General features: G+C 45.6%; 4 protein-coding genes across 6 annotated transcripts in view; 2 read left to right on the top strand and 2 right to left on the bottom strand.

The window, feature by feature from the left end:
• Nucleotides 1-6990: 6990 nt before the first annotated feature.
• tmem62 (transmembrane protein 62) lies at nt 6991-25325 on the top strand. The gene is made up of 13 exons (XM_080013000.1): nt 6991-7480; nt 8646-8757; nt 9528-9665; nt 10628-10673; nt 12045-12186; nt 13197-13321; nt 13743-13865; nt 14516-14671; nt 15258-15417; nt 16838-17036; nt 17250-17354; nt 18262-18380; nt 24910-25325. Exons 1-13 carry the CDS (start codon nt 7148-7150, stop codon nt 25228-25230), a joined length of 2079 nt encoding a protein of 692 aa, XP_079869126.1. The 5' UTR covers nt 6991-7147; the 3' UTR covers nt 25231-25325.
• Nucleotides 25326-26211: 886 nt separating this feature from the next.
• Nucleotides 26212-32668, bottom strand: ptgr2 (prostaglandin reductase 2). 2 transcript variants are annotated; one of them, XM_080011961.1, is made up of 10 exons: nt 32519-32668; nt 32097-32223; nt 31516-31634; nt 31061-31252; nt 30242-30412; nt 29451-29660; nt 29123-29332; nt 28281-28320; nt 28090-28166; nt 26212-26477 (listed from the first exon to the last, which is right to left on the bottom strand). In XM_080011961.1, exons 2-9 carry the CDS (start codon nt 32131-32133, stop codon nt 28102-28104), a joined length of 1044 nt encoding a protein of 347 aa, XP_079868087.1. In that variant the 5' UTR covers nt 32134-32223; nt 32519-32668; the 3' UTR covers nt 26212-26477; nt 28090-28101. The 2 variants fall into 2 exon arrangements, with proteins under 2 accessions (XP_079868087.1, XP_079868086.1); XM_080011960.1 differs by lacking the exon at nt 26212-26477 and having other exon boundaries at nt 27898-28166.
• A 112-nt stretch (nt 32669-32780) lies between these two features.
• mideasb (mitotic deacetylase associated SANT domain protein b) lies at nt 32781-63411 on the top strand. 2 transcript variants are annotated; one of them, XM_080011958.1, is made up of 13 exons: nt 32781-33237; nt 38104-40197; nt 44375-44683; nt 46018-46363; nt 47415-47481; nt 50194-50336; nt 52413-52516; nt 56092-56167; nt 57864-57952; nt 59338-59481; nt 59700-59822; nt 60717-60922; nt 62280-63411. In XM_080011958.1, exons 2-13 carry the CDS (start codon nt 38470-38472, stop codon nt 62524-62526), a joined length of 3582 nt encoding a protein of 1193 aa, XP_079868084.1. In that variant the 5' UTR covers nt 32781-33237; nt 38104-38469; the 3' UTR covers nt 62527-63411. The 2 variants fall into 2 exon arrangements, with proteins under 2 accessions (XP_079868084.1, XP_079868085.1); XM_080011959.1 differs by lacking the exon at nt 32781-33237 and adding an exon at nt 35384-35520.
• A 6406-nt stretch (nt 63412-69817) lies between these two features.
• crip1 (cysteine-rich protein 1) overlaps nt 69818-70711 on the bottom strand; it is a 6028-nt gene continuing 5134 nt past the window's right edge. The window contains exons 4-5 of the mRNA XM_080012369.1: nt 70238-70303; nt 69818-69914 (exon numbers count right to left, since the gene is read on the bottom strand). Of these exons, the coding sequence (XP_079868495.1) occupies nt 70266-70303 (38 nt within the window). The 3' untranslated portion in view covers nt 69818-69914; nt 70238-70265. The remainder of the gene's footprint in view (nt 69915-70237; nt 70304-70711) is intronic.

Genomic DNA, 70711 nt, shown 5'->3' with positions numbered 1-70711 from the left:
ACAGCAGTCTTTTGGTGTGAGGCGGTCAGAGATTCTAGTCGCTTGCCCAGTCTGAAAACCAAGCACGCTTAATTGGGAGTAATTAGTCCGAGCTCATGCAGTGCGTGACGCCCGGCCACGTGATTTATGTCACAATGATTGACGGACTACATTATTTGGAACAGCCTACGACAAAGGATCATCCAAAGTCCGTCCAGCTCGTTTTGATTTGCTAAATCATGTCGTGCGCGCACCCCTACAAGTGACTCAACGCTACAGACAACGAAGTATTGTTACTCGGGGGGAAAACAATATTTATTTTATTCAAAAAGGTTGCAGAGCTTGTGCATTAACACCGAAAACATGAGCTGAACCAGTTCCGTTCCTTTAAGTTGGGCCTATTCTCGCTTGTGAAGGAAAAACAAAATATTAGTGGATTGCCATGCCAAGAAAGTGCAATAATTGTTTTTGTCAACGACTGGAAAATCAATGTTTTCCACTTGTTTAGGTAGCATCTGGGGGATATCATCAGATACCATCAGATACCCTCAGATACCTTTGGCAATAACCATGATGTCTGGCGGTGTACTGCAAATACATGGGGAAAGGTCCAAATCATACCCCAATTGATGATGACATAATAAACGGTGCAAAACAATATCCTACTGCCAAAAATCCTTCTAAAGCGTTAAAATAGTTATATTATTGCATTAAAAATATGTATGCGGATGTAAAAGCAGCAGTGAATAATTCTCTGCCGCGAGCATCACACTGGGACTTCAAGGTCATCCAATATGTCGTTTCGTTGTTTCAAGAGTTTGTTCTGTATGCTGTTCTCTGTTCTCTCAGCTAAAACCTCAACAGAGTAGGGACATTATGGAATTTCCTCAAAATCCATGCATGTAGGTAGCGGGAGGCCTATTCCACATATCCTCACGTGTCGATATAGTTGGGAAATGACGCAGCCGAGCAAGAGAGGCTAAAGGAGGGCAGGGAATGCTTTTTGAGATTGGAGTTTCATCCCACTTGGACTCAGCAAGATACAGCCACATAACCCACCAAAAACACCATGCATGCATGCAACACACACACACACACACACACACACACACACACACACACACACACACACACACACACACACACACACACACACACACACACACACAGACAGAGAGTGACTAATCGCAAACCTCGCAGAGAGTGAAGCCTGGCACCGCTCAACCTCTTCCTCCGCCACCTCCTTCATGTAAGTCATTATTGAATGAAAAATAAAGGAAATACCACACACAAAAAGAGGCGGCATGTTTCTGTCTCATCGTGAATCATGCTTTTCTGATCCGGGCATCTCCATGGCGACTACAGTGCAGTGCCAATTTCATTTGCTGACCGCAGCCAGAAGTCGCCGCCTGCATCTTTTGCCCGGCTGGAAAAGTGCAACTTCATGGCTGGATATCAATGAGCAACTGCCTGCACGTAGTCCTACGTCTGGCTCTGAAACCACTTTTAGACCTATCATCTTAGCACATGTTGACCAGAATCAGAATGGGTTTGTTCTGCCAAGTGCGGATTGGTACATTTCTACAGAAGATTATCCCTTTTTAAAGCTTAACAGTCTGAAAAAATAAAATAAAACAGAATAAAAAGTAAAGTAAAAAAAGTAGCCAAACATACACAAATAGATGAAAAATACATAGTCAATTATATAAACACATACGGAGAATTCTATGCTATGTATTTATTTATTTATTTGTATTTATGAATTTGTTATGTTTTATTGTTTTTCTTATCTTTTAATGTTTAACTTTGTCTTTTAAATCTTTTTTAATTATACTTTCTATGAAGCACTTTGAGTTGCATCTCCTCTATGAGTTGGGCTATACTTACAAAGTGTGTTTGTATTTTTGATGGTTACAATTGTCTATTTCTTTCGATTGCATCGGCTTGCAGTCACGTATTAAAACGCAAGCACCAACAATACCCCAAACCGCCCCACACCGCCTTCGTCCCCAGTTCACTTTAATCAAATTCATTAGTCGGTGTGTGGCCGGGCCAAGTTGTCAAAAAGTGAGCCGTGCCGATCTGTTAGTTGAAAGGGGACAGCTCTATGCAGAGCGGGCCCTGGAGAGGAGCCAGCGTGGGGAGGCCCTGTTCTCAGCATGGCTGCAAGGGCCACAGTCTGGACCGGCTGGCGTGGCGCACTGGCTGAGTTGTTAGTAAATAAAGATCAGCATCCATGTGTGTGTCCATTTGAAACAGTTCAGGTTGTTCTGTCAGCGATTTTTCCACTAAAATCTAAATCGATCTAAATTATATTCTATCACATTTTTCTCAGTCCATTAATACTGTACTGTATGTATCTAATATAATATCACCTACTGTATAACAGTGGTTCTCCATGTGGGGTTCGTTGACCCCCAGGGATCCTTCAAGAGGTTCCAGGGGGTCCACAGCAAGATGATTAATAGTTCAACTTCAGTTATTTTATTTATTAAGACCCTAGCACCATTAGAGAATGTAAAGCAATGACTGTTTTGATCCTTGCTCCACTGTTATCTCCCAAACGATAGTATAGACCGGTGTGGAAGTTTGGATTTAATCATATACAACAATAACAATCTTCTCAGATTGGGGGTCTGTGGCCTTGTGCGAATCAAATTGGGGGTCCTTGATATGAAAAAGGTTGAGAATCACTGACTGCTGAATACAGTTGAGGATGAGGAACATACAGCAACACATAAAACATGTACCATAGGTAGGGTACCATCACAATCATTACATTTTAGTTGACAATTAATTATCAAACAATTTATTGCGATTAACAATTGAGCCTCTCACTTATAAGCAGATGCATGAGGATAATCGAGGAGAGGTAAGTGGTTGTGGTAATAATGTGTAGCAATATGTAGACATAATGTGCAGTAATAATGTGAAGTACTAATGTGTGGAAGTATTCATGTGCAGGAACAAGGTGCAGTACTAATGTGTAGTAATAATGTGCAGTAATAATGCGCAGTAATAATGTGCAGTACTAATGTGCAGTACTAATGTGCAGAAGTATTCTTGTGCAGCAACAATGTGCAGTAGTACTAATGTGAAGTACTGATGTACAGTAATAATGTGGAGAAGTATTCATGTGCAACAATGTGCAGTACTAATGTGCAGTAATAATGTACAGTACTATTTTGCAGAAGTATTCATGTGCAGCAACAATGTGCAGTCATAATGTGCAGTACTGAAGTGCAGTACTAATGTGCAGTAATAATGAGCAGTAGTAATGTGCAGAAGTATTCATGTGCAGCAACAATGTGCGGTACTAATGTGCAGTACCAATGTGAAGTACTAATGCGCAATAACAATGTGCAGTACTAATTTGCAGATGTATCAATGTGCAGTACAAATGTGCAGAAGTATTCACGTGCAGAAACAAGGTGCAGTACTAGTGTGTGGCACCGATGTGCAGTACTAATGTGCAGAAGTATTCATGTGCCGAAACAATGTACAGCACAAATTTGGTGTGATAATGTGCAGTTATAATGTGCAGAAGTATTCATGTGCCGAAACAATGTACAGCACATTCTTGTGCAGTAACAATGTGCAGTAGTACTAATGTGAAGTACTGATGTACAGTAATAATGTGGAGAAGTATTCATGTGCAGCAACAATGTACAGCACAAATGTGATGTGATAATGTGCAGCTATAATGTGCAGAAGTATTCATGTGCAGCAACAATGCGCAGTACTTATGTGCAGTAATAATGTGCAGTTGTAATGTGCAGCAACAATGTGCAGTATTAATTTGCAACAACAATGTGCAGTAGTAATGTGCAGTACTAACGTGCAGCAACAACGCGCAGTACAAACGTGCAGTAATAATGTGCAGCAACGACGCGCAGTACAAACGTGCAGTAATAATGTGCAGTAGCAATTATCAGTCATAAATTGCGGTCCTGATGTGCGGCAGCAATGTGCAGTAATGAGGCGACACGCCACCCAGCAGAACGTCCTGCTGCCGGTTGCCTCGTGAGCCGCTGCGTCGCGACGCGGTTGCTACAGCAGATGGGGCGCAGCGCGTGCCCGTCCGCAGGCCCAGCTAGCGCGTCTGACAGCGCGGAGCGTCACGGGCACCGCGCATCCCGCAAACATCACGCGGACGAGTCCGACCCCCGTCCCCGCGCCGACGCGCCGGTGCGGCGGCGTGGCCGCTTCTCTCACCCCGGGGTCCTCGGTCCACGCCTCCGACCCGACGGAAGGACTCGTCGGGTGTGGTTACAGTGGCGCCTCTCCGCTCGGGGGCTGCGGCGGCATCGAGCGGAATCCCGCGGCGGATGAAGCGTCCATGTTGGGGTCGCGGTTCGATCGTTGTGTGTTGTTGTTGTTGTTGTCGTTTTGTCGCACGTCAACCACGCGATGAGGGGGGGGGGGCGTCCTTAAGAAGCAATCTTCCCGTTGTGTCCTCCCGCCGTCACACCGGCGTCTCCCCGGTTCCCCGTCGCTGCGGATCCGTGACGTTCCGACCCCGGAGCGGCTCTCTCCTACGCGCGCGCTCACGACGCGATCGCCTTCGCAACAGCTCGCGTGCACGGGCTCGGGGGGGGCTTTAAAGCGCGTTCGCGGCGTGGCCCCGCCCCCCTCCTCCCGGTTGACGCCCACGTGGACGCGCTTTGCTTCTGGTCCCGAAAACTTCCAAGATTTTCAAGGACGAGGATCCTTTAATTGCCACGTGCGATCAAAGTACAGCGAAGGGATGGAAGGACAAACGACCGAGGGCGAACTGTGGATACATGGGAAACAAAGGCCCAAACTCAGGCAGAATTTAACAAAAATGTACAAGCAACATGTATAAAAAAAATTAATGCGTATAAGCAAAATTTACATTTACATTTAGTCATTTAGCAGACGCTTTTATCCAAAGCGACTTACAAGGGAGAATAACATCCAAGCTACATTGCGACAGAGATTAGTGTAACAACAACATTCGTGTAACAATAAATACTGCAAAGTGGTGCTAAGTAATTGTACGTATATGAATGCGTGTGCGTGCGCGTTTATGTACAGCGGCGCAAGGATCAACGCGCCCCGTCTTTTAATGTTGAACATTTTTTCCACTCCGAAGTTTCATAGGTTCCGATTTTTCTGTCCGATGTTCGGCAACGGCAAGTTGAACGCGGCATGAATTGTTCGCGTCGCCGAACAGCGCGTCCCGTCCGACGTTGACGCTGAAACCGCCCACCGCGATACGTCAATGACGGCGCCATCTTTTCGCGGTGTCTGACGTTTGTGCGCGGCATGGCGCTCGGAGGTCTGTGGTGCGGTGGACGGAACACCGAACCAAGATGGCGGCGATCTTTACGCGTCTGCTTCGGCGCATTAAGAATGGACAAAAAATAACATAAAATAGAATTAAACAGTGAAATAAAAAAAAAAAGTCAAATATATACAAACAGTCAACAAAAACAAAAAATAAACAAATACAAAACAGAAACAGCCAGATATTTAAAGATGTACAAATATTCAAAATGCATACCACGCTTAGGATCATTTATTGTTATAGGTCGGGGTTCTTTCTCCTGCACATTAGTGAATTGCTTCGTTATGCTGTTAGAAATTGCTCTCTTATGATCTATTTAATTCTGTTTCATATTTTGAAAACATCAAGTACATTTTAAATTAAGCACTGTGATTTAAAAAAATATACATTCGCAGGCCAGATTTATCAATATATTCATCACCATATATGCAGCTGCCACATCAAATTGCCTTGCGGGCTGGATGTGGCAACTGGGTCTGTAGTTTGAAACCCCTGTTACAGAGTAGTGGTTCTCAAACTTGCCTTTAGTAGTGTACCGTCTCTAAGATCTTTTTTTTCAGCTGAGTACCCCCTTAGAAGAAGAAGAAGAATCTTTTAATTATCACGCAACACACCGCACTACAACACATGCACACACACACACACACACACACGCACCTGCTTTTGGATGGTGGCCGGTAAAATGAGGCCTCTGCATTTAACCCATCCTGGCTTGTCCTTCCTCCGGGGGCGCAGCCAGGAGCAGTGGGCCGCATTCGTCGACGCGCCCGGGGACCTGGTGACGAGTGTCCATCGCTGGTCAGACCATGATGTGTGCATGTTTTTGTTGGGGGGGTCATGCAAACTCCACACAGAAAGGCTCCTATTTGGGAGATAACCCGCCCGGAGCCTTTCTGTGTGGAGTTTGCATGTTACTCCCCGTGCTCACATGGGGTTTCCTCCACCTAACGTCAGTAAGGACCCCCACCAAAAACATGCACACATCATCGTCTGACCGGCGATGGACACTCTTCACCAGATCCCCAGGCGCTTCAACGACTGCTGCCCACTGCTCCTGGGTGCCCACCCCCCTAGGAAGGACAAGCCAGGATGGGTTAAATGGGAGAAAAAATAAGAAAATCATATGCATCATATGTGGGGTTTTTTTTACATTATATAAAACGAATATTTTTTAACACTTTTTTTAAAATAATATTCAGAGTACCCCCTGCAGAACCCAAAAGTACTCCTAGGGATAAGAGTATCCCCATTTGAGAAACACTGTTATAGGGTATACGTTTTAATATGAATTATAACTATATACTAAGGGTGGTGATTTAATTATTTTACTACAAAGCACTTACTACACTGAACTGCTCTGCAGTTTTATGTCACATTAACATACGTGTTGCAGCTCGTTGAAGGCACAACCTCGACAAACAAAAACACACGTCCACGTGCCCGGACACGACACGTTTACACACGTTTAGCTCGCGAGCGGCGAAATGGGGACCGCGCCGTCGGAGTGACCGATTTCCGAGCCGCACGGGAACGCAGCACTCGGCTTTTGTCGGTGGGACGGACCCGTCGCCGCACACACTTCCGGGATGACGCACGCACCGATGACGTATCCGCGGACAACCGGCGGCCAGTGTGTGTGGAGGCTAGCGGGCTAGCGGGCTAGCGGCTACGCGGGCAACCTCCTCTCCAGCCTCCGCGACACCGACGGGCACCGAGCGGACCGGTCGGTGAATGAAGACCGCCCTTCGATGCGTCCGTCTGGGCCGCGATGGAAGCAGCAGCGGCGGCGGTCTGAGCCTCCGTCCCTAGTCATGTAGCCGGGCGGCCAGCTCGACCACCCCCCTCCCGCCCCGGTTGATGTTGAGCGTCCTCGGCGTCGCCAGCGTCCCCAGCCCCCCTCTAGTCCGTAGCGCCGCCACCGCCACCGCCACCACCACCACCGGTGAGCCAGCTCCTCTGGCCGGGCTCAGTCCCCACCGCAGGAGGAGGATGCTGAGGCTGTTCGGGGCGCTGCTGCTCCTCGGCTTGGCGCTGGCGGGCATCGCCTCCTGGGTGCTGGAGAGCTACGACACGGCCTGGCACCCCAAGCGGAGCGTCCAGAGCCCCGCCGCCGGCCACGGAGAGCCGTCCCGGGGGGCTGTTCCACCGTTCCCCGGCGGAGAGCTGGAGAATATATTCTGGTTCATACAGGTGAGGTGGGAGCTGGAGGGCTTGCCTGATGAATCTAATGAATAAAATACATAAAATACACATTAACGTGGCTTTAGTAGAATATCTGCTGCTGGTAAAAATGGAAGGATCACATTGTCATTTACACTTAAGTAAAATGATATAAGTAGTAGAGTATTAGAAGTAAAGGTACTTTTCATATCCAGTTCCCTATAAAACAGCCTTTAATTCTGTGTAAAGTGTCCATTGTAGGGTTTTTTTTCTACAGATGCTAATTAAAATATTATTATATTACTGTAGGTTTAATAATATTATTATAAGGGTTTATAATATTGTTATATTATAGGTGGTGTCAGTCATTCACAAATATAAATCCTGACACCCTTGTGTCAGGATTTATATTTGTGAATGACTGGGTGGGTGGAAATAAATCCACCCACCTTGATTTTGATATAATTTTTTTTAATTTTTTTATTTTTTTGTGTTTGTGTTAAAACTGTAGTAGCGTAAAAAGTATAGATATTTTCCTCCATGCTTTTCGAATGGGATGAAAGCCGTGTGAGTATTGTACCGATTGTACCTGAGTGCGGTGCAGGGTCAGTCATCTGGGAGCCATGGAGCCGGGGTCATAAAAGGGCGAGAGGTGCTTGTGGTGAAAACGTGGCTCAGATAATAACCTCCAATCCGTCAGCGTCGCCCAGTTGCTGGGATTTATAACAGTAGAACCGCTGCTGATGTGGCAATCGGTGTCTTTAACCCTGTTTTTATCATTAGTCCGGCCTAATCTTAACACCGTTGTTGCTTCTAGGGCCGCTGGTATATTAAGATCATTAGTACTGTTACCCTGATTAATACTGCTATTGTATTATGGGCTGCTGCTATCTCTGCTGTAGTTTTTTAACCACATGCCATTTTAACTGCTTTTACTTTTTTTTGACTACTGTTCCTTCCTACTGTATTCTGCTTTTATTTATCAATGCTGCAATACTGTAACTTGTCCTGTAGACTATCTGCCACCTGCCGTATCGGGCACTAACTCCATGTTAACTCGTGTGATAGATGTTATTTCTTATCTGATTTTAATTTATATATTTATTTTTTTGCTGTAAATTTGATTTTCCTCCGGCAATTAATAAAGCCGCATCTTATCTTATATCAATCTTAATCTTATCTTCTCTGATTACAGGTATCTGACATCCATATAAGTCGGTTTCACGATCCCAGACGCATTCCAGATTTCGAGAAGTTCTGCACCGACACCATTGAAGTGATCAAACCGGCTCTGGTGCTCGCAACAGGTAGATAAACTCCTCCTGGTTTGGTGAATTGGGAAATTATGATTGGACATTTCACCTCATCCAACCACCCATGTGTGCAAGCTGATCTTTTTATTGCATACATTTAACTGTTTGGTTTTATGGTATATTTTCACATTTTTCCATATACTGCCATTTTTATATACGTATTTTTTCTATCTATCTATCTATCTATCTATCTATCTATCTATCTATCTATCTATCTATCTTTTACAGTTTATCTTTTGGGTCATGAATTTTTTTCAGTTTTTTTTCTGTTATTTTTTATTTGTTTTTTATCATTAGGTTTAGTGTATATTGCCATTTTTTTATTGTGTACCATTAACCGTTGACAGTTAACATGTTTTTCGATATATTTCCATTTACTTATTTTATATATTTTATTCCATTGCTTTAATATTATTGGCTATTTCTATCTATCTATCTATCTATCTATCTATCTATCTATCTATCTATCTATCTATATATCTATCTATCTATCTATCATATAGGACCACTTTTTTGTTTTTCTGTTATTATTTAGGTAATATTTGTTATTAATTATTACGTTTCGTGTATATTGTGATAAATATTTTATTGTGGACAGTTAACATGGTTTTCCATATATTGCCATTTTCTTTATTTTAATATTTTTATTCCATTGCTTTATTATTATTATTGCCTATATGTATCCATCCATCCATCCATTCATCAATTTGAACTATCCATCTTGTCCCACTGGTCAACATTCCCTTTTCCCCTCTGTATTGCAGGAGATTTGACCGATGCTAAGACAGAGAGCAAGGTGGGCTCCCTGCAGCACGAGGTGGAGTGGCAGGCCTACCACAACATCCTGAAGCGCTCCCGCGTGATGGAGCGCACGCGGTGGATCGACATCCGAGGAAACCATGGTGACTATAACCAGAGCAGTTTTTTTTTATCATCAACCCTTTCCCCCAGTGGAACCCTCCCAATTCACCATCAGGGATTGAGCAAGAGTGTGGAAACAAATCCACAAGCCGTGGAGCAGGAAGTTCAACCTTACCCTACTCAACCACTCCCCATGCCCGCTCCGTTATTAGATCAGAAGCGGGTCCATTTGAAACAAGATATCCCCACAAAATAATTTGTCAGGGAAAAATCCATTGTGTTGGATCTGTGAGTTTTGTTTTGTTGTCGTCGTCGTCGCCGGGTTGGGTTTTTTTTCGTCTGTCAGTATTCTCACTGTCGTCGATCCCATTCGGTTGAACACGTGTCCTCTACTTCATCAGTGTGTCAGGGCGCTCTGGGTAAAGACGCCGCTTTGATCGATACATTTGGTGCTGTGCAATTAATATCCCAGGATTCAATGGTGGTTTTCTCGGGCGCATATTAGGCCTAATCTGAGACTAAATCACAATTTTAATCTGGACTAAGTAAATTGGCCTTTCTCAGTCTTGTTCTTTCCCGCTCTTGGTTTAAAAAAAAAAATCTGATTTCAAGAAGGAAGATTAGAGGTCATCTATTGGTCTAAGTGAATCTTAAATTAAATCTTTGGATTGATGGGCATGGCCTCCAGGTGGACCAGGTTGATCTGGAAGACCAGACAGAAGGAGCTGACTAGGTATCACATTAGTCTAGAACTTCCTGGTCCAGAACTAGTTCATCTTAAATTTAGCAACGTCTCAGTAAGGAGTTTTTTTTAAATTCTGGAACAGTTAAAGTAGGATTATCATAGTCCCGATTTAGATTAAAGCCTGTCTGTCTGCGAAACCACCCCGCTACGTCGGTCCTCCCAGTAAGAGGTCCTCTGTGTCTGAGCCGCGCTGTCAGTCTTCAGACACTAGAACACGCGGCTTGAATCATTTCGCTCTTTCCTTTTTTCGTTCCACAGACGCCTTCAACATCATCTCATTAGACAGCGTCAACAACTACTACAGGTCAGTATCGAGCGGCTGTGATCGTAGTCGGTGCGATGAGTGGAATTTAATTTACTGCGTAGTCATGTGGAGTCGACGTCTCCACCGGTGGTTCTCAAACTAAGGTTGGGGTCCCACCTTTAGGGGGAGCCAAAGATCAGTGCGGGACCACAGTGCCATATAGATGGATAAAATAATAACTAAATGAATAAAATAAAATATTAAAAATAATTGAAAATAATGCAGTAAAAATGTAATTTTTTTTTCACGAGTGTGCACCTTTCTGCTCCTGTAAGCTTGTGTGAATAAGCATTGAAAGTAAAAAAAAATGAACGTGACGGCTCTACCGTGTTTACTATAAACGACGTTCATATGCGTATGACACATTTTTTATTTCTACTTTCCCTTCATAAAGTCCTTGAAATGCTACAATAATGCTACGATTCAGGGATTTTGTGGCGTTTTTTTCTCCTGTCTGTGAAAGACGCTTAGTGACTGGGCTGGTTGTTGACGGTAAGCCAAATCATCTGAAGGAACCAAAATGGAAGCACCGGCAATATGGCCGCTCCGACTCTCCTGGGTTCTGGCGTTAACAATGCTTTATTGTTGTGCTGCCGATTGATGATCTGTCCCTGGAATGTTCATCACGTTGGTTTGATTTTATTTTTCCCTCTTGTTTGTTTCTCTTTTATCTCTTCCATTTGAACACCCCACAGAGTTGACCATTTTAAACTATATTCCACCATTTGTAGGGAGGGGGGCCTTAAATTTGATATCGCATTCGTACAAATCTGCCGCTGTGGTCTTTGATTATTCATGACGTAAAAAATTTCCAAATCAATATTCTAATATTAAAATGAAGACACATTTGTAAAAGTGCTGCTGCAATATACAACAATGCAATCGATTTGAGAGATAAAACAGACAAGAAAGCTGGTTCTAATTTATTAATGTCATTTATTATTGATGTATTTATCTCCCGGCCCTATTACATGGATTGATAGATACTTTATTCATCCCCGGAGGGAAACTGCATTGCCTCAACAGCTCACATCAAAACACTAACAAATTAATAATAAAGCAATGGGGAAAAAAAAGAAAATAGCAATATATGAAAAAAATTGGAAAGATATCTAATAATCCTAATAGTTAAATGTTCGCAATAAAAATATGGTAATAAACATTAACATAATGATAAACATCCAATATAACCTACAAATAACGGGGGAAAAAACATAAGAAATAAGAGATTATGGATTAAAAAATGTAAATGACCAAAAATAAAATAAAAGGTGAAATATAATGTGCTAAATATAATGTCCTATACAAGAACTTCTGAAATAAACAGTGAGCCATTATTATCATGTGTTTATGAGCATGTGTGTCTTGCAGGAAGTACTCTGCGAACCAGAAGGTGGGATCCTTCCACTACGTCCACAGGACTCCGTTTGGAAACTACTCGTTCATCTGCGCCGACGCCACGCTCACACCGGGACCCAAGAGGCCGTACAACTTCTTTGGCATCCTCAACCAGGTGAGAAAAGGAAGATTCCACTCATCAGAGGGACCACTTAAAGTGTTACTAGAGACGATTCTGTTTTTTTTTGGGGGGGGGGGGTTTGTACAGAAAATAACAGAGGACAGACATCACAAAAAGAACGAACAAACGAAAAATACGAAATAAAACAGAAAAGCAAACACAATGTGAACAGAACACAAAAAAAACCCAGACATGACTCAAATGTAGGGGAAAGTCCATCTCAGTGATGTATTCTATATAAACCATTCTCACATACAGGACAGGATGTTGATTAGCATTGGAAAAGGCAAAGCTAAATTGCTAAAAAACTAAAAAACAATAATAAAATATAAGTACTAATAAATAATATTAAAATAAAAGAAAAGTCAAAATTAAATGTCCAAATATACACAAATAGCCCAAAAATATAGAATATAAAAATATACAGAATGTACAAATGCGATTCTATAATATTAGGTGTGTGTGTGTGTGTGTGTGTGTGTGTGTGTGTGTGTGTGTGTGTGTGTGTGTGTGTGTGTGTGTGTGTGTGTGTGTGTGTGTGTGTGTGTGTGTGTGTGTGTGTGTGTGTGGGAGCTTAGAGGGAATCAATTCTCACTACGACCAGTGTGTGAATTCTCTGAATCTCTAAATATAATTATGAATTATTGCTATGTATTAACTAAGTTATTACATATTAGAATCTCCATAATTTTACACTATATTAGCATCTGAGGCAACAAACAACATGGTAATGCAAAGTCAATTACACACCTTGTGTTCATTTGGGGTAATTTATTCTATATTCTTCTCACTGACAAGTTAGAGCAGTGTTTTTCCAACCTCTCGTCACACTAAAGTGCCATTTTCAGATCTGTCTATGCTCAGTGTCTATGCTATGACCGTAGACCATGTAAGACAAGGAACAATAAAACTGAATTCTATCGTCCTCCCTTTGCTCTGTGAACAGTCGCCCTGATGCTACTTCCTGAGTTGATAACCTCTCTTCCTGTCCGAATGCCGCCCAGAGTCAGATGGAGCTGCTGGAGACGTTCAGGGAGGAGAGCCGCAGCAGCAACCAGTCGGTGTGGTTCGGCCATTACACCACCTCCACCGTCATCTCGCCTCCGCCGGGGGTCAGGGAGGTGATGAGGTAGAGGAACACGAGGGCGAGCGACTCTCATGTTTTGAGCCGTTTCTAAACCAGCCCTGTGTCGCCCCGGATGGGGGGGGAGTGGGCGAGCGACCAGCCACCTCGAAAATAAATATTAGACAGACGAAACAAGTCAATTAACATGTATGCTGATGGTTGTAGAAGACATTTTAACTGTATCCGTCTAAGAAGATCTGAACAATATAACAGGGCCTTTAAACTAAATCTCTGATATGAGGTGATTACCAAAAATAATAATAATGAAATATAATTATATAATTATTTTATATAATATAATTATTTTTTCATCGTCATAGCTGAAAGTGTGTGTGTGTGTGTGTGTGTGTGTGCGTGTGTGTGTGTGTGTGTGTGCGCGTGTGTGTGTGCGTGTGTGTGTGCGTGTGCGTGTGTCCGTCCATAGCGGTGCTTTGGCCTACCTGTGTGGTCACCTTCACACCCTGGGGGGGTTGATGCCCGTCCTGCACAGCCGACACCAGCAGGGGACGCTGGAGCTGGAGCTCGGCGACTGGATGGACAACCGCAGGTACAGCAGGACTACCACCACTGACGTGTGGCCTCTTCTTTCTGGCTGTTTTTTTATTTTGTTATTTTCATTTTTTTATTTATATTATCATTCATTCTCCTCCTTTCTGGACATATTTTCTCCTCTGGTCGGCTTATTTTGTGGTTGTAATTATTCTTGCTCTTTTTCATTATTTTCTTTCTGTTATGCCACATTTTTACTTGACCATATTTATGACATCATACTTTATCATCTTTTTCATTTATTATATCGGATCTGTCTGTGTCTCAGTTGGCCTTGCATTTTGTCTACTATTATGTCTGTCTTACTTTCCTATAAAAATTGTAATAAATAATTCTCTTACTCTACTTGTGCTGATTATTCCTAGAGAAGGTTTCACTGTGACTGTGACACACAGTTGGTTGTTGGCTGTGACAAAATGTACTTATTGTAAGTCGCTTTGGACAAAAGCGTCTTGAGTGATGACGTAATGTAAATGACGTGAGTGTATTTTTATATATTTTAAACCCACAGTGAAGGCACGCGGATGACTTCAAATTATTATTTCTGTTTGTCTATTTATTTATTATATTTATTATTTGTTTCAACCTCAGAGCTGACTTGTTTTTTATTTTATTACATTTTTTTCATTTTTTGTTGGTTCCTTCCAGGTACAGAGTTCTGGCCTTCGACCACGACCTGCTGAGCTTCTCCGACCTGACGTTCCAGCGCTGGCCCGCAGTTCTCATCACCAACCCCAAGGAGGCGCAGTACCTGCACCCGGGCCGGGAGCCGCTGGGCCGCATCCACAGATCTACACACATCAGGTGTCCCCTCTGTGTGTGTCGACCATTAAACCCCCCCAAAAAACCCCACCGCGCCGTCTGCCGTCTTACGGTCCCCCCGGGGGCTTTGTTTGGGATTGTTGCGACCAAAAATGCTTGACCTCGCAGCGGCTTTTCTCAAGACTTGCGACGCATCTCTCATCTTCTGTTTTCATTTATAAACAAAATAAAACATGGAGAACATTTTTTTTATTATTATTTTCTCATATGTTAGCCTGTTTTTTGTTTTTTTTTTCTTTTACATTTTTTAAATTCAATTAAATGTTTTTATTTTCCATTTCTTTCTGGCTATGTTTTGTCATCTGTCAGGCCATGAACCATTTGCTCAAAGTAAAAAAAAAAAAAAAAGCCAATAAGCAGCCTCGTAATTTTGATTCAAGTGTGTGTGTATCTATAAAACGCCCTTGAAACAGATTGATTTCAAGAAGATGTGATTCTTCTTGAAATCAGTCTGTTTCAAGGGCGTTCAACGTGTGTTCTTTTTTCACAAAAAGAACACATGACAGGAAGAGGAAAGGAGCCCTGCGCAGCTTCTAACCTTGTGAATATTTGGGGGGGCGTCCCGCAGAGTCCTGGCCTTCTCCGAGGCCCCGGTCACGGCCGTGCATGTGAGCGTGGACGGGGAGCCACTGGGGACGGGCCGCTCGGCCGGGGGCCCGCTCTACGTGTTGCTCTGGGACCCCTCTCTCTACCTCAGCGGGCTCCACACTATCACAGTGAAGGTGGAGGTAGGTGGACACGCTTTGACAACGATAAAGTGGTAATCCGTAACATAACTATGTAAAAAATAAAAATAATAAGAAAAATCCCATATTTGATATTTTATTTAGCTGGCACTTTATCAGAGACAGCCATTCAGTTTATTTGCGTTGTGCATGTGCCCTTCTACATGCTGTTTCCATTCTTGGTGGCAGTGTCTGCATTTCCCAGCAAAAGTGCAGGTTGAAAAAGTGAAAAGGCAGTCACAGCGAATAGATAGAGCAGTGCAGCTAGTTGTGGTCAGTAAACTGTAGGGATGGCAAATTCAAAACTTCAAAAATTTTAAGACGGAAACAATTGGTGGGAAATGTTGCGCAACGGCTGCTCAACACTGACCTCTGCTGGTAGAAGATGTCATTGCAGCCTTCAATTCTACACCAAAAGAATAAAAAAAATGATTTCACACCAAAATTAGCAGGCTTTTTTTTTTTTTTTTTTTTTAAACCCAGGTCAACCCGCTAAAAAAATAGGGGATTGACACCTTTCCCCGTTGCCAGGAGAAATGCAGTTTTTATTCTGGTGCGTCACGTTCTACGTCACGGACACGTCGGAAAAGGGGCGTGTCATGGTGTGATTGGGAACAAAACATCAGAGGAGACAGCAACTAAACGAACAATGAGATAAAACTAAAACTTGGAAAGAAAAGTATTTTGAGCCGTTCAAAAGAATCTGATCGTTAATGAACGACCCAACACGACAGTGGAAGCAGCGTGGAGCACCGGCAGAATGGAGTATCCTTGTGCGCCCTCACATGGATACTCCATGCTTTAGGGAGCGGCTTGGGCCGATACTGGAGTGACTGGGGGGGCCCGGCGGGGAGCGTGGGGGCGCTCTGCCGTGCTCCCCGCGGTGTGATCCCCACACTCACAACATTTCATGATGGAATGATACGCGGATATTCCTGCCGGATATTATGCACCAGTCTACAGAACTTCGACGCGCGTCGCATCGCGCAGGTAAAGGGGCCAAAATGAGCGGGTCCCCCCGGGTGCCCTGTTCACATCAGAGCAGATCGGGTGGAGCCGTTAAAACCCAGGTCTATTGCAGGGTCATTTGACCTGGGACTGAGACCCGGGTGTAACCTTTCCCACTAGTGACAGATCGGACGTTAGCGGGTGTGACTGAGTTTTTGGTGCAGTGGGAAAGGGTTATAAGTGACCAAACCCAAAACCCATAATACAAAAAACATACAACGTCCCCACCACCACCTCACGCGAACAAGAAAAAAAACCAAGCAATCGCTCAGAAGAAGACAAACTTTGTGATAGGTGATAAACCCGAATGTTTGACATTGCCGTTTGGAATAGAATTCTGCGACTCTTCGCTGAGTCCGCCAAATGCGGACGGTGTCCCGGACGAGGATCCATCTGCATTTTGTTCCTCCTTCAGGACGCGGCGGGGCGCTCGGCGGTGCGGGAGCAGCAGTTCACCCTGGAGGACGACCTGACTCCCAGCTTCGGCTTCGCCCAGTCCTTCATCCTCCTCACGGACCACTACATCCTGGGCCGCGTGGCCTTCGCCGCCATGATGCTGCTCAACGTCCTCACGCTGCTGCTCTTCAGGTTCCTGCGCCTCCCCAACGGCAGAGGTGGGGGGAAGGTCACGTCAAGGACCAATATACCAACCTGATTGTGTGTCACGGTTATGCTCAGACGAGGCCTTTTCAGCGTTTCAACCCGATGGAAATGACGTCGCCACTACGATACAAGAGTTGTAATAACGAGACCCGGAGTAGAATTCTCTTTCCACTCATTCACGTCCACACTCTCTCCATCCGTGTGTTGCTGTTGTTCCTCTGCAGCGTCCACAGAGTTCTCCTCCCAGGCGTACCTGTCCCTCCACCTGGTCAGCAAGATGGACACCTTCTACTACTCCCTGCTGCTGTTCAACCTGTGCACCGCCTTAGGTGGGTGGGGCCAGTGGCGTCGCCAGGGGTGGGTGTCCGGGGCAGCCCCGGATGTTTTATGAACAGCCCCCTCATCTAAAATAGCCCCGCAGCGGCCGGTTGCTTTTTATTTATTTTTTTATTTTACTCCGTTTCCTTATGGAACGAAACAGGCGCCGTGCCTAATGACGCTTTCTCCGTTGCGCTCTCCCGTGAGGTGTAAGAAGTTGATCGTTTTCTTTGCTGTTGTTTGTTTTGTACCGTTTCTTAAGATGATAAAAGATGAGATTGTGTTTAAAAAAAATCCCCGGAGGGCGATTCGGGCGTTACAACAGCAAAACAAAAAAAAACAAAAACCGCAGTGGAGAAAAGAGATGCAGATTAAAATGAGATAAGTAACGACACATATGTACAACACATCTACCCACACAGGTTAAAGAGCAGATATCGGGTTCTCGTCTGTGACGTCACGTAGAGTAAACATAAGTCTCGGCGACTGCTGCATGACAGCTCCCAGTGGAACCGCTTCTATGGAACCGCTCCCACTGGGAACCGCTCCCACTGGGAACCGCTCCCACTGGGACCGAGCGTTTACGTTTTTTGTTTCATACAAGTAGGAGACTAAGATAAACAAATGTCAATCGAAAACAGGCCGCTCCGTCTCCTCTTTTTCCCCGACTTTCCATTCGCTGTCGCGCTCGCGATAATTTCCCTATGGCCACGTAACCATCTTGTGTGAATCTCGTGTCCAAAATGGGAATATTGGAAGACACCCAATGTGCAAAGCAGCTATTAGCTGATCAGCCTGTGGGATAACAAGCAGCCGTTATTCAGGGTTATTATTTCTAGATGTAATTATAGTTATTTAAGCTGTTGTTTATCCTGTTATCTAAGCTTTTCATCCTTCCTTCGACCCGTGCGCCCGCAGGTCCGTGGTTCGTGGGGGAGCTGATCGACGGACACAGCGGCGCCTGCTTCGCCTTCGGGGTGTTCATCGACGGACACTTCCTGGAGGGAAGCCTCACCTACGTGGTCGGAGTTGTTCAGGTGGGAGTAGGTGGTTTTTATGGTGCTTTTATTTGAAAGATCTGCACTGGTCTAGAACAGGGTAAGTGATGCCCCCCTGGATGATTGGGATTTAGGAATTCTGGGTTTTAAGGCATTCATAATATTGTATGTTTTCATCTTAAATGAAATTCCTTCATAGTCATACACTCAATGAAAAGTTCCATTTCTGTATCAGACTGAATTTGATCCATCAGATGAACTGATGGACAGGTTGGCGACGATCATTATGTATAAAAAGTCAATATATCCATTTAGAATCATATCCTGAGACATCCTTGAATTTGGTCCTCAGAATCTTGAGAGAGAGAGAGAGAGAGAGAGAGAGAGAGAGAGAGAGAGAGAGAGAGAGAGAGAGAGAGAGAGAGAGAGAGAGAGAGAGAGAGAGAGAGAGAGAGAGAGAGAGAGAGAGAGAGAGAGAGAGAGAGAGAGAGAGAGAGAGAGAGAGAGATTTTTTGATTTTTAAAGCATCTTTATTTTAACATTTTCTCTAGTTCACAGTTACAGACAATACAACAAACACACTTGGTTCACTAACAGAGTCCTACACGTTAAAAACAGACTGGAAGCACAGGTCGTCCTCCACCAGGGAACAGATGGCATCATTAAAACACCACAGTTTGATGAAGACGTCCAGACTCTTCATCAGTCTGTGAAAGTTAAAATCAATCAAGACTCTGGCCCTGACCAACGCTACAAACACTCTTCCTAAAACACTCTCCTTTCCCCTCAGTTTGTTCCTCCTCGTGAGGTAGATGGCCATCTTCGCTTCCCCTACTAGAAAATTAAGCAGTCGCCATTTCTCTGCGTTGGCCCTGTAGTATCTAGCCCCAAAAATAAAACAGTTTCTGGACCACTCCTCCTTGAAGAGCTTAAAACTTTCCTTTAAAAGACTAAAAAGCTCTAAGAGTCTGTCGCACTCTGCAAAACAGTGAAACACGGACTCTGGCAGTTTGCAGAATGGACATTCATTTGCGACCGTGGGATTAAAAACAGAAACAAAGCTGTTGACAGCTATGGCTCCATGTAGGACCCTCCATTGGAGGTCCCCCGTCCTTTTCTTGGAGGGAGCTTTGTAAAAGCTCCTCCAACACGGCTCCTCCTGTCCCCCCATCTGGAGCCGTCCCCTCCAGACAGTGTCCTGCCGCCCCTCCAGTCCCTTCCTATTTAAAACAACCACACACTCTTTGTAAAAAGCCTTCCCGCTGGCTGTGTGCAGGTCCAGTTCTGCATAACGTGCCCTGTGCAGCAGCTTCCCGGAGGACCCCTCCAGGTTGGGGGTCAGGGTCATCTCCGGGAAGGGATCCTCCGAGTTTGGCTCCTCCGCGCCTTCGCCGTACTCCTTCAGCAGGGCCAGCTCCTCCTCCGTGAGCGTCTCCCTCCACCGCTTGAGCACCAGGTGTACGATCCTGGTGGACCTCACCCCCAGCCGCTCCGCCATGGCCTCGCCGTCCTGCAGGTCGCTCCCCGCCGCCGCCACCACCTGCCTCAGGGTCAGGACCCCCGCCTCCCTCAGGATGCTCCTCAGTCCTGGAGTGGCCCCGTCCTGCACATCCAGCCTGGCTCCTCCGATCACCGGCTCCTCCAGGAGCCAGTGGAGGGAATCTGCGGCCTCCCTTTTCCTGTTCTTAAATAACCCCCATGCTTTAAAAAGCTCCTGATAAAAACGGGGTAAGCCCGACTTGTTTAGAAGACTCGTGTCCATTAGAAACAACGATCGGTCAAGTCCCATCCTCCCAGTCCTCTTTAAGACCAAGCCCGCCACGTCCTTCCAAACGTTAAAGTACCCCGTTAACAACTTCTGCACAAACTGTAACCTAAAAGTTGCCACTCTGCTTTTGATGTCCACCACACCGTGCCCCCCTTCCTCTTTAGGCAGAAAGACCCTTTCCTTCCTGACCCAGTGGAAATTCCGCCCCCAAAAGAAGTCTATCAGCTCGGCCTGTATCTTCCTAACTAGCAGGTCTGGTGGTTGGACACAGGCCACTCTGTGCCACAGCTGTGAGGCCACCAGGTTGTTAATAATGAGCGTCCTGCCCCTATAGGACAGCTGTGGCAGTGCCCACCTCCATTTTCTTAGCTTGCCCTGTATCTTTCCTAGCAGTCCTTCCCAATTCTTCCCCACCACACTTTCGCTCCCTAAAAACACTCCCAGATACTTAAACCCATCCCTTCGCCACCGTAAGCCTCCTGGCAGTTTTAAAAGTCCCCCCCTCCATCCGCCCACAGCCAGCGCTTCGCTTTTGCCCCAGTTGACTTTCGCTGCTGATAGCAGCCCAAAGTCCCTGACGATCCCCTCCAGTTTGCTGATTTCATCCTGTTTCTTTATTAAGACAATGACGTCGTCCGCATAAGCTGATAAAATGTGGCTTCTCTCGAGACCGTTTAGAAACACACCCTCGATGTTCGTCCTTAATTGACACAGCAATGGTTCTATGGCCAGAGAGTACAACATCCCTGAGAGGGGGCAGCCCTGTCTCACCCCTCTACGCACTTTAAAAGGGCCGCTCAGCCCTCCATTAATCTTCAGTATACTCTCGATGTCCTGGTACAAAACCTGGATCATGGCTATCAGACCAGGGCTGAGGCCAAAAGCCTCCAGAGTTTTCCAGAGGTAAGGGTGCTCAACCCGGTCAAACGCCTTTTCCTGGTCTAGCGAAATGAGCCCAGTTTCAATGCCCAGAGAACTAGAGACGTCCAAAATATCCCGAATTAGGGACACATTGTCCAGAATGGACCTACCAGGCACACAGTAAGTTTGGTCCTGATGGACGACCAGGTCCATCACCTCCCTCAGCCTGTTGGCCAGTGCCCTCGACAGGATTTTATAGTCCGTGCACAGAAGGGACACAGGACGCCAGTTCTTGATCTCCTGCAGGTCTCCTTTCTTGGGTAGGAGAGTGATGACTGCCCTCCTGCAGCTGACTGGCAATAACTTATCTTTAAAAACTTCATTAAAAACCATTAAAAGGTCCTCCCGTAACTCCTCCCAGAACTCTTTGTAAAACTCCGCAGGAATCCCGTCGATGCCAGGGGCCTTACCCCCCTTCATGCTCTGCAGGGCCGTGGAAAGATCCTGCAGGGTCAGAGGTTCCCCCAGCACCGCACTGACATCTTCCGGGACCCTGGGCAAATTCCCACAAAAGGAGTAAAACAGTTCTTTTTGCTCCTCGTACTCACTTCTGTACAGCTCTGTGTAAAAGTCCACGGCTCTCGTCCGGATCTCCTCCGGCCTCCTGAGCTCCTGTCCCGTGTCTGATCTCAGGGCGTGGATAAACCTGCTCTGCCCGTTGCTCTTCTCCAGGCTAAAAAAGAAACTAGATGGTGCGTCCATCAGTGCTGCGCTCTGGAAGCGAGAGCGGACCAGCGCCCCCTGCGCCTTGGTGCCTAGTAGGTCTGCAAGAGCAGCTCTTTTAGACTTGAGGTCCTTAATGTGATCTCGATTCCCAGTGGGTTCCACTACACCCTGTAACTCCACAATGTCAGTCTCCAGATCCCTCATAGATCTGGTGATGTCCCGTGTGACATTGAGAGTATACTGCCGACAGAGCTGCTCTATCTCCCTCTTCCCATAGTCCCACCACAGTCTTAAGGAAATAAAATCCTGCTTTCTGTCTCTAAAACCTTCCCAAAAAAACCTAAAAGCATCTTTAAAGTTGGAGTCACATAGTAGGGTGGTGTTAAAATGCCAATATGCGCTTTTGGGCTTTACATTGGCGATAAAAACACGGCAAACAACCAGGGAGTGATCGGTAAAACCAACAGGCACCATTCTACATTCCTTAAAAATGTTAAAATGGTGCTTAAAACAGTAAAACCGGTCTAGTCTGGCCAACGATAAAGAGGTGCCTCTGCAGTGCACCCAGGTGTACTGTCTTTCATCCCCGTTGGTTCTCCTCCACACGTCCGTTAGCTCGTTCTCGCTTGAGAGCAGCCTCATCACGTTCTGCGATGCTCTGTGAGGCTCACAGTGGTTCCTGTCTAACAGGTCGTTCTCGGTGCAGTTAAAGTCACCTCCTAGAAACAAAAACTCCCCAGTACGAGCTTTGCTTAAAACCCCATTTAAAACTTGCAAAAAAGTGACTCTGTGTGGTCCTGTGGTGGGAGCGTACACATTTATAAAGACAAACTTATGATGCTCAAATGCTGCCCTCACCACCATCAGTCTGCCCTCCACCACCTCCTCCACCTCAAAGGATGCTGGGGCAAAGCTCTTAGAAAAGAGAAGAGCCACCCCACCGCTGGTGGTGCTCTTGTGGCTTAGCACCACCTCCCCCCCCCACTCCCTCTTCCAGTCAGCCTCATTGCCAGAGTCACTGTGGGTCTCCTGCACCAACAGCACATCCAGCCTCTTCTGCTCCATCAGCTCATACAGCAGAGACCTCTTAGCTGCGTCTCTGGCCCCATTCGCGTTCAGCGTGCTGATGTTAAAGTCACTCATTGCAACGGAAAAGGGAAACAGCCCGAACAGCAGCGCCCACCTCCACCTCCTCCCCATCCTCTCCGTTGTTCAGCTCCTTCCTGATCTTCTGCACTATTTTCTTTAACCTGTACACCTCCTGGTCCGTGAACCCTCCTCTCCCCTTACTCCTCATCTGTTGCTGGGCCGCGTTCGCCAGCAACTCCTTGTCTGAGAAAAAATCCTCCACCTTAATCCCTTTCACATTCTTCGTCCTGTGCAGAAACGCTTTTATTTTGCCCACACTGTAGCTTTTTTTGCCCTTTTTCTTCTTTACGCCGAGAAAGACCTGCCCCTCACTGTCTGCAGCAGAGTCCTCCTCCATCCAGGACTCTGACTCCGAGCCTCCCTGCTCCACCTCCTGACTTGCCTTCCCCTGGCTTGCTGTCCCTCTCTTCGCCTGAGAGTCTCCTGCCATTTTGTTGGACTTTCTTTTGAGGCGGGGGACTCTCAACCGATCGTCCTCATCCCCCATCTCAAAGTCACTTCCTTCCAGTGCCTCCTCCTCCCTAGCTACGTCACCTGCACTCCTTTGACTTTGTTCCGTAGCTTCCTTTCCCTCACCAGTCCCCTCCTGTCCCCCCGCACCCACCTGCCTGTCTTCCGGACCCTCCTCCTTCCCCTCCTGTCCTCCCGCCCTTACCTGCCTTCTTTCCAGACCCTCGCCTGCCTCCCCCCGTGTCTCCACGCTCACCTGGCTGCGCTGTCTACCTCCACCCGTTCCCTCCTGCGGCTCCACATTCCCCTCCCCCCCCTCCTTTTTTTCCCCCTGCCCCTCGCCTGCCCCCTCCTGTGCCCCCACCTTCACCTGTTTCTTCTCCTTTCCTTTCCGCCCTCCACCTGTCTCCCCCTGTGCCCCCACCTCCACCTGTCTTTCCCCTGCCTCCATTTGGCCCTCACCTGCCTCTCCCTGTGCCCCCACCTTCACCTGCTTTTCCCCTCCTTCCTTCTGGCCCTCCCCCGCCTCCTCCTGTGCCCCCTTCTTTGCCTGTTTTCCCCCCTCCTGACCCCCCCCTGCTCCCTCCTGTGCCCCCACCTTCGCCTGCTTTTCCCCTTTCTGACCCTCACCTGCCCCCTCCTGTGCTCCCTCCTTGTCCTGTCCACCCTTCTGCCCCTCACCTGTCTCGCCGCCTGCCTTCTTACCTGGACATGCCCTGACCTGGTGTCCCTCCCCACCGCACCCAAAGCACTTGGTGGTGTCAGTGTTGACAAACACCACGTAGTCAAACTCATCCGCCCTGATTTTAAAAGCTACGTTTAGCTCCGCATCCCTGTTGTTCAACACCATCAGGACGTGTCTCCTGTGCGACACCACATGCTTGAGCAGCGGCGACTTGCACCCCGACGGGACTTTTTTAACTGGCGACACCACCTTCCCGTGCCTCGCCAGTTCCTTAGTGAGGGTCTCATCTTTAATAAACGGCGGAACATTCGCCAAATTCACCCTCCTCGCCGGTGTGGAGAGAGGCAGGACGGGAACAAACATTTTGTTCACCGTAACGCCGCTCGCCACCACCGCGTTCACCTTGTCTACGCCATCCAGGAAAATGACCACCGCGCTGTTCATCCGCGCTGCGGACACAACGCTGCTGTAGCCGACAGCCTTCCCCACCGCCAGGCTGCAGTCCTCCACCGAGACCGAGGAAGCCACGGGCAACTTAATGCCGTGCTTCCTCGTTAGCTTGGTGAGGTCCGACATGGTTGCGGACCCGCACCACCACCACCACCACCACCCCCCACCCGCTGTGCGCACACCCTACAACCAACAAAAAAACTAAACCCGTCACCAACAAATAATTATAAACATACAATTGATAGAAAAAGTTAGAGAGAAAACCACTCACTCTACCAAACGCTCACACGCTCCGCTCGCTCACACCTCCAATCACTCAGAGAGAGAGAGAGAGAGAGAGAGAGAGAGAGAGAGAGGGAGGGAGGGGGAGAGAGATTGAATCGAATTACGACCCTTTGTATCCAAATCAAAGTCCTGTGCTTCAAGTCCAAACTCTCCCCTCCACCCCTCCCCCCCCCCCCCCCCCCCCCCCCCGTCAGATGGTCTTCTTCAACATGCCTCTCACCTGCTACCTGTGCTGGAGCCTGCACCAGCGTTGCCGCGGCAACACCTTCCGCTCGCACCTCCTGCGTCCGGGCTGCCGCTGGCGGCCGCTGCTGGTGCACGCGCTGATGCTGCTGCTGCTGGGCTGGCAGGCCTACTCCTGCTACTTCCTGCTGGAGACCTACGGCCCCGTGGCCTTCCTGCTGTCCCCCGTGCGCACCTGGGCCCTGGCGCTCGGCCTCCTGCTGGTGCACCGCGCCTGGACGGGCCCCGTGCCGTGCCTCGCCCACCACAGCAAGGTGGCCTCCGCCTCCTGACGCACCCAGCCCTCCGCCCACCCCAGAGCACCGCTCCTCTCCAGCCCCCTCCACCCCGCCGGACCACCAGCCCTCCACCCACCCCAGAGCACCACGCCTCCAGCCTTCCACCCACCACCCACCTAGAGCACCCACCCCCTCGGCTCCATCCGCGGCTCGCCCGGGAGTAGGAGCCTCGTTAGTTTGAGGTGAATAGAACGTGTGTGATCCATCTTCCACAGAGACGTGGACACATCTGTCACACGCTCCGTGTCAAAGAAAGGAAAAAAAAAAAAAAAAAAGAGCGTCTCTCGTTTAAATGTCTGGCATGTTTCACTCGAGGCGTCGGGATCTGAGATGATACCGGGCGACGCCGGTGCTGGCGCACAACCCTGACTTGCACTGTGCCACCGCGTCCTCCCACAGAGCAGCTCTGCACCCCCTGCCACCCTTCCGCCAAAATTACCTCTCTCTCTCTCTCTCTCTCTCTCTCTCTCTCTCTCTCCTTCCGGAGCCACCTCGGTCACTCGTTTTTAGGTAGTATCGTTCAATATGCATGTCGCGGCCGCGCGCTTCTGGCCGGGGGTCCAGAAGGTAAAACAAATCCCTTGCCAGGTTGGCGCTCGGGCCGCGCGGCGGCTTCACTCGCGGGGGTCGGATCTCTGCGTTGCTGTCTCGTTAGCGAAGGGTCGGCTCCAAAAACCCGGCAGCGGAATTCTGCTTTCTGAAGCTGGATTTGCCACCTCTTTGATTTCTGGCCATAACCACAGCAAACTGTACAGTGTTAAGAGAAGGAATTAAGTGTTGTTTGTTTTTTGTTTATTTTTAATTCATGGAGGATAATTTAGCTAACTTAGGAAAGCCAGGATATCGACTCATGTCCATCAGCTTAAGCAGTATTTTTTTTGGGGGGGGGGGAGGGGGATGTTGCCTTGGCCACTCGCCGCATCACCACTGCCAAAGGAGAAATAAATATGAAAGCAATGGTCTCGTACTCGTCCCTCTCAACCCTTTTTATTTTATTTTTTGTTTCGTTGTCCGAAAGGCTGGATGTGCCAAACCCCCCTCGTGTTGGAAGCGGAAAACGAAATGATCACCGACCTTTTAAAAAAAAAAAGATTCTCGTTGTGTGGGGGCGGGAATCTCTTTTGCACGCAGGACGTAGAACTGCCGCTCCGGACGCCGTTCCTTCGGTCGCCACCGGGTAGAAAAGATCAGACAGGAAGCAGGAATCCGGCCCTGACCTCTCGCACTCACTGCTGATGTGGCTTTAGGAGAAAAAAAAAAACGTAAAATAAAAGGATCCTCTTTTTTTGTCTCTTTAGGAACGTGAGCACTTTAAACGGTAGTCCACCCCCTTCAGGACCATGTTGTTAGAAACCACGGTAGCTCAGCGACAAAGCGGCGGGGATTATGTGGGCGAGCTCAGAGGGAATGAATGTTAAAAAAAACGGTGGAAATGTTTGTGTGTCATGATGATTTACTACGCTGTTTATTTAATCTGATTGTATCGTGTGGTTTATTATTATAATTTATATCATGTGTATTATACGATCGCCGCATCAGGCGTGTCTGGGTGCATTGCTCGTCTCAGGAAAAGTGAGAGCTAAGGCTGTTCCGACCCCCCCCGCGCGATGTCCTTGTATTCCGAAAGGTCAATTCCTCCTCTCTTTAATCTTCGAACGTCGGCGAAGAAGAGAGGGTTGTAAATTCGGGGTGTTTATTAAACATTGTTGAATTAAACTTTGGACCCAATCACTCTCCACATGAGCGGAGCCAGTCTGTGCAACCTCTCTCTCTCTCTCGCTCTGGTGTCAAAATGCAATGCAACAGCCAACCTGGACAAAAATTTCAGAGAGATTTGGTATTTAAATTTCGAATTTATTACACTGGAACCGTTCAGGGGTCGCTGACACTGCGAGGGATTCGGGGTGTTGGCTTGAGGGAACGACGGCTCCTGGCCTCAAACGAGTCTTGTCGCCGGGCCCGACTCTGAAAACCCGGAGCCACTTTTAAGTTTTTCCGATTAATGTTGACCCTTGAAAAGAAATATATATGCCCTTAAAATTGAGGAATGTTCCCAGGTCTGTGTCCAACACGTTCAAGAAAATATCTTGATTGTTTTTTATGAGCATATTTGTCCTGTTTGTGATAACGATTCCCAGTCGCCGTCCTAAACTGTGACATGTCCACTAGGGGGCGACATCGAACGGATTAGAAGGGAAATTAATTATTGATCAATTGACTGATATTTTGTTTTGTTTTTTTCTCTCATGATTTTGACTTTTTTTTTTTTTTTAATGCATGAGATGGTTATTCCGTTTTTTTGTTTTGTTTTGTTTTTTTGAGCACAAACTACTGTTTGGGCGAGATATAGCTTGAGGGGGCAAAACAAATCAAAACCCCCAAATCTCGACGGCCACGGTGAACTGGGAAGAAAGTGATTGTGATTGTGAGGTACTGTGTTTTCATTGATTAATCACCAGGGGATGAACCCCACTTTTTTCGCACTGTTCTCCACATTTTTGCTTCTGGAAGGTTTGATCATCTGTACTTTTCTCTCGAGAAGCGGTTTAATGGATGTTCTGGTGTTTTCTGAGTTTTATTCCTCCACTTCCCCCTGTGGTAAAATATTGTAAAAACGAATTTAAAAAAAAAAAAAAAAAAAAAAAAAACATGTCAGATAGATGAATCGAAACCTGCCACATCTTTTTATTGTGACAACAGAAATGAGACCACTATTTTATTTTGTTAATGGTTTATAGTGCTGTGAAATAAACTGTTCATTACAGTGAATTGTAGGACCTCTTTCTTTTGAAATAGATTTACAAGTACCTTTTTTTTTTTTTAGTAACATCACATCTTTTTCTGACCACACACCGGGATTTTTCTTCAATCTGATATCTTGACGATTTGCTTGCCGACGTTGCCGCCGTTCATCATGGAGCAAAATGCCACTGAGATCAAATGAAAAGGAAACAAGGTTATGATCCACCAGAGATAACTCGAGTCCCAATTTAAAGAAATTACTTTGTGAAATAATGAATTTGATTAAACACACAAACAAATACCTCCCATATTCTCTATTCCATTCACCACCGTTTCCAGAACCTGGAAGTATTGAGACATAATTAATCAAAACTTCTGAAACAATACTTTATTCCTCCCTGGAGGGAGGTTTCAGTGTGACAGCAGCTCACATCAAAAATAGGCAATAATAATGAAGCAATGGAATAGAAATATTAAGATAAAATGACCAAATACGGCAAAATGTGAAAACCTTAAAAACAGTTAAATGTACACAATAGAAAAATTACAAATTGTCCCGTTCTCACTTCCTCTTCACATACTTCTCACTTCCTCTTCTCATCCTCTATACCTCCTTCTCACATCCTCCTCACATCCTCTTTACTTCCTCCTCACATCCTCCTCCTCACTTAATCCTTATATTCTCTTCACATCCTCCTCACTTACTCTTCACATCCTTCTCACTTCCTCTCCGCATCCTCTTTACCTCCTTCTCACATCCGCTTTACTTCGTTCTCACATCCTCTTTACTTCCTCCTCACATCCTCCCCCTCACTTCCTCCTTACATTCTCCTCACATCGTTCTCACTCCCTCCTCCTCAAATCCTACTTCCTCCTCACATCCTCCTCACTTCCTATTTACCTCCTTCTCACATCCTCCTCACATCTGCTTTACTTCGTTCTCACTTCCTCCTCACATCCTCTTTACTTCCTCCTCACATCCTACTTCCTCCTCACACCTCCTCACTTCCTCCTCCTCACATCCTACTTCCTCCCCACATCCTTCTCACTTCCTCCTCACATCCTCTTGCTCACTTCCTCATCACACCCTTCTAACTCACTCCTCACTTCCCTTCTCGCTTCCTCCTCCTCACATCCTCCTCACCTTGACTTCACCCGCTGTGACCCACTGGCTGAGTTGCAGCAGCGCGGCGTCCATCTTGTCGGCGTGGTTGAGCACCATGAAGCGCTCGCGCTTTATGCTCCTGCTGCTCAGCGCCCACTGCGTCTCCTCGCTCAGCGGTGGCGGGTACGGCACGTCCCGGTTGTACTGGGAAATCTGCCCGCACAGGACAACATGGCCACCGTCGTTCATCTGGGCCCGGGCGAGGGTAAGAACGAAGGGGAGGGATCAAAGAGAAGAAGAAAAGGAACAAACGCCCACTCACACACTGTTCAGTTCAGAGACAGACAGACAGACAGACAGACAGTACCTGTGCTATCACCGCGTCGCTGATGGGACCTCCCACGTTGTCAAAGTAAATATCCACGCCGTCCGGACAGCTCTGCTTCAGCCGCGCGGCGACGTCGTCATGGCGATAGTTGACGGCGACGGTGAAGCCCAGCTCGTCCACCAGGTGGCGACACTTCTCCTCAGAGCCGCAGATTCCCACCACCCTCACACAGCCGTCCAGCCGGCCGATCTGGAGGAGAACACAGATGGATGGATAGATACTGTGATACTGTAGATAGATAGATAGATACTGTAGATAGATAGATAGATAGATAGATAGATAGATAGATACTGTAGATAGATAGATAGATAGAGGGTTAGATAGATAGATAGATAGATAGAGGGTTAGATAGATAGATAGATAGATAGATAGATAGATAGATAGATAGATAGAGGGTTAGATAGATAGATAGATAGATAGATAGAGGGTTAGATAGATAGAGGGTTAGATAGATAGATAGATCGATCGATCTTGAACCTAAAGATAAACAATGAAAAGTAAAGATTTGGTGCTGAACAATTAACCTAAGGCTGAATATGAAATATAAACTTACACATTGGCAAAAAATAAAATAAACCTAAAATTTTAACTTCAAAGAAAATGTTGGCAATACACTTCAAAATGAACAGTAAACTTACACATCCGTATTAACAAGTCTCATAGGATAGGATAAGTGTTCTGACTAGTTTGTCCTCAACTCAGGGGGCTGTAGCTGTGTGGTCTATGTGAAATTTGATTTTGACCGTCATTGACGACGCTCCTGAGTTTACCTGTCCAGCGATGGAGCCACAGGCCCCCGCGGCCCCGCTCACCACCATGGTCTGATTGGCCCCTCTTGTCACCGGCCCTTTCTCCCGAATTCCCAGGATGGCAGTGAGTCCCGTCAGGCCCACGGCGCCCAGAAAGTAGGAAAGGTGCCCGTCCACCAACTGCGGGTCCACCTGCAATGGAAATCACATTATACTCACATGCAGTAATGGCCGAATGCAAAGGAGAACGACTTAATTTTGAATGGACAGTGGATCTGGTTTATCTGATCAGAATCAGAGTTTTACTCCGCATACACATGCAAGGAATTTGTCACGGTGAGGATTGGCGCGTTTCTCTACAGACAATTATCGTTTAAAAAAAAAAAAAAAAAAAAACGTACAGTCTGAACAATACAAAATAAAATAATAATAAAATAAAAATAGATTAGTCAATTAAAATTAAAATGGACAAAAATACCCTGAAAATACAAAACTTAAATAGTAGAATATATAAAAATATACAGAATATACAAGGTGTGACTCTATGCAATGGATCAATTATTGGTATGGGTATATAGGGCAGTGTTTTCCAGTTTGTGAATTGAAGAATCACTCTTGTGACTCTAGACTTTGAGTCATTCAAAATTTTTGTTTGTAATCGTTTGCGAGTCTTGCTTCACTGTTAGTAGGACATAATATATATTGTTTTGCATTTTCTATGGGACTATTTCATAAGTGAGTAAGTGAGTAAGTCAGTGAGTCAGGATATGAATTAAGTGGTGACATCATATTTGTGTAGATTAGACTGAGAAATTAAGTCCTCCCAGCAACATGGCCGACCTTCTTCAAAGCGTTCCCCTGGACCACGCAGTGCGTCTGCCAGGGCCAGGTGAGGGAGGTGACCACGTCTCCCTGGGCAAGGCCATCGCAGCGGCTGGACTCCACCACCCCGACGCCGCCGCCGTCTAAACACCCCGACACCGCCCACGGCTTCAGGTACTCCGCCCCCGGGTCTTCATTCATACGACACCTCTAAGGGAGACAAGGTTTAGATAGATAGATAGATAGATAGATAGATAGATACATAGATAGATAGATAGATACATAGATACATAGATAGATAGATACATAGATAGATAGATACATAGATAGATAGATAGATAGATACATAGATACATAGATAGATAGATACATAGATAGATAGATAGATAGATAGATACATAGATACATAGATAGATAGATACATAGATAGATAGATACATAGATAGATAGATAGCACTGGATAACAACAACACCATATATGGGTCGACGGACAGGTACAGCGTCCGGACGAGGACTTCCCCGTCAGTGGGTTCCCCTGTCAGAGTTGTCTCTTCCAGACGGAAGTTTTCTGGCAGGGGCACTCCATTATTACCTGGATGAAAAGTTGAAAAGGGTGTGTATTTTAATTTGTCCTATGAAATATCGATACTTAAACACAACACAAAAGGTCAACTGATCATATCAAAAAGTATGAGAAATCATTGGATACCTAAAATATGAGGAATCAGCTTTTTTTTATTTTTATATAAATGTATATTATTATGGTTATTGTTGTTATTATTATAATGGTGATAATGATGAGGATAATAAGATAAATGTTATTACTATTATATTCAAATATTATAAAATATTATGTTAACCTATGACTTTCTATTGTCAATATGCGTGCGAATAACATACTATAAGTTTATATTGTGCACTGCAGCTCCGTGTGACGCCGTACGGCAATATTTGTGTACACGCAATGCGCTGTTTATATTAAATAAAGCCCCTTTTTTTGTTTTTTTACACTTTTAGCCTAACAAAAAGGTATCGATCGCACCGGCCTACGTACCGGGTCTGGAGTTCAGAAGCACCCGTTGCACCCGCATCTCGACCCGCGGCGCCGCGCACAACCGCGGGACTTCGGCGTCGACGCAGCGTCGTCCTTCCCCCGCGGAGGCGGTGCTGCGTTCGAGGTCCTGGTAAAAATGGCCGTTTTTAAAAGGGGTTTCGTAGCGTCGTTGCCGAAAACACGGACGCCCGCATTGAATTTGTGTGTGTGTGTGTGTGTGTGTGTGTGTGTGTGTGTGTGTGTGTGTGCGCGTCAAACTTGTGACGTCTAAAAGCACCTGCACAGGAGATTCAAACTACATTAACAGTGTTTTAGCTCGAAGTTAACCTTAAAAGAAACATGAACGATGTGTGTCGCAATGTTCGCTACGAGTTTTTTTGTTCGTTTTTTTTTTAAGTAGAAAAGTTAAACAATATTCTTACCTAAATATTACCGCTTTACACAAGCCGTGGCTATGAACGTGATAAACAGGCGCAGAACGTATTCTCCGTAACATCACACCGCCATTTCTCTCGGGCGCCGCCGTGGCTCAACCTCCGCCCCCCAATCGCCCTCCCATACGAGTTCCGACTTGCCTCGAACGCAGCACGAGCACGCAGCGGCACCGGGCGGCGGCGGCGGCGGAGGAGCGGCGCGGCGCGGCGCCCCCCGGCGGCTCGGAGGCGCAGCGCCGCAACCGGGAGGCGGAGGCGGCGGAGAGAGCCTGCGCCGCGGTGCCGTGGCTCACAACGACAACAACCGACGCGGCTCATTGAAGAAAACGCCGCTTTTCTTAACGGCGGCGGCGTTGGAACCAAAAACGAGTGCAAGAGAAAAAACAACAACAACAACCGCAAAAAAAAAAAAAAAAAAAAAAAAAAAAACCCGTCTTCAAACGGAAGCTACGGTTTAGTTTCACCGGCGTCCCCGCGGCGACGGTCCAACACAGCGTGTGTGGAAAAACAACAACAACAACAACAACAACAACAACAGGGATTTCTAAAGCCGTCATTCCCCAGAGTGGGAGCGGGAAGTGACGTCTGACGGAAGAATCTGGGAGAAAAGTGAAGTTCGAAAGTGCGTCGCGGCGGAGCATGCGGGAGAGGTGGAGGTGGCTGGAGGAGCACCGCAGCGCGCCGCGGAGGAGCGCGACGCCGCGTAGGTAAGATGCTCGGCGGGTCGGTGCGCGCGGAGAGGGCCGGCTGGACGGCGCCGTGTTCCCCGCCAGGAACGCGGCGCCCTGCGGACAGCCCCCGGCGTGGCGCTTCGAGCACGCGCGTCCCGACACCCGGGGAGCGCTCGTGCGGCGGCGCGGTACGAGGGAGATGCGCAGCGTTGCACCAAGAAGACGCCATTTGTGCGTCCCCGTCTCACCCGGTGCGGGGAGAAACACGGACATGCCTCCGTGCAGAGCTGCAGCCATGTTATGCAGTGTGTGTGTGTGTGCGTGTGCGCGCGCGCGCGCGTGCACAGTTCCCAGCGCAGTGACTGTCTCTGGGCTGCAGGGTCTCTCTCTCTCTCTCTCTCTCTCTCTCTCTCTCTCTCTCTCTCTCTCTCTCTCTTTATTTTGGGAGCTGGGAGAGAGGTGGTGGCTGCGGCCGTTGTCCGTCCTCCTGGAGACGTGCGCACGCACGCACGCACGCACGCACGGCCGGGACCGTGACCATGCACATTATGCAACTGCAACCTCTACATGCAGCTTGGAAGGATAGGAATGATATCTGTGTGTGTGTGTGTGTGTGTGTGTGTGTGTGTGTGTGCGCTCGCATATGTATACATTTATGTGTATATATATATACATATATGTATATATATATATTGTTATAGCCATAATCAAGGGGGAAAATATGATTAGCAATAAAATATTTTCGTAGTTTGGCCTTTAGCTGATGACATTTTAAGATATGTGGCTGCACAAGCAGTCAAAAGTCAGCAAGATGAGATAACCCTACATTAATACCCGGTGGGGGAGTTCGGCAGCAGAAGTTGATAGAACTTTGCAAGTTAAATAAATAAAATGTCTAATTGTATGTACACGTCTATGAAAATAAGACAAATGTCTTGGTAATGACTATAAAAAGGATGTTCATGTCTGAACTTGCAGTTCCTATTTAACTAATCGAGATAAGATACGAGCAGATAAAACTTCAGAATCAGAATAGTCTTTATTGCCTTAGTTAGTTTACACGAACAAGAAATTTGTCTTGGTGTTCGGTGCATACATGAAACATAAATGTAAAACAACAAGTAAAATTCAAGATTCAAGATTTTTATTTGTCACATACATATACATACTTTCATACATATATGCAGTGAAATGTAATGCAACGCACCCCGTGATAGCACACAATAAGTCCTAGGAAAAAAAATAAAAGTTGAAAATTCCTTTCTCATAGACTGACTAACTGACTCCTAAAACGTAATACAGTAAGTTGAATACTTATAGAATAAGATAAAAATATATAGAATAAAATACAATAAAAATAAATGGAAATAAAATGGAATAGATAGAGGGAATATGCCTATGTATATACAGATATGTGCATTTAATGTGCAAATATTGGCGAAATATATAAGCATATGAAAAACAAAGGCTGTTTTGTTTTTTTTAATAAATCCGTACAGTTTGTGCAGGAATGTGCAGACGCTCAGTACAAAGTGTAAAACCGTTTATTATCTATTAACAAATGAAGGTCTTTGCAGCAGCGACGCAAGACAAGAACGGCGTAAGATTGAGAGTAAATAAATGAATGGAATAAATACGACTTCCAGTACGTGCCCGTCGAGACCAAGTGAAGCCCCTTTGTTGACGGTGGCAGTTGAGGCGGAATCTCGTAAATCCCTGGCCCGGGGGGGGGGGAGGAGGAGGAGCGGCGGCGGCGTGACGCGCCTCTTGAGTCCGACCCTGTGTCGGAATTTCCCGCACGGGCTGAGCGCCGCCGCCGCCCGGTAAATGACAAGCGGCCGCAGAGCAGGAAGGAGGGGCGGGCCGGCGGGCGGGCGGGCCTTACAAGGGCACGGAAGTGGGCGTGGTCGGCCGGCCGGGGCGGGGCCGGTCACAGGACGCGCAGAACGCGCTGCGCCGGTCGCCGCGCGGAGGGAAAGGCCAACGAGCGCCTGCTCCGCGCAATCCCGGCGCAGCGACGCGCACCGCGGTGACGTCTCCGCAGACCGAACGCTCCGTTTCCGAGCGGAGAGCCGCGCAGCGCCGCGACCAGACCCCCGGAGGCGGGGGTGGGTGGGGGGGCGGCGAGGTGGTGGTGGTGGGGGGGGAGGGGCGCGAGTGAGTGAGTGAGTGAAGCAGTGAAGAGAAAATAAAGAAAAATTAAAGAGTGAAGTCAGCGGAGCGGGGAGCGGGATGTGTGCGCTCATCCTCCGGGTCGGGGCTGCTCTGCACGGGCCTGCCGCTGCGGGCTGCGGGGCTGCCTCTCCGGAATAACACACAGTAAGTGCTGCTGCTGGGACAGGACAGGGAACCTCCCGAGGCCCCGGGGCCGGGGGGCGGTGGGGTTTTTTTTTTAGTTTTTTTTTTAAATTTTTTAACCTAGATCACAAACAGGAGACAGCTTGTTGACGAAGTTTGTGTTTACCTTTTTTTTTTTTTTTTTTTGCAAGCTCTGCACCTTATGTGCTGCACAATCCCTGCACCGTGCAGCCTGCACGGGAGGCAGAATCGGGTTTTATTGGAATTTGACTCCAGTGGCCAGTGAGTGCCTCTCGGTGCGTGGAGAACATGCAATAAAATGTAAAAAACAAGTGACATTTTCAGCAAAATATTTACATACGCGAGGTATGGTCTGTAATGAGCAGTGTTTACAGCGTGTGCAACGGGCCAGCGGTATATTGAAAGAGTTGGAGCGTGCAAATGGTAATCAATAAATAAATGGTGATCAATAAATCAATGAGGCTTTAATGAAGAAATGCATGCGACGTGTGACGTATCGAGTTGACAGGATAAGTCGTGCATCCTCGTGCGTGCGGATGTGCATGCGCGCACTTGCAGGCGGCATTGTTGCCTCGTTTTTTTGCAATGGACCCCGACATTAGTGGGTGGATAATCCCCTTTCTGCAACAAAGGGCTGGTGGAGCTGAGCTGGCCACCGGGGGTGCAGGGGCAGAGGGTGTTTTCCCTTTTCGTGCTCCGATGGGATATATCCACTCCGTCCGCACTCGGAGGCTGCGTGCTGGGATGGCACGGTGTTTGTTTTAAATTTGGAAGCGGTAAAGGATTAGCCTGACGTTTAATTTAAGCCAATTTGACGCGTTGCCTTGTTTATTGGACTGAAAGCCGCGCTTGTGTAATGTTGCACCGCTGGTGCGTCATGATCCCTCACCTCACGCAATGGACCCGGTGGGTATCATCATGCAGGGTAACTCTCCACCTTTATCAGGAAATAACCCTTTATATGTGCTCCAGGGAACGGGCCGTTCTGCAAAGGAGGCTCTGCTCAGGATGCACACTTGGGTGAAGCTCGGACATTTAGGTTTTTCCATCTGCAGCTGATAATAACATGTTAAAGCTGATCCAGTCACCATGTTTTCTACCCTCCCAGTGTGCTGTCCAGTTTCCTCAGTCAGTGCAGGATCTGAACAGCTGTAGCTATCTATTTTAAGAGGTGTGTGTGTGTGTGTGTGTGTGTGTGTGTGTGTGTGTGTGTGTGTGTGTGTGTGTGTGTGTGTGTGTGTGTGTGTGTGTGTGTGTGTGTGTGTGTGTGTGAGGTCACTAGGCCAGCAGAGTAAAGGGTCAAACTGCTTTCCAATTACTTCCTCAGATGTCGTGGGGGGGTGGGATCGTCTTCGGGCCTTCTGCAATTTATATAATTGTTTGGACAAATAGGCTTACGTAACCTAAATTCTGCGGAACACCAATGTTTTGTTCCCGGTAAGCACCGGTCAGCGGGGGGAAAGTTTGTTTTTGTGCACACTCTGACTGTTGAGAGATGATAATCAACAAGTACACAGAGTCTGACAAAGGTTTCCAACTGCACCAGCGACACTTAAAAAACCCCTGAAATCTTACTCCAGAGACTTGGCAGAATGGTATTGTGTTGATATCCACCACGAAGCCCTGGCATTAGATAATATTTGTTGATTATTATAATGTGTTTCCATAGCAGTGGTTATGATCTCTATGAGGCCTTTTTCTTCCAGGACATACAAGGCCATTTTGACTTGGTCTTTTCGGTGCTCCGATAGTGACTCATGCTTGCTCACTTTAATTTGCCCTTCCCTTTTGAGGATACGTGCACGGTTCAAAGGCCACGGGCTCCCTTTCCTTTTACCACTGATGAGTCACAGACTGTTGGGGCATTAAGCCCCCTGCATTTTATGAAGGAAATCCATCTTCTATTATGACATGGATTGTGATTTGCGTGCCTACATGTTTTGACGTATCACTTTAATATACAAAGGCCTCTCTTTCCTGTGCAAAATTCAATATGCAGCACTTAGTGTATAGCTTGAGAACCTATGCAGTGCCTCAACATTTTTTATTTTTCCCTGTTCTGAGCAGTTTTCGGATGTTGCGTCATCTGATGCCATCATTTTCAGACTGGACATCCTCACAGAGTAAATTAACTACACGTTTGAGAGTAGCAGCCGGACCCCCCCAGTGCTGCTGCCCCACTCCTATGGTTCAGCAGCGAATCATAACCTGTGCTACAGTAGCATGGTGGGGACATTATGTACGGGAAGTAATGATTAGGTGGATTAGGCCATCTCTCCTAATTACAGAGCGGCCGTGAAGACTGTCGGCTCTTGTGCATCGGCCTGCGTGCAGGTCCTTATCCCTGTGTCATGTGAGTTTAGCTAACAATGACACAGCTTAACCAACTTCCCCCAAACCCCTCCCTCACGCTCCTCTATTCTCCTCGGCCCGTACCTTTCAGTGGAGTCCATTGTTGAGAAAGGCACACGGCAGGTTTTTTTTTTCACATTGTAGGGTGGAGCTGACAATGAGTCCCCCCTGCAGGGACCTCTCTGGCCCGATGGTATCCTGCTTGACCTCTGTCTCATTCTCCCTTTACAGGGTGTCGCCCATGAATGAGCACAACACATGGAACCCTTCAGCATTGCTTGCTGCCGGTCAGAGACCACTGAGTAGCTTTCAAAGAACGCCACAAGAGAAAAGAAGATAACTCGACTCCACTGCTCCTGCTCTCGTCCATGTGAGGGCTGCAGATCTGTTTTTCTGTGGTTACCCCAATTGAGGGTATACACACACACACCAAGAGGGATAATATATTAATTGTTTTTGTGTCTTGTTACTATGGAGTGAACCAATTCAAGACAAAAAGACATTCATAAACAATTTTTTTTTTTGCATACATATCTTACTACCCCCAACCACCGCCCCCCAATTACCCCCAATTATACACCCTGAGCTTGTTCCTTCATGCCCGCCATGAGCGTACCAGTTCAGCAGAAGCCCAGCACGAAAAGAACAGGTAAGCGCATCACGTTTTTCAGTGATCAAGGCGTGACAATGAAGGAGACTTCCCAGCATCCCGACGGTTCGTATTACGGCCTGGGTGTCCCGGCGTCAGAAACCGGGCAGAGGGCGGCCCCCAGCGATGTGTCGTCAAATACGGAGGCCCCTCACATGTACCTAAGCTCAGTCATTTTCAGCCCAGATAAGGGTGACCAGAGCAGGGGCCACTATCAGCAGACTGTTCCCATGAAGTGGGCCAACCAGGAGCCTGGTCAGCAGCAGCCTTCCCAGCCCCAACAGCAAAGAGCAGTCGCCTGGTCCACCATGGCCAACTGGGGCCAAAACCTGGCGAATTACTTAGGAGGGGTTAATGTTACAAACTCAAGGCCGCAGACCTCCTCTGTGAAGCCAATGCACGAGTCCCCTGGCTTAGAAACACAGCAGCAGCAGCCACCTAACAGGGCTCCAGACAAGCTTCCAGTGGAGGCCAACCCTGCTGGGGAGCCCTACAGGGAAGCAGCCAAGGCCCGGGGCGTGGACTGGGAGCAGCAGTACCAGTCTCCGGCCTTTCAGCAGACTCTTAAACCAGGGGCACTGAACGCCCAGCAACACAGCACGTCCAATCCAGGGGGCAGCTCGGTCCTGCAGCCCTTCCAGTTGGCCTTTGGCCAGCCAAAGCAGCACCTCACGGGCTACTACCAGGCCTTCCAGGGCAACAGGACAACACTGCCCAATCTGAACTACTCGACACAGACCAAACCCCCACACCAGTTGCAACAGCTGCAACAACAAAAGCAAGAGCAAATGCGTCAGCAGCAGCAGCAACATCACATACTCCAGCAGCAGCAGCAACACCATCAAATGCAGCAACAGCAAATCCTACAGCACCAACAGCACATACAGCAACAGCTACAGCAGCAGCAGCAGCAGCAGCAACAACAACAGATGCAGCAGCAGCAGCACCAACAAATGCAGCAAGAGCAGCAGCAGCACAAGCTACAGCAGCAGCAGCAGCAGCAGCAGCAGCAACAACAGCACCACATCCAGCAGCAAATGCAACATCAGCAATTGCAACAAAACCCTCATGTGCATGACTACTACCCCAGCGCCCAGAACACACACCCGCACCCACACCCGCAGCCTCCTGTGGTAGTACACTCCCAGGAATCCTCCCCGCCAGATCCCCAGAACATCCAGGAGCCAATTATCCAGGACATTACTCCGGAGCCCCAGCAGCCCTCGGACATCTTGCAGCCTCCCCTCCAGCACCAGGCCCTCACTCAGACTCAGCCCCAGCCTCGCAGATCCAGGCGGCTCTCCAAAGAGGAGGGCGCTCCCTCCGACAACCCCTTTCTCAACTCCTCGGACGAGGCTGCGCCGGGACAACAACAACAACAACAGCAGCAGCAGCAGTCGCAGCCGCAGCCGCCGCAGCAGCCGCCGCAGCAGCCGCCGCAGCAGCCGCCGCAGCAGCCGCCGCAGCAGCCGCCGCCGCCACCTCAGCAGCAGCAGCAGCAGCAGCAGCAGCAGCAGCAGCAGGGCCCCCAAAACGGGGTCCCCGAGATCCAGGCTGCCCCGACCAGGGTAATCCAGAGCACGCGCCGGAAGCGCCGGGTGTCCCAGGAAGTCAACCTGGAGACACTGGCTCAGAAAGCCTCCGAGATGGAATCTCTGCCGCCGCATATTGTCAAGGTGAGCCAGTTTAAGTCCAGGGTTCGAGTCCAGCTGTGGACCAGCGCCACATGTTTTTTCTTTCTTCAACCTTGTCTTAATACATTTGCTTTGTCTTTTTTGCCTTTTTCTCTCTTGGCCATCTCCTCTGGTCTTCTTACCCAGAGAAAAATTAAATCAATACTGTCATACAAAAAAAAAAACTAGATGCTGAATTGCCCTAAATGTGCAGAATTCAGCTGCTTTATAGCAAAGCTCACAGTTTTCGAGCTGAAATCCTTCATTAGAGCGAGAGCCTCTCGGCGAGATCTAAAAAGGTATTCTGCTCGTGTTATCTCAGGGTAATAATTGCGAAGGGATTTTTAGCTCCCTGAGCAAGAACGGGAACTGGAACAAACGTCCGAATGCATCTGCCAGGCAAATTGTGCCAAAAATTGTGTTGCTTGTGATAAACACTTAGTGGGGTGGGGTGGGGGGGGGGGATGCTATGTACTCAACAGCCAGTGAACTCAGCACTGTGGATCTGCTGTATAGGAGAATCAACATAGAGCCATCTGGAGACATTCCAAGCAAACCACAGGCCCAATGTATCAATTATAGACGACTCTGTATATATTTTTTATATATAGAGAGAGAGTCTGATTTTTGGTTTATATGTAATGCTTATCATTGGCTTTATTGTACATTACCATTTTTATTCTTGTCTTTAGGTTCATCTTCCTGGTTCACTGTCACGTTGTTTTCATTAGTTATTGTATATAACCTATTTCCCCCCCCTTTTTTTTGGTCATGTTATCTTAATTACATCTTTTTAATTGTTTTTCTCATTTTTAGGATAGTTTATTTAATCTTATTCTATGTTATTCTATTTACTTGCTGCGTTACGTTTTAGGAATCAGTTAGTGTCCGTTAGTTAGTCAAGTAGAAACTAGGTAGCTATTGTGTTCAGTCTAGAACATATTGTGCATAATCACCGGGTGCGTTGCAATGACATTTCACTGTATATATGTATGGAAGTATGTATATGTATGTGACAAATAAACCTCTTGAAACTTGAATCTTGTTAGACTAGTTGTTTAGGTTTCTTGTATATTGGCATATTTCTTAATGTGTTAACTTTTAGGTTTTATTGAATATCTTCACATTTTCCCATATATTGCCATTTTGTTTGTTTATTCTATTAATTTATTACTATTACTATACCTCTTTGATGTGAGCTGCTCTGACACGATAACTCCCCTCTGGGGATGAATAAAGTACAGTATCTAGATGGATAGATTCTTTATTCACCCCCAGAGGGAAATTGCAGTGTGTCAGCAGCTCACATCAGAACAGTAGCAAAATTATAATAAAGCAATACAAAGCAAATATGAAAAATAAAATGGCACTATATTGGAAAATGTTTGGAAAATACGATAAACCCAACACTTAAAGTACACAATAAAAATATGGCAATACACTAAACATAACCTAAAAATAACAGAAAACAATTAAATATTCATGGTAAAAATGAAAAAGACAAAAATAAATAAATAAAAGGTCATGTCCCATAATAAAATACAACATACAGCCCAATACTATAACTTATGAAGTAAACAGTGAACCAGAAGAATGAACTTAAGATATATATATATTTATTATTATTATTATTTTTTTTTAATTATTCAATTTATTTGTTTGTTTGTTTGTTTGTTTGTTTGTTTGTTTGTTTATTTATGTATTTATTTATTTATTTATTTATCTATTTATCTATTTATTTTATCTCTGGTGGGGAAGTTTGTTCTAGACTGTGCAGCTCTAGTAAACACCATTGCTCCTTTCCAAACAACATGGCGGTGTTTGCTGTCATAGCGTCGCCCCAGGCCTGGTTTCATGGGTCAACTCGGCAGATCAAACAGAGACACCTCCACCTCCCCCATTCCAAAGAAGTGGAACTCCAACCCCCACTCACCCACCCCACTCTCTAAACGTATTTAGGGGTGTTGGTGAGGGGGCTGCCCTGCCTGCCTGCCGTGCTCAGCAGAATACCTCTCTCTCTCTCTCTCTCTCTCTCTCTCTCTCTCTCTCTCTCTCTCTCTCTCTCTCTCTCTCTCTCCTCTCTCTCTCTCTCTCTCTCTCTCTCTCTCTCTCTCTCTCTCTCTCTCTCTCTCTCTCTCTCTCTCTCTCTCTCTCTCTCTCTCTCTCTCTCTCTCTCTCTCTCTCTCTCTCTCTCTCTCTCTCTCTCTCTCTCTCTCTCCTGCCCTCCCCTCGGTGCAGGCGCTGGACTTTTCCACCAGCAATAATAATGGAGATAGATGGGACACAGCCTCACCCCCGGCCCCAAAACCCCCCAAAAGATGAAGATGTGGTTTGAGTTGGCCACATGAATTAACTCATGATGGTTTCCCAAAGTAGAGTTGTGAAATATTGGGGTGCAGGCCCTTTGTCTTTTCTTTTTTTTTCTATTTATAATAATAATTATAATAATAATAAAAACCTTTCATAAAGAGCCTGATGGATATATCGGTTTGGCTAATATATCGGCCATTATTTGCCTTTTTAGACCACATCAGGATCGGCAGCTATGCAATGTGTCCCGATTTTTAAATAAGTATAATAAACAAAAAAACATTACTGTACGTCCTGTATTTGACTGTTTTACGCTACTTTTATGTTACCTACCAAAATATGCACGCGTCCATCCATGATTGTTAACACTTGCGTTTAGACGCGGACATGGCTCTCCAGGAAGCGATACTGCGTTCGGAAAATCGGAAAACAAACTCTTTTCAGAAGTGATGATGCGTTCACTGAGAAAATGTCATTTAATATCATATTATTTTATCTATCAAAGTTCTGTGTTTATTTTTATTTATTTGTTTGCCTTGTAGTTTAATGTTCACAAATATAGAAACTTTGATAATATATAGGTTTTTCATATTGATTTGAAGATTTTGCACCTTTTGACAAACTATCGGTCAAAACATGGGCTAGGACCCTCCAAAATCGGGATCGGCATCACACCCAAAAGTCTGGCATCGGTCGGGCTCTGTACATGACGTGTAACTCAAAGTGCTTTACATTAAAATAAGGCGATCAGATAGTAAAAAGCAAAATGCATTTAATGAAAATAAGTTAAATTTATGCCACAGTCATTTCAGATTTTGTCTATTTATGCAACACAGCTTTTCTAACTGTGACCTGACTGGTAGTGTAACCGCAGACGAGCCTGTTTGACAGAGCTGCAGGTTGTTTTCAGGGTCTGCGCTCGGGTCAGGGCATGCATTTGTTTTCTTTCACTTATTTTAATTTGAACTTCAAGATTCAAGAGGTTTATTTGTCACATACATATACATACTTTCATAAATATATGCATTGATATGTCTTTGCAACGCACCCGGAGATTATGCACAATATGTACTAGACTGAACACCATAGCAACCTAATTTCTAAAACGTAATGCAGTTAGTAATTAGAATAACATTAAATTAAATTTAAATAAAATAAGGCTCAAAAAGGTAATACTGAGTGGGGGTAAAAACTTGTTTTAAGTTTCGTCTCTATTTGTAGGTGGATGAAGTAAATTTTTTACCCCTTTCTTGAAAATGTCAATATATTCAAAGTTTCACTTATGAAGTTATTAAAATAAAAATCACTGCCCCTTCAAAGTCCTAAAGTTGAGGTGACAACTTCGATGGTACCGATGCAATTGGTTAAATTTGTTTGTACAGTATGCACTTATACTGTTAATATTGGGATCATTACAACAAGCAATATCTTTTGACAAATACCACAATATCGATAATTTTACGATATTTTGGGGGATTGCTATCGATGCTCTCAGAAGATATTCACACACAAGAAATATTTGAGAAACAAGAATTTGGTGGGTGTCATGAGGTGGAGGCGGTCGGGAACAGTCTATGGAGTTCAGAAAGTTACATTTCTATACTCTTGCGCTCCTTAAAGACGACATTGAACTGTTTCACGATATTACGGTAACCAAAATCCCAGACGAAATCCAGTCTCATATCACATGGTTTTGTATTATTCACAGAATTGATGTTAATCCGTTATTCTCCATCAGATATAGCTAACACGCTGCTATGTGTTCTAATCGAATATCCTCAGGGAGCCTTAGAAACCTGTGTGACCCTCCAAACAATCATATAAATGAAACTAACCTCGAATCCGACCCCCCACCCTCCACCACCTCCAGGAGCCCCACAGGCCGTGGAGTCCGTCCGACCCCGAGGGCCTGAGCTCCAAGCGGCCCCGGGACAGCGCCCTGCTGCCGCTGGTCATCCCCGTGTCGGTCCCCGTGCGGCGGCCGGAGCCCGGCTCACCGGACCTGCGGGACATGGCGGAGGGCCTCGGCTGGCCCCCCGGCCCCGACTGGACCCCCGGACACGGACCCGGACCTTGCGGCTCCCAGGAGGGCATGGGGGGCCGCCCCAACGACAAGCCCTCCGTCATCGTGACCCGCCGGCGGTCGCTCAGGAACTCTGTGTCGGAGAGCTCGGGACAGGTGGGTGGGACAGGGCGGCGGTCTGTCTGTTTATGTATTGTGTTCCTATTAATTCCTTCATGCGAGTCCTTTTATTTTGTAATAGGTGATATATTTTGTTATTTTCACGATCATTCAATTTTAGCTTGCAATTGAACAACTTAATTGACATTTTCTTGTTCATTTAATAATAATAATAAATAATTATCATTATGAATAGTCTCATAACCTATCCATTGCAAAAGAGCATTGGCATTGGCATATTGGAACATAAGTCATTCAGGTAGACTGATGGAAACTAACCTAAAAATTGGTTCAAATTTCAACTAAAATTTGGATGGAAACATTATGAAAGATGGCGATCTGCTCAAATATTATCAAAAAATATAACTGAAATGATGTAATGATTGTGACGCTCTATGTGGATAGGTTGTTCTGATACTGTAGGAAATATTATAAAATAATCCCTATTTCCCTGTGTTTTTATGAAAATGTCCATCCTTGTTTTCAGAACGTGCATAGCATGTACTGTATTAAGAGTCTATGCATATGTGTAATGATGATGATGAGAATAATAATATGTAATATAACACAATACAACAGATCTGCTTTGCCCAATAGACGGCACTTGAAGGTAAATAATACAAGTCCATACAGTCCGTTTAAATAATCTGTTTAATCTCAGCCGTTTTTTCCAATTCCACCCTAAAATGACTGAATTACACCACACACACACACACACACACACACACACACACACACACACACACACACACACACACACACACACACACACACAAACACACTGATCCCCTGCCATCCCCCTCATCTCTGTCTCCCCTGCCCCCATTTATTAAGCCCCCCCCACTCTTTCTCTCTCCCTCCACCTCACTCTCTCTCTCTCTTTCTCTCCCGTTTTCCGGGGGGATTGGGTGACCCGGTTGCCCTGGATGCCTTGGTTGCCCCAGTTGCCTTGGTTCCCCTGGCTGCCCTGCCTCAGATCAGGCAGATACTCAATGTCCAGATCTTCTACTGTAGATGCCGTGGAGTACATTATGTACGGCTTTAATTATAAAAATAAATTCCCCTTAAAATAAATACAAAATAAATAAGAACTATATTAATGACAAATAATAAACAAAAAAAAATTAACAAACCATAAAGATGAAACTCAAACAATATAAATAACCTTAAAACGAAACCGTAAAAAAAAAAAAAAAAAAAAAAAAAAAAAAATATATATATATATATATATATATATATATATATATATATATAAACAATAAGAAATGACCCCAAAAATTGTCAATAAAAGAAACAAATTAAGTATGAATAAAGCATTCTCTCCTGTGCAGAACGGCGGGACGGAGGCGTCCGACCGGGATGATGATGGCGGCAAGAAGTGCAAGCGACGGCCACGCCCCGAGCCGCTCTTCATCCCCCCGCCCAAGCCAACGGTGTTCATCGCGCCACCGCTCTACTCCAGCATCACGCCCTACCAGAGCCACCTGCGCTCGCCGGTGCGCCCCGCCGACCACCCGCTGGCGCTGCCGCCCTACACCCCTCCGCCCATCCTCAGCCCCGTGCGCGAGGGCTCCGGACTCTACTTCTCCACCTTCCTGTCCGCCGCCATGGCTTCCGGGCAGAGCCTGCCTCCGCCCGTCACGCCCAAATCGGCCACGCGGAGTCTTCTGCGTTCCAGTAGGTCCCTAAAAAATCAATTATTAAAAAATAAAATTCCCTTCTAGCCAAAAGTCTTCTTCCCAAACTGTGCATTGTCAATAATTGTAGTCTGGAACCGCCAGTTAACACTAAGCATGGTAATAGTTAGAGCTCGGTTCAATATCAATATATTGACGTTTTATACATTTTCAGAATTGCTACCGACTTTCAGTTTACTACCTTATAAATAAAAATATTATATATATATATCCCAAAGAATTTAACTGAAAAAAATTATTTTATATCTTTTATACTTTTATATTTCAATTAATTTGTCACGATGTGCTTTGCATAGCTGCATAAATTCGAACACAGTATTGATGTTATAATTTTCAAATAATTTCAAAAATTGAAACCATAGAATTGGATTGTATCAGAGAATCTTTTTCTTTTAATTATTCATTATTTACTTGTAATGTATTTAATTTGATATATATTATATCAATATATATGCTGTATATATTATACACTATATATATATATATATATATATATATATATATATAGATATAGATATATATAGATATAGATATGTGTGCGTGCTGTATAGTGTATATATTTATATATTATACACTATATATATATATGTGCGTGCTCTATAGTGTATATATTTAGGGGGCCAGCTCAATGTACCGGAAGTAGCTGAGCAAAGGGACCGGGGTTGGCGGAGCGGGGCCCTGTGCGGGGGTGGTGGAGCGGGGCGCTTTGTGACATCATCATCCAGTTTGTTATATATGTGGCTCTGTGGGGGTTTGCGCATGGGGCGCACTGCGCTGTGCTCTGGACTCCGTTGGCGTATTGATTGCTGCACCGGGACGAGAGACGGCAGGAACTGATGCTGCGTTCCATCGGAACTCGGAAAATTGTCATTTGTGTCGAAAGGAAGTGATGCTGCGTTTCACGGGAACTCTGGAAAAAAATAAACCTGTGACCTGGTCCCTGTGAATTTCTTTCTGCTGCTATGTTTTTTTTATTATTATTTTTTGATATTTTGCACAGAATTTATATTTGCCCATCCCCTCTCTTGCAGACAGCTGTGACATCACGCCGCCCGTGCTGTCGGCCATCAGCGAGGCCACGCCGGTCAGCATCGAGCCGTAAGTCGCCAACCTTGTTTGTACACGAACCCCCTCCAAAGGGGGGCGGGTTCCACGTCCGGTTCGCCTGGAAGCGTTTACGCAGAGCAGAGCCGACGGAGGGCGTCGGCTTCCAGCCTCTGGAGCTGCACGCGGGATCACGTCTCCAAACTTCAGCTCCGCACTGTTTACCTCAACGCTTTTATCACTCTCTGAGGAAGGAGACGTCTCTCCATCAGTCCTGTGATCGGCTTATTTAAACCGCGACTTTGGGCTGAGAGGTTAAAATGTGTTGTCGGGAATATTTAGCCAGTGATGAGCAACATGGACGGGAATCGAATACCGTTTTCACTCTAAAATTTGCGCTTATATGCTGTCGTGTTTTACGTCACTGCCAATCAGAGCCGGAGCCGATAAATACCCCCGACTACTGCAGAGTCATTTGTCCCGGGAATGAATGACGGTTGTCACCTTTCCCGCTGAAGACAAAACACAGATGTTAGCGGGAAAGGTGGGGTATTTTTGTGCAGTGGAAAAGGGGCTTCAGATCTTCGCCACTGGAACATTCCTCCTCCCTGTCTGCGTTTTGTGTCCAGCAGAGTTTCCTTCGGCCCCAAACCCCCTTCCTCCTCCAGTTAGAACAGTTAAGCCCGCTTCACGCCGAATCCGCATCCGACAGTCGGATCCTCCCCCTAGTTGCCGTCAGACGAACTGCGTGTGGCTCTCGCGTCACAAAATACTGCAACACTAATACATTCGAGAGCTTGATTTTTCCAGTGTAACGGTGAGTAGTTTGCTCAGCTTGACATCTACCGTTTCCCATTGATGAGAATTGAAAATTTCCTTTGTGTAGTGCGAAAAATGGCCGTGTGCCAATAGCTTTTCGTGTGCAGAATCCAACCCCCCATAGGAATGAACAGTCATCCGGTTTGTTCTTGTCGTTTGTCGCATTCGGTGTGAAGCGGGCTTTAGAACTGCCCCATGCTATTAAAACAACGCCTCCTGAACCTTTAAATCCAGGTGATGCTTCAGATATTAATCGCTGAGACAAAAGTCCAGAGTTACAGCAGCAAAAACAGTTAAAAAATTTTAAAAAAGAAAAATGATAATAATAAAGCCGAAAGAGAGGAAGGAGCGCCCCTCTGACCCAGTTTGACTCAGTCAGTTTGTGTAACTGTGAGACAGTAGAATGGGGAGGAACCAGGGGCCGTGTACTGACTGGTACCAGCTGCTCAGCTCCGTAAATCAGCCTTTCTTTTTGGAACTTCTGCAGGGAGGGGCTTCCCTGTCTGGCATTGTCTGGAAACATCAACAAAATATGGGGTTTTTTTTTCAGTTTTTTTTTTTCACTCGTTTAAACACGGAGCTCTCCGAGTTTGATTTTGGCGTCATTGCACAAAAAGGAGACCGCACCTCTTCATAAGTTCAGTTCATGATTGATTTAACTTTATTTATGTAGCGAAATTTATTCGGCACGCAATACAATGTGCTGCACAGAGAAGAAAATTTCAATAATAGCCCTAAATACACATGCAGGCATTTGGCAATTACATACATGCACAAAATAAAAAACATAAATAGGGAGACTTAGCTTCTGAGACATTTTGATTTTATTTTATTTTTTTAATAATCAAATGCAGACGAAAACAAGAAAGTTGTGTTGGGCTTAGTATTGATTTGTTAACTGAGCTGTAAATTCTCCCTTCTTTCACTCAGTGAGACGGTCAATAACTGTTAATAATCAGGTTGGCTGATTTACTACTTTTTTGATTTTGTTTAAAAAAATGTATTCCTTGATGTGTTGTTTGAGATGTCAATGCCGGGCGATGTATCCGCATAATATTGATATCCTGATATGTGACTAGATATCCTCTGGGATTGAGGTCACGCTAATATGGTGACAGGGATGGTGGCTCAGGCGGTAGAGCTGGTGGTCTAGTGATCTAAAGGTTGCTGGTTCGATCCCAGGCTCCTCCTGCTAGCAGGCTGTAGTGTCCTTGAGCAAGACAATTAACCCCTCATTGCTCCTGATGGCTGCGTCCGTCGGTGTTTGAACAATTGTAAGTCGCTTTGGATAAAAGCGTCTGCTAAATGACTAAATGTAAATGTAAATGTAAATTTTAAATCTTTAAGGAGCATTACGTAATGCAGTAATGCAGTTTTTTGAACTTCAGACTGTTCTTATCAATGGTCATAAAATCCACATGAATAATTAAAGTTAAAAAATGTATTGAGCGTAAACATGTTATAAGACCACCAACAGTCATCCCCAAAATATTGTTAAATTATTGATATTTATGACATTAGCATTAAAAACAAAACAAAAAATGCTTAAAAGTCTGAAAAATAAAATGCTAAGAACAATAGAATAAAATAGGATAAAAAGTAAAAAAAAAAAAAAATTAACTTAAGTAAATTTCCAAATAAACAGTACATACAAAATTGCGATTCTATGCAGAGGAGAAATGATCGGTACCTGTATATACGGTTTAGATGATAAATTATTGCTATGTACTAATGTTATGATATGGCCCGGCCCCAATGAGATGTTATGACTGGTGCAGTAGATCTTTATTATCCCCGGGGGCCAAGTAATTCAGTAACCATCAAGTGAGTTTAGATCTACATGATTTATTTGAATGCATAAACACACACACATATATATATAAATATATAATTTATTTTTAATATATTTATATAATTATTATTATTACATATATTTTTGGTCTCCAGGCGGATAAACATCGGCTCTCGGTACCAGGCGGAGGTCCCGGAGCTGAGGCCGCGCCCAGTGTTGCAGACCGACCAGCACCGAGCCGACCTGGTGTGGACTCCGCTCCCCGAGCTGGAGGCCCAGCCAGACTTCAACAAGAGAGGTAAGAGACACGACACCCAGGATGCACTGGGAGGGAACAGAGTGATTACTGATGGAATTTGGCAGTTTTCTGTCCATTTTTGTGCTTTTAATCGACATTTATTTTATTATTTTGACCATTTATTGATCTATTTATTTATTTATTCATGTGATTATTTATTTATCTTTCAAATTATTTATTTATTTATTTATTGAATTGGCCGCTTCATTTTTTTTTTTTAATTTAAATTCGCTCATGGTGATTGGTTCATTTCCAGTATTGGTCTTTTGACACTGTATCACCGCCGGTGCACTGTGGGTGATACAGAACAAAAGTTAATGCGTCCACTGGATATTTCCATTTGGACACATTCCTGTGGCCTCTCCTTATCGGCAGAGACATACTGGGCGTTTCTATTTGCAAACTTTGGTCCACAAAGTTTAAATCTCATTTCATCATAGGGTTCTGTTGAGAAAGAAAGACATTTTAATAAAATAAGATTTATATATATATAAACATAACTTTTATTTATTTATTTAATACCATCATGATTAGAATCTCTCAAATAGAACATTCTTCTATTCATCCCATTGACGCATCCCATTCTGGATGGTTCAGTTTTTAGCGAGCAGTCCATGGACCATGTCAGTACCACCAATGCATCATAGATAGATAGATAGATAGATGGATGGATGGATAGATAGATAGATAGATAGATAGATAGATAGATACTTTATTCATCCCCGGAGGGAAAGTGTATTGTCTCAAAATCTCACACCAAAACAGCAGCAAAATAATAATAAAGCAAAGGAATAAAAATATGAAAATGAAAATGGCAATATCCGGTATAATTTGGAAAATATACGATAACAGTTAAATGTACACAATAAAAAATTTGAAACAATAAAACATGAAAATGAAAAATACCTTGAAAAATATATAAACGGTGATAATCCTAAAGGTATATAAACATATCTGCGTAGTGGGCGTCTTGGAAAGCAGAATGACTTGAGGAGCCAGCTGCTCGCTCATGTAGTGAACACCAAATGATGATTTTCCGACCAAACTCAAGAACCTGAACGTGAACGTTGGTTCCTTGAGTCAATATTGACTTTCAGTTTAAATCCGTGCATGTCACTGGAACCTGCCCGTTTCTTGCCAGGGCTTTAAATCTATAAACCTCACTAAACAAAATCTAAATCGAAACTAACCTCCTGAACTCTGAATAGGGCATTTTTTTCCCCCATATATAAAACAAAATACAAAGTTAACGAAGGACACACACTGGCTTCTGCACTCGTTCCCCTCAAGTTATGGGGCAGGTGCTCAAAGTAAAAAAATATATATATATATATGTAAATTATTTTTTTTTTAAAAGGCACATGGACCAAGAGTTTAAAACACGATTTGCAGCAAAACCTGATGGATTTTATCAACTGGTGACATGAGCTTCCTGACACCAGTACCACCGATCAGGACTCGCGTTCGGAGCGCGTGCCCCATGAATATTCATATCTCGCCAAGAAAATAGATAGATTTAATAGATCCAGGTCATTTATTCTGGAATATGCGACTCATTTAATCGCTGGGGTTGCCGCGTTATTCTCCTGCCGTGATCATGAAAAATAATGTCGGGGAAAGGAGTCCTTGTCTTCTTTCTACCGCTAGAACTACACCATGGTGCCCGCTCAAATATTGATATTAGTTGGGCTTGCAGTATGTTTACGTATTTTATCCAAAGTGGACGTTTGATATTCTGATTTTTAAAAAGCGAAATGCTCCCCTCTGCGCGTCTCTCTGACAGGGGTCTGTCGGGTTGGGGACCCCTATTTTAGTCCATATATACAGTAGTAATAATAATAATAATACAGCTGTTCCCAACAAAATCTCGATGCCCATCCGACCAAAAAAATGTCTGATTAAAAAAAAAAAAAAAAAAAGCCCCCTGGACATCAGGGGGCAGGTGCTCGGGCGCCCTCCGCCACGCCCTCTGCACGTGCCCGGTTAATAGCTATTATTGTTAGAATTATTGTTATCCGTTTATGTGATGTGAAAATGATTATCCATAATGGTTCAATAAAGTTTTCTTCCCTCCAGTGGAAGCCCTGATGCACCTATCCTGCTCCAGCTCCGTGCGCGGTGGAGGCACCAACCAGGAGCTGGCGCTGCACTGCCTGCACGAGTGCAACGGAGACATCATGGTGAGTGTGTTTTAGGGGCTGCAAGCGATTTGATGTGAGGGATTGTCACGTTGAATGAGTCAGAATTACAAAAAATAATAACAATAAAAAATGTAAGAAAAGACGTCATGTTTTGACTCACATTGGCCGGGATTTTCAGATTATTATAATTCAAAAAGGACCTCCCGTTCATAATACCACTGTGGGGTGTATTTGAACCATTAGGAGATGCCTAAAGTAACTACAACTAACAATTAGTGATGCACTATTACAAAATGATTAAAATGCACATAATACATCAAATTAACGTGCTCATATAAAGGATAGGTTCGCTATTTTTCATCGCAGGCCTTATTCCATTGTTGGTTTCCATCATTTATAACTGTTCATAGCACAATTGTGGAACGCTTTATCATTGAGAAACTTACCACTCTGCTGCACTTAAACAAGAAGATTTAACAATTCTTTAAGAATTAAGCGTTTGCGCCGTTCGATTGCATTTAAGCAGAGTGAGAAGCTGCAGCAGAGTGGTAAGTTACTGTAGCTACACTAGCAGTGGTAGTAGTGTTGCCAGAGGGAGTACATTCGTCCAGGCGGCAGTAAAACCTTTAAAAGGCTCACTCTTTCAATCGCGGCCTCATTTAAAAAAAAAAAATATATATATATATATATATATATCAAATTAAAAATTAACTCTTGAGCAGTGGAAAATGACGCATAGCAACTTCCTCTTTCTGGTCTCTGACGGCAAAAACAGCTTTATGCGAGAGTCAGGAAAACTCTTGAGAAACATGATGAAATGCATCGACTGGTATAACGGCCAGGCCGACAATACTGTCAAGTTCCTGTTTAGGAAAAGAGGATTTACTTTTTTTTTTTTTTAACGGCTTAAATGTTTGCCTGGGCTTCATTTAAGCACATTGAGAAGCTGCAGCAGAGTGGTAAGTTTCTCAATAGTGACGGGTGTTAATAAATAATGGGAACCAACAGGCCTGCGTTGAAAAATAGCATTTAAAATATGAGGTAATACCCTGGTTGGCAAAATAATGCATTTACAAACACTTCTATGACATAATAATTATTATATTTGCGTTCGTGAGATTGGATTTAAAGGCGCTTCGGGGGCAAACCCTCCGCTCGAGGTTCCTCTCAAGGACATAAAGGTTTCGGTTCGGCGCATTAGACTAAACAGCATACGTAAAATAACATCATTCCCAGGGCCGCGTCGCTGCAGTTCAGCTGCTTTCATTTCCCGGGTGCGACCCACACTCACTGCCTGGTTCTCCAAAAAATGGATACTCTCACTTCCCGTCATCTGCCCTGAGCCTCCGTGGGCTCCATGTGTGAGCCCTGTTCCCGGTGGAGCATTGGGCGGAGACGCTCCCCAACACAAATTAGATTGAACAATGAACAATTTCCCTATAAAAACACAACTGAACAGTTCCCCCGCTCCATTTTAACTCTTTCCCCGCCAACGACGAGATACAAGATACGTTCCGGATCAGAAATAGGTCAAATGAAGAACAACACGTCATTTAAACCCCATAGCTTTGTTTTATCAGTTCCGATTACTTTTTCAAACTTTTTCATTTCTAACTTAATTACAAAATTGACGATTTAAAACCTTTTTCGTTCATTTATTGTAAATGACCTGGCTGCAGTACCTTCACGGCCCGCCAGGGGGGCGGGAGCCACCCCTTGGGAAACACTGCTCCCTCGGATGCGTTTGTTCAAAGTTGTTCCTCCTGAAAACTTGACTTTTGCAGAGTCACTACATACCCTCACTCAGTAATATCTTTTATATCTGCAGTAAACACGGTGAATGTCTCCTCTCCTGGTGCGCCGGTGAAAATGTCAAATCTTACCATTTTGGGAGGGTTGTAGGATGTTAAAAATGATGTAAAGTTAGTGGGCCCCCGGATCAACAGGCATATTCTTTACATTTTAAACTGATTCCAAAAAAAACAAACGCGATAAAGTAGGCCGATGCTCTCGTAAAGTAAACACTGTGTTGAAGTATAAAAACAATACCGAGTGTGTTTGGGAGGCGAATGAAACGATGGACACATGTCAACCACTCGGGAGGTCCGCACCAGGAAATTAAATCAGGAATCCAAATCCAGTTCCCTGATTGGACGGCGCCGCCTCAGCAGCTCAACATTCTGTATCTCTGAAAGCGGCCGGCGATGGACTCGTTCTCTGGTATTACGTAACAAGACGCGGGCGCGGCTCTCCGGTTGCCAGCGCTCCACAGCGGGAAGTGATGCTGCGTTCGTGGGAACTCGGAAAACTGAATTTTTTTGTCGGTAGTTGTCACCCCCCCCCCCCCCCCCCCCCCCCCCCCCCCGTTCGAGAAGCCCGAGTCCTCTCCGTATCGAGAGACGCCGCTGAGGCTGCAGCGCTCCGACGGCCCGCCCCGTCGCGAGTATATTTCAGACCCGTGGGATTCCGAAATCCCTCCAAGCCTTCGTACTTTTCTATTTTTTTTTTTTTTTTTTTGCATTCCTAATTGTCTTGGAAAGGTCTCCAATTGAACCTGTTGAAACCTGCACAAACCCTTATTAAACGCCGTCCCTTTTTGTAAAGTTATCCATGCGCCTCCACGGCTGATCCTAAATCGATGCTTTGTGTGAAGTCCTGCCGGAAGTCTCGGGCCCTGATAACCAGCAGCGGTCCAGCGTCGCCATGGAAACGGTGGGTGGGGGCGGGGGGGCTGTCGGAGCTCTGCAGGCCGCGCGCGTCTCTCGATGCGGCGAGGACTCGAGCTTCTCAAGCGGCCCGAAAAGTTTGGCAGCTGAGGCAGCGGGACCCGAGCAGAGGGCGTTCTTTCCCTTCACCTACTTGTGTTTTGTATTTATTTCTTTACGTAAGGCGCTGGGAGGCGTCCAGAGTTTTTAGGAAGCCGCTCATGGCTTGTAGCTGGGCTCGGTGTTCCTTCTGAGGCTCGTAAAGCTCAGTCTGAACGCCCGTCGGAGCATTCCAATCGTTAAGTTGGTGAGTTGCCGCTAAACTGGAGGGGCGGGGGGTTTGGGGGCGTTGTGTAAGATTAAAGTGGTAATCCATCAAATCGACAGTGCTCTCAGCACACAATTCCATTCGAAACTCAGACTTTTTTTTTTTTCTTCTTTTCTTTCCCCCACAATATCCGAGTTTGTCCGCCCTCCAAGGCGGTTTTCCTTCTTCTAATCGGTTGATTAGTTTTGTTGTTTTTTTGTTTTTTTTTCATGGTCATTTGATGTGGTACAAATTCTTTTTCTTTTTTTTTTTCTTTTTTTTTTTTTTTTGTGAATGTTCCGCCATAACGACAGTTTTCCGACCACAACTAGCTACGCTGCTTTAGCTAATGCACCATGGCGGACCCCGCCACCAACCATGTTAAACAGCATAGAGATGCACATGCGGAGCACATTGAATGACTGTTTCCTACAAAATATGGGAGATATATATATATATATATATATATATATATATATATATATATATATATATATATATATATATATATATATATATATATTTTTTTTTTTTTTTTTTTTTTGACGAAATAATCTTTTGGATTACCACTTTAAATGTGAGCTTGTGTTTTGCTTTCTCAGGTCGCTCTCTCCCTACTGATGCTGAAGAACCCGATTTTCCCCAAACCTCACCACCTCTCGGACTACCACTACTCAGGTGAGTTCTTTTTTCCTCTCTTTCTTCCCTGTTTTGGTTTAAAAAAAAAATTATTTCCATTTCTTTTTCCTACCTTCCTTCCTTCCTCCCTTCCTTCCTTCCTTCCTTCCTCCCCCTTTTCCTTCCTTCCTTTCCTGTTTATTTTTCCTTCCTTTCCATCCATTTATTTTTCCTTCCTTCCTTGCTATCTTCATTTACCCTCCCTTCCCTCCTTCCCTCCTTCCTTCCTTCCTTCCTTCCTTCCTTCCTGCTTTGCTTCCCTGTTTTTTTCCTCCCTTGTTCCTCTCCCTTCATTTTCCTTTCTTTAATACTGCGACAGCGATGAAGCTTTGAACCTCCCCCCTCTCCGCGCGCGCACACGCACACACACACACACACACACACACACACACACACACACACACACACACACGCACGCACACACTCACAGTGCAGCAGCTGTAGAGGGAATGTGGGGGTGGGGGCAGGGAGCGAGCCTGGGGGGGCGTGGGGCGCATTTTGGGGGCGGGGGCGAGCGAACAGTGGGCTTGGGTGTGTTGGGAAGTTTTTTTTTTTTTTTGTTTTTTTTTTTTGGACTGGAGAGGCTGGGGGAGGACGGGGGAGGATTTTCAGGGTCAAAGTGAAGAGAGACGGAGAGGGAAGACGGGGGGTGGGGGTGGGGGTTATAGCATGACGTGGGTAATCCCAGGCAGAAGACAGGGGCACTAGTGTGTGTGTGTGTGTGTGTGTGTGTGTGTGTGTGTGTGTGTGTGTGTGTGTGTGCGTACGCGTACGCGTGTGCGTACGCGTGCGCGCGTGTTGGGCCAGTGGGTCAGCAGGCGACCGCACACGTCTGGCATACAGAGAAGCAGAATATTCAGCGACCGGGGCCGAGTGTCCTGGTGACTGCCATCCTCCCCCAATGTTTTCTCGCTCTATCTCCCTCGCTCTTCCCCCCCCCCCTCTCTCTCCCTCTCTCTCTCTCTCTCTCTCTCTCTCTCTCTCTCTCTCTCTCTCTCTCTCTCTCTCCCCCTCTCAATTCAATTCAGCTCAACAAGGCTTTATTGGTTTGGCCATAAATAAATTCAGTGTTGTTGGAGGACATTGTCTCTCTCTCTCTCTCTCTCTCTCCATACAAGATGAATGTTTACTGTTGCATTGTTGACAATTATTATTTATTAGAAACGCTTGTTAACGCTCACAATGACTGAATAAAAGATAGTGAGTGATGAATGAATACGAGTTATAATTTTTTTATAAATATTTCAGTTATAAATATTTTATTTTTTTTATATATATTCTTTTTTTTGTGAAATAAAAAAAATACCTCCCTCCCCCCTCTCTCTCTCTCTCTCCATCTTCTCTCTCTTTCTCTCACCCACTTTCTCCATCTCTGCCTCTCCCTCCATCTCTCTCCGGCTATCTCCCTCCCCCTCTCTCCCTCGCCCCCTCTCTCTCTCTCTCTCTCTCTCTCTCTCTCTCTCTCTCTCTCTCTCTCATCCCCCTCCCTCGCCCCCCCTCTCTCTCTCTCTCTCTCTCTCTCATCCCTCTCCCTCCCTCTCAATTCAATTCAGTTAAAATTTGCTTTATTGCCGTGAAAAGAACTCGTACGTCGCCAAAGCAAAACAAGACATGTACGGAACAATAATGATATTACACGTGACATATGAGGAGAAGATATTTAGACAAATCTGTTCCTCCCTCTCTCCCCCCTCAGGTTCAGACAGCTGGAGAGCCGCGGAGCGACGTCAGTTCAACAAGGGCATCGCCGCGTACAAGAAGGACTTCTTCATGGTGCAGAAACTGGTACGAGCGCAGGAAACCAAGCCGTCGGATATGTGCCGCAGATGCACTCGAGCAGCGGAGCGTTGCGTAATACCCGACGGGGCTGCTGGTTTGATTCCCGATAGTTATCTGGGGGGGGCGTGGCGGCTCAGCGGCTAGTGCGCTGCCTGACGGCCCGAAGGTTCTGGACCCTTTCCGGAGCCTTGCACGTCAGGGTACGACCCTCCTGCCGCCGCCCCTGGGCAGGGCATCGGTCCAGATCTGGAGCTGGTCCCCCGGGCGTCGCTACATAGCAGCCCACTGCTCCTAGATACGTCAGATACTAGGATGGATCAAATGCAGAGGACTGACTTCCCCCAGAGGCATTAATGAATTAGATCAAATAATTCAAATTCGATCAAATTAGAGCCTTCACCGTTATTACCTAAGATACATAGATACTTTATTGATCCCTGGAGGGAAATTGCAATGTTAAAGCAGCTTGCATCAAAATAAGCAATATTATTAAAATAATAAGAATGCAAATAGAAAAAAATAAAATGCAAAAAACCCGAGGATTACCTGCAAAATTGACTACAGTATAAACAATGAATCTCAGGATTAACTGAAAGATAGAAAAACAGGGAAGATACAATAAACAATAAAAATAAACCTAATAGAACCTGATTATAAACAATAAATGGTCAAAATGGCTACTACCCTAACCTACTAATAATAAATAAGTGTAAACATAGAACTTAAAAAAACAATAAAATAAACCTAGAATTAAGTAGAAGAATAAATAGAATAAAAATAGAATAATCGCCCAATCGCAACGATTTGAGCTGATCGTGATCATTTTCCAAAATCGTCGTAATGTTATAACATAAATTAATACCGATTCAAAGTGGTCGCCATTCCATCGTCCACTGAATTTTTACGTTCCACTTTTCATAGAATGGATGTGTATTATCACACCTTCTTGTGATACTGGTACAAAACCCACAAAATAGAGATATTGTTGATCGCATTTATTTGCATCACAATGAATCGCAAAGTAAAATGTGTCCAAAGCTGCTCCGAAAGCATTGGACAACGAGGACCTTTATAATATGATAATATATTGTTATACTTGAAATACTTAAAAATCCTGTGTTTGATTGTAATTTTCTTGTTTCTTTTTCTTTAACATCTTGCTTAATGCACATGCCATCCTGTTATTATTTTAATGATCTTTTATGATTTATTATTTACTTGGTTTTTTTTCTTCCTGTTATTATCTAAACTTTGTTCACTTTGTGTATTTTACTACTTCATTTTTTTTTAATTTTACTCTCAGTGGAGCACTTGGTGTTGCATCTCCTGTGTGAATTGTGCGATACAAATAAAGTTCATTACCATGTATTTATTTATTGTCATTCTCTCAGGTGAGCACCAAGTCGGTGGCGCAGTGCGTGGAGTATTACTACACCAACAAGAAGCAGGTGAAGATCGGCCGCAACGGGACGCTGCAGTACGGCGAGGCGGAGCCTGTGGAGGGCGGGGCCACGGAGGCGGAGCTAGACAACAAGGTCAGACTGGACGTAATACACGCCAGCGCGCACGTCCACTGCAAATCAGACGTACATATACATATACATACATACATCATACATATCTAACGTCTTGTAACTGTTGGATTATTTTTATTTATATTTTTTTTTACCTCCCGGCTTCAGAGCCAGCGTTGTGATAAAATAAGTGATTTGAGGAACATCCCCTCACCCCCTGGTTTCTCTCGCCGCCGCAGGGCTCACGTGGAGCGGAGCCCAGGAAGGACGAGGAGAACAGCAGGAAGTGGGCAGAGCCCGTGGACAGGAAGCAGGAAGCCAGAGCCGCCTGCACCATGCCCGTTCTGCAGCCTGTCGATACGGTGAGCTAGAAGCCGAAAACCGCGGAGGGATGGAGGGGTGCTGAGGAGGTGTTTGGGTGGTGGCTTGTGGTTCTGCACCTTCAGGGGGGGCTCGGTTCAGGAATCTTCATATATATCTTCATATTGCTCACACGCGGTCATACAAGTACAGTTAAAATGATGAATGGAAAACTTGCAAAACAAAGTGGGAACGAATTGAGCGTCAGCTGATCCTTCCCCTTAATAGTATTAAACTTATTTTGGATCAGATCCTTATCGAGCCTGATTCGGTGGAACTCCGCCTGCTCCTCTCTGCCGCCCCCCACTGGCGGCCGGAGAGCCTGCAGGTGGTGTGCATTGCAGCGCGTTGTGCAATCCCACAACACAGCAAGCAATGACTCGGCAAGAGGCCCTCAAACTTTATTAACAATGGGCTTTCTGTGAGGAGGGCCCGGCTCCCTCTGGGAGGTGTGCGGGGACTTTTTACATTCTTAATGCTTAATGCATTTCATAACGGTCATTGAGGTGAGTTTGGGTTTATAGGAGCATTTAGATTCCACCATGTTCACAGTTTTTTAGTTCCATTTATGTAAGTTTTTTTATTTGTGATTTTATATATTTTTTTCAATCATTTATTTATTTTTATTAATATAAAAAATAAATGTATATATTATAACAAAAAACGACACCGCTACATCCTTAACAACAGACATCTTTAGTCGATTCACTGAAACAAAGAGAAACGTGCAATATGTTAATGGAGTGGTGCACGGTAGCTCATTATTGCGTACTTTATCAAAAGATGTGCGCTGAGTATTTACTATTTACAAATGAACTCTGTTTTGTTTTTTTAACTCTTATTCAAGCTGACGATATGTAAACAAAACCTTGTCGTGTTTGATTTGTCCCGCTCAGTGTGCGCAGCCCGCTGCGGTGCTGGTCCTGAAGGCTCAGGAGGACGTGGGGCGGGACCAGGCCCCGACCCGGGTCATCCAGGCCCCGCAGCCCCCTCCTCAGCCGGCCCCGGGGTCCACCCCTGCCCACCGGCCCGCCACCCCCGCCGCGGGAGGCAAGGCGCCGCCCGCCCAGGAGGGGGAGTTCCCCTGCAAGAAGTGTGGCAGGTCAGTGTGGGAGGTCAAAGGTCACGTCCAGAGGGCGGTCCTGGTTTCTGATGATGGATGAGGCCAAATGTGTTCCCATAAATCACCGTATGGCTCGATGCCTAGCCCTGGGAGCAGGGTTGACACTAAACCACCAACATCAGAAACATATAGAAATGTGCGTATTATTATTATTATTATTATTATTATTATTATTATTATTATTATTATTACTATGACCTAATGATAGTTGGTTAGTTTAGTTTTTTTAGGGAACAACTCTTTTAATATCTATCACTATCTGTCAATGTGCTACTTTACTTTACTTTACTACTAATTTTTAGAGTAATTTTGTTTCGGGCTCCTTGTACCTTTACTTAAAATGAAAATGAACGCTCTTGAGAGACGTTTTGGGCGTTTGGGAGAATTGAGGAGTTGTGTTTAAGCCACTTTACTCGTGTTCAGCCGGTGGGTTTTGGTGTTTTCCGCGCGAGCAGAGGGACCGACCGACCGGCGTCTACGGTGGAGCCAGGAGCCACATCCACTCTGACTGCGTTGCTGTTGCTAGGATACGGTTCGCCATAATAGGCCGGCGGTTGCCATGGCAGCGCCGGTTTCTCAACATCAGCGGCGCTCTGGCCTCGTTTTTATTTTTTTTTATTTTTTTTTATTCCCCCCCCCAGTTATGTGGGAAACAGATCTAGAATTGGTTTCACCGTGGAGTCGGAAACGGTTCAAATTGACCCGATCATTAACCACGCAGCGTAAGCTCAGATCAGGATTTAAACAAAGTTACGCTTTCCCTTTAATAAAATGGCTCTTGGTGGAGATTTGAAAAACTTGGTGCCGTAGAATCGCGTTTTTTTTCAACCGATGTGCCGTGAACAATTTTTCAAGTTCCACCTCAAGACAATTTAGAATGATATTTTGTGTTGCAAGATCAAATTTGCAAGTTTCACTCTGTGACGACTGTAAGTAGTGATGAAAGTTTAAACTTTTTTCTATTTTATTTTTAAATTTTTTGTTTTTTGGAGATTCACGCACGGTAAGCGAGGGACTTCCTGTACGAGGGACAAAAGGAGGAAGCGCCGGGTCGGCTGCGATTTGTGAATTTTATTCTCCCAAGAATCCTTTAATTCCGTCGAAACTCTTCATTTTGTCGGAATGCAAAGAGTAAATCAGTCACATTCCATAATTTTTGCTTTGGGCTTTAATTTAGTCAGTAAATATCTTCATTTTGTGAAAGGAAGATTCACTCGCTCGCCGACTCTTATGAGATTAAGATTTGGATTTGTTCGCCGCGAACGACTCGTTTGCGAGTCGTGCATCACGGCTGTCTAACCCCCCCCCCCCCCCCCCCCCCCGCGTTGCGTCGCAGGGTTTTCAACAAGGTGAAGAGCCGCAGCGCCCACATGAAGAGCCACTCGGAGCAGGAGAAGAAGGCGGCGGCGTTGCGGCAGCGCGAGGCCACGGAGCGGGCGGCTGCAGCGGCCGCGGCGGCGGCGGCGGCCATGTTGGCTGAGCAGCAGCACAACGGCACGCGGGCGGCGGACGGAGGGAGAGACGGCGAGGGCAACGAGTTGTCCGGAGTGGAGGAGGACGAGGAGGAGGACGACTGGCAGTAGAGGACAGACACACACAGACACACACACACACACACACACACACACACACACACACACACACACACACACACGCACAGTTTAAACCGGATGGACGAAGTGGAATTGTGGGAATGAGGGAAACGGGTCTTTTTTTTTTTTTTTTTTGGGACCCACAGGACTTCAGCTTTTTCCAGATGGAATTTTTTTGGGAGGTGTGTGTGTGTGTGTGTGTGTGTGTGTGTGTGTGTGTGTGTGTGTGTGTGTGTGTGTGTGTGTGTGTGTGTGTGTGTGTGTGTGTGTGTGTGTGTGTGTGTGTGTGTGCTTCCTGTCCTCCGTCACCCCTTTACTCTCTCCAGAGTTACCTCTCTCTGCTCTCTAGGGCTCAACGATGTCAAAGCCATGGACCTCGTCCCTTTCTACGTCCCCTAGCACTTTTGGGTTTTTTTGGGGGGGCTTTCCTGGAGTCTCACGCTGCTTTCTGTCCACAGGTGAGAACTTTTTCCACTTAAAGGGAGATTTGGATTTTGGTTTCAGACAGGGCCACAGTGAAAGGAAATGGGATGGAGGGAGAAGCTGAGTGGCTCTCCACAAGGAACAGATGATGGACGACAGACGGACAGACAGACAGACAGACAGACGGTTGGATGGGCGGACGGACAAACGGTTGGATGGGTGGATGGACAGATGGGTGGATGGGTGGACGCTGCGATACATACTGTTCTGAAACGTGATGCACACCAAATGGGTTCCCGGGTTCCGGGCGCTGTTCGTTTTTGGCTTTTAGTTTAAGTTTTAATTAAATTTAGTATTTTTTATTTTTATTTCTGTGAATCCACTTTACCCCTTTGTCACTTTTATACTCTGCTCTGTACTGTTGATGCCTTGGATGTTTGATGCTTTTTATTTCCAAATGACAATCAATTTCACATTTCATATATATATATATATATATATATATATATATATATATATATATATATATATATATATATATATATATATATATATATATCTTTCTTCCTGTGTATCTATAATTATTGATGTTCTGTGAATATTCTCGTCATTGTTGGTGATGTGATATTATTCTGATTATTATTATTAATACTACCTTGTTTTGGCTGCAATTTAATTGGAGCTCATTTGTCATAGTGATTTTTTTTATATATATATATTTACATAAATATATAAAATAATATCTGCTCCTTGCTGCCTCTTTGCAACTGTGAGGTTTGGAAAGCCAGAGACAAAGATGGGAAAAAAACAAAACAAAAAAAAGCAAACAAAAAAAAAACCAGAATGATGTGCAATAGAACAAGTCGACCCTCGTCCTCCAAGACCAGGTTTAAAAGGAGGTTTAATAAGACGTAATCTGCTGTGTGGAGCCCCAGGTCTCTATGGATCAGAGCACGAAATTACACATTATAACAAATTTCATGACCAAAATACCAGAACCACTTGGACCGGAACGACCTCAGTAGACTGTTAAATTCTTATAATGATCATTTATATGGTTATAAATATGGTTGTTATCACCAGTGGGTTGGCTCCACCCATTTAAACCAGTTTGTCTCTCCCAGTTTTTGGCTGCTCTCCTCGCAGTGAACAGTCTACATTCATCTTTATTCTATAACCAGAGGGAAATCAGGAAACAGGGAGAAATGGCTCCAGTTATCAGTTAATCTGCATCATGAACCTGGGTCTATGCACAGTGTGTGTGTGTGTGTGTGTGTGTGTGTGTGTGTGCGCCTGCGTGCGTGTGCCTGCGCATGTGTGCGCATGTGTGTGTGATTGAAGTTTACAAGTTGGCCAATCGATTAAAAAAAATAATAAATAAATAAAAATAAAGCAACTTTTTGGACTGTTGGTGTTCTGTCATCTTAATTTATAGATGTTATTTTTTTTATTTAATTTTGTGTATTTTGTTTTGTTTTCTTTATTTCTCACAAGGTTGTTGCAGGGCATTGTCAAGGTTTTCATGCTGTAAAACAGATTTATTGAGTATTGATGAAATTGAGGAAAATGCCACGACCGCGCAGCCGGAAAGCCCTCTTATTTCATCCTGGTTGGTTGAGGGAATTTGGTTATTAAAAGAATTAAAAAAAAAACACAGATTTATTTAGCTAAAGATTAGAAAATATATATGAATGGAATTCTCTATGTTTGCATCGTTTCTATGCTATTTTCATATGAGGTTCACACTAACGACAAAAAAACAACGGAATCTCAAAGTGCTTTTTACTACAATGTAAGTTATTTGTTTCAATTTGATTTTTACCACCTGTGTTTTTAGTAATGATTTATTAAGCACTGTATATTAAAGTTTTACAATATCAGACAAAGTTGTTGTTTCTGTGTTTGTGTGATGGTGAGGCGCTCGAGGTCTGATTCAAAATCCGTCGAAAACTTCAGAAGAGAAATCGATTGGATTCAACTTTTTTTTCTTTTTTCTTTTTTTTTTTTTCTCTTCTCTCCCAAATTATTATTTTACAATTATGTGCTCGGCGACGGTTTGAACTTTTCATCTCCAGCCTCATGAGCATTTTGGGATCATTTCCAGTCCGCTCCACCAGGGGGCAGCATCCGCTCACTCGTCATTATGTTTGTGTGTGTGTGTTTTGTTTTGTTTTTGTGTGTTTTCCCGCTTCCAGGGTGTCTACATTATCTTATGGCTCCAAACATCTTTTTGACCAAGATTCGCAGCTTCTGCATTTTTAATACCCGTACGTGTACGGTACATTTAATTCATACTGAAGTCTCAATTTGTTCCGGCGCTCGTGAAATACAAATAAATGGGGGGAAATAGATCAAATAGGCTTTGGAAAGGGACTTTTTTTGCTGCTTGTGTATATGCGTCGCGTTTGTACTCGTGCTAGAGTCAATACCGAGGATCAGCCGCCATATTCAGAAGTATCCTCTCAACGCCGGGGATTTGGCGAATGAAGTCGACCCCTGCAGCGGTGCCATCTGGGAGAGGCAGGCAGGGCCCGCCGCAGCGTGCCGCTCGGGTGTGTACCGGCGTGCACCCCCTGAACAGGCTTCCTACGCTTCCCGATGGCAGCCCGCATCCGGGCCCCTGCCTTGCTCGGGGGCAGCGGCGGTGGGAGTCTGACCCCGACGTGCACGCCGTCCGGGGCGGGTGGAACCGGGGGAGCCCACGTGAGCTCGGGCAGACTCCACAGGCGTGCCCGACGTCCCCTCGGCCTCGTGTTGAGACCCGCTGGCGCCCCACAGACCTCATTTCTAACATGTTTGGATTGTTTTGGGGTTTTTTTTGGGGCGGCGAATCCACGTTTAATCATCCTGAACCCGTGGTGAACTCTCCGCCAGGACCCAGCGTGAGGTTTTTGCGCCGGCAGTTTCCCAACACGGGGAACGCCGATGTAAAAAAACAAAAAACAAAAAAAAAAGAACAACCACTTCCCTTATAATCCACAGATGACCCCGCGGGGGAAGGTGAGGCCGTGAGAGGCTGCGTTTACCGGCGCTGCAGCCCGTGTTTGTTATGGGATCTTTCTTGCAGGGTTAACGCCACGAGGTGAAGCCGGGGAGGGATAGAAGACGGTAGCGGGGCGGGGCGGGGCGGGGCGCGGCCCGCGAACGACCCGGCCGCGGTGAACTAATCACGATCAGGAGTCGGAAAGCTGAGCAAACCTTTTCCCCGGAGTCACCGGGAAACGAAAAAACCCACCGACTTTCCAGCACCGCGGGCGACATCCTTGACATCCAAGGTTTTTCGCCTCTTTTATTGTTTTGTCTTTCTTTCCTTTGTTTGTGTTGTGTTGTTTTGGTTTTTTTGTTTGTTTGTTTTTGGGGGGGGCAGTTCAGACCCTCCCAGGTTGGAGGCCCAGGCCCTGCATCCCTCATTACCGCCGCCCCTGTGCGGAGGCGTCCTCCCGGGCTCGGAGGCTCCGATGACCCCGCTCCCCTGCCGCCCCCGCTCTCTCTCTCTCTCTCTCTCTCCGTGCCCCCCCCCCCAACCCCCTCACAAGGCCTCAGGGTCTGTTGCTGTTTCTGTTTCTCCAACACTTCCGCGGCCGATCGCTCGTACTTTAAGAAGGGAGGGGATGAGGATGAGGATGAGGAAGAGGAAGAGGATGAAAGGAGGGGGTGAAAAAGAGGGAAGAGAGAGAGAAATGGAGAAGAGACGGAGGAGGAAGGAAAAGAGTGGAACCGTGGGAAGCTTCTGCTGCTGTTCAATCGCACAAACCGGGACCAGACCTTCCTCAGGCACCGACGTAGCCTCCCGTCCTCCCGTCCTCTCATCCTCTCATCCTCCAAGCCTCCCATCCTCTCATTCCTCCATCATACTGTCCTCCCATCCTCTCAACGTATACTCTCAACCTCTCATCCTCCCATCCTCCCATCCTCTCACCCTCCCATCTTCTCATCTTCCCATCTTCTCATCCTCTCATCCTTTCATCCTCTCATCCTCTCATCCTCCCAGCCCCTCGTCCTCCCATCCTCTCATCTTCTCATCCTCTCATCCTCTCTTCCTCCCATCCTCTCATCCCTCCATCATACTGTCCTCCCATCCTCTCAACGTATCCTCTCACCCTCCCATCCTCTCATCTTCTCATCCTCTCATCCTCTCATCCTTTCATCCTCCCATCCTCCCAGCCCCTCGTCCTCCCATCCTCCCATCCTCTCATCTTCTCATCCTCCCATCCTCCCATCCTTCCAACGCCCGGCTGCCTTATTTCCGCTAGAAAATAAAGTATCTGCAGCTGTGGATATGTGATATGTGATGGAGATGTGAAGAGAGCGTGGGGCGTTTAGAGGCACGTTCCAGCGTTTCACACCCTGTTTCATTCCACAGCCAGTTCCAGGGAGCAGTGCTGTGGAGCAGGTGCAACAACAAGCCAAGTTTTTCATTCTTGCTTTTTTTATTTCATTGTTTTTTTTTTGTTTTTTTTAACACCTCGTTCTCCACGACGGCATCTGACAGAGTTTAGCGCTTCAGGAAGTGAGATAAGTCGCTCCGCTGCACATGCGTGTCCTTCTCACAGAGAGGAACTGAGGAAATATCCTGTCTTCAACCGCTTTTGTGAAAGCGGTTGAAGCGCCGTCATGCTGACCGTTTCTTCGGGGTTTTTTTGGGGTTTTTTTTTCTCGTTTTTCTGCTGAAGGAGCTCCCCCCCCCACCCCCCCCCCTCCCGGATCTGGCGTCGTTCCTGGCTCCGGCAACCGCCTTTGAGGCTCAAATTCGGTTGTCTCGTTTTCGTATCTTGTTGTGGAGCCACCGGCAGCAGAGCCTCTTGCTCGGCCGACATTAAACCTGAAAGGCGCAGCATGTCGCCCCCCACTGATTTGCGCCTATTTCCACGAGAAGACAATTGAATCCACGTCTCTTCAGTCGTGAAGGGGTTCATGATTTAGGTTTCACGGCTTGTTGGCATTTGCTGACGCGGACACGGCGAGATGTATATCACACACAGGATACACTGTATGTATGAAGGCAGTTATAGGCAGTTGGTACGTATCCCAAAATCAAGTTAAAGTGGTAATCCATGAGACCGTCTGTGTCTACATTACACTACAAATCCCAGAATTCCATTCAAAACTGATGATTTGTGATTTGGTTTGTCGGGGGTCCCTTCACTCGAGGTGGCGGGGATATCTCAGTTTTTTCTAAATGTTCATCCGTATCAAATCAAACCTGCCGTTCATTTCAATCTTTTGCATTCTTGGCTGGGAAGGGGCGTAGTGCTCCCCAGCCACCAACTATGGAAGCAGCATATAGAGGAGCACGTGCATACATTGAATGGCTGTTTCTGATATGTGCCAGCTGAATAAATGTGGGATAAATATCAAATGTGGGATTTTTTTTAACAATCAAATTTGACGGATTTCCACTTTAAATACTCAAAGCTTGATGCCAAAAGCTCATATTTGTGTTATTGGAACCGCTCAGGTGTGTGTTGCAGATATTAAATGTCGATGTAGACGTAGGGACAACGCTCAATGTGAACCTTCACAGCTTCATCAGATCAACATGCCTCTGTGTGTGTGTGTGTGTGTGTGTGTGTGTGTGTGTGTGACAGTGAAGGTCTTTGTTGGAGAGAGAGAAAGAGGGGGAGAGAGAAAGAGGGGGAGAGAGAAAGAGAGGGAGGTGGCGAGCGAGAGTCACACCATGTCTGTTGGGTGTTGTTTGTTTCTGTTACCGTGGTAACCTTCGCCCTCTGACGGCTGGAGCTCGGACGGCGGCAACTGTCAGTGACCCACATCATTTGTGTGTGCGCGTGTGTGTGTGTGTGTGTGTGTGTGTGCGTGTGTGTGAGGCGGTGGTTGACCAGCAGGAAGCCAAAGGCTCCATTGAAGAGATCTTGGTAGATTTCTTTGCACCGTTTCATTTTCACGCTCGAGGCGTCATGTTACCTTATCTTGTCTCATCTCAATACACAAGGCGCCAACAGTGCGAGGCTTCCAGACACGTATAATAATATAATAAAGGGTATATCATAAGGTCCATACTAAGAGCAATGACAAAAATCTAATATGACAATATTTTTCGCCGAAAGGCTCGCTATTGATAATGTGGCGATTTTTTTGGGGCTTCTATACAACATTTTCACACAATAAATATTATACAATCCTTATTAATGTCAATGTTTTGACCTTTGATTAGAAGCTTGAACAGAAAGCCCACACAACTGCATAACTTTAATGTATTGCTCCTTAAATACAACATTTAACTATATCATGGTATTAGGATAATCAAAATCGCAGATATCATATCAATATGATAATAATTATATTATATTGAAATGTATCTCCCAGCCCTATTCTTTGGTTTAAAGGAGCCACCAAATTGAATAAACACAATGGAAGTGTCAATGTAGTGCTTTTTACTTGGACTTAGTCCAAAATCGACATGTATTCATTATAAATAACCACATTATACTGCACTTCTTCTCGCTAACTCACATGATGGACCGTATTGGGTGATGTCAAGTTAGGAATTTTTAGGAATTTTAAACTCTCTTTTGTAGGCGTGGAAATTGATTCAGTTGTTGTCGTTCACGTGCATTTTTGTCCTCGACAGAAATGTAAAACCGTGTCTCGGATGCAAATGGATTGAAATGGATTGGGGATGAGGGGACGATGCGCGGCAGCCCGCACAATGCAACTCACTGTGTTCAGTTCCAATTTAAACGTGGTATTTCCAATGGGAGCGCACAAAAAAATTGAAATGACGCAAACTTTAAAACGAGTTTAATCAGAAGTTTCCAGGAGTATAGAAAGCGGGTTCCAACAATGCTCTATGCCCTAAAAAAAAACAAAAAACCCCAACAAACAAACGAACCCCCCCCCCCCCGCCCCCCCCCAAAACTGTTGCTTTCAGAGTAAAACTTTGGGATTCTGGCTTCTTTGTTGATGTTTCCAGGCAAACTTGAATGTGGGACGTGAATCTGAAAACAAAAAGCAAAAAGTGAACATTTTCCAAGGATCAATTCGCTTTTTTTTGCTTTGTTTTGTTTTGATCAACACGGAGCTGGTATCACGGAGCAATTTTGATCTTGCAACATAAGATCACTTTCATTTCAGCAGAAATGCACTTCTTTTTTTTTCACGGCATACTAGTGGGCCACGGCACAGAGGTTGAACAGCACTGGTCTATTTGATTAAGAGTCCTGCTCTTTATTTGTCCTGGAAATATTTTAGGAATATTAGCAACATTCAAATTTTACTGCAATCAGATAATAAAGAGAGAGAGAGAGAGAGAGAGAGAGACCTGCAGCTCCTCTGTGGATCTAGGTTTTCTAGTATTTGTGGCTCTCGGTTCCTCCGTGTCCGAATCCTGAAGAAGAGAGAGGGAGAGAAAAAAAAGAGAGAGAGAGGGAGAATTCAGGATGACATAACTGACATTCAAACCCCGGGTTTCATTTTTATTTTATTTTTTTTCCTTGGCGGAAATTGGCCTCAAATGGAACCAAAGCAAAGGAGAGTGACGCAGTTTCCCAGAGCCACGACCCCGAGAGACCCCGACTGGAGCGGGCCTCGGGGACCAAACAAAAGCCGTTACCATGGCAACGCATTGCCGAGGCCTCCGTCAGTATTTCAGTCATTTTACTCACGCAAAATATCTTTGGAACAGCTGAGAGGAACGAGATCAGTTACGCAACGTCTGGTTCAATGAGGGTCAACGAGTCACATTCCTCCTCCACTGCTCCTTTTTTTTTTTTTTTTTTTTTTAACTGCATCTGTT

Source organism: Zeus faber, assembly GCF_960531495.2.
Source record: "Zeus faber genome assembly, chromosome: 13".
Classification (NCBI taxonomy): domain Eukaryota; kingdom Metazoa; phylum Chordata; class Actinopteri; order Zeiformes; family Zeidae; genus Zeus; species Zeus faber.
The sequence above is the reverse complement of the archived record's forward strand: the minus strand, read 5'-3'. Positions and strand labels throughout refer to the sequence as shown.

What these genes read in the sequence shown, in the direction of transcription:
- tmem62 (XM_080013000.1), top strand. Translation starts at nt 7,148, where the DNA reads ATGTTGAGCGTCCTCGGCGTCGCCAGCGTCCCCAGCCCCCCTCTAGTC. An exon ending in GGCTCTGGTGCTCGCAACAG is followed by an intron (nt 8,758 to 9,527) that starts GTAGATAAACTC and finishes TCTGTATTGCAG; the next exon opens with GAGATTTGACCGATGCTAAG. An exon ending in CTATCACAGTGAAGGTGGAG is followed by an intron (nt 15,418 to 16,837) that starts GTAGGTGGACAC and finishes TTCCTCCTTCAG; the next exon opens with GACGCGGCGGGGCGCTCGGC.
- ptgr2 (XM_080011961.1), bottom strand. Translation starts at nt 32,133, where the DNA reads ATGCGGGTGCAACGGGTGCTTCTGAACTCCAGACCCG. An exon ending in GCTTCTGAACTCCAGACCCG is followed by an intron (nt 31,635 to 32,096) that starts GTACGTAGGCCG and finishes CTTTTCATCCAG; the next exon opens with GTAATAATGGAGTGCCCCTG. An exon ending in TCACAGCGGGTGAAGTCAAG is followed by an intron (nt 28,321 to 29,122) that starts GTGAGGAGGATG and finishes CAATACTTCCAG; the next exon opens with GTTCTGGAAACGGTGGTGAA.
- mideasb (XM_080011958.1), top strand. Translation starts at nt 38,470, where the DNA reads ATGCCCGCCATGAGCGTACCAGTTCAGCAGAAGCCCAGCACGAAAAGA. An exon ending in ACGCCGGTCAGCATCGAGCC is followed by an intron (nt 47,482 to 50,193) that starts GTAAGTCGCCAA and finishes TTTGGTCTCCAG; the next exon opens with GCGGATAAACATCGGCTCTC. An exon ending in GCCAGACTTCAACAAGAGAG is followed by an intron (nt 50,337 to 52,412) that starts GTAAGAGACACG and finishes TCTTCCCTCCAG; the next exon opens with TGGAAGCCCTGATGCACCTA.